The sequence below is a fragment of the Parasteatoda tepidariorum genome, chromosome 9 (assembly GCF_043381705.1).
Source record: "Parasteatoda tepidariorum isolate YZ-2023 chromosome 9, CAS_Ptep_4.0, whole genome shotgun sequence".
NCBI lineage: Eukaryota > Metazoa > Arthropoda > Arachnida > Araneae > Theridiidae > Parasteatoda > Parasteatoda tepidariorum.
The window spans coordinates 970645-1027127 of record NC_092212.1 but is presented as its reverse complement, the minus strand read 5'-3'; the positions used below and the strand labels follow the sequence as shown (position 1 = coordinate 1027127).

The 56483-nt window shown below is 31.5% G+C and overlaps 1 protein-coding gene across 1 annotated transcript; it reads left to right on the top strand.

The window, feature by feature from the left end:
- The first annotated feature begins 6027 nt into the window (after positions 1 to 6027).
- LOC107444665 (nuclear receptor subfamily 2 group E member 1) lies at positions 6028 to 33011 on the top strand. Its single transcript, XM_016058877.4, has 9 exons — positions 6028 to 6297; positions 14113 to 14194; positions 19313 to 19331; positions 20298 to 20439; positions 25536 to 25825; positions 27623 to 27784; positions 28822 to 28918; positions 30029 to 30181; positions 32433 to 33011. The coding sequence occupies exons 1-9, from the start codon at positions 6222 to 6224 to the stop codon at positions 32720 to 32722; spliced, it is 1311 nt and encodes a 436-aa protein (XP_015914363.2). The 5' UTR covers positions 6028 to 6221; the 3' UTR covers positions 32723 to 33011.
- The last annotated feature ends 23472 nt before the right edge of the window (positions 33012 to 56483 follow it).

The window sequence follows — 56483 nt, the reverse complement described above, 5'->3', positions numbered from 1 at the left end:
ATATATTAATAAAAAGTGGCGACTGGAAGATAATTTCTTAATTAGCACTAGTTTAGACACCCTGTGATTGTTGGCTAGCCTTAATTTCGTTTAAAGTTCCCTGCCTGAAGAAAAGTTTGAAACTAATGTTTTAGTCAATGTAATTTAAAATTTGATAATGCATCATAAAATCTCAGAAAATATTCATTTTCAATTTCAAATAAGAAAATCTTAGTTTGTAAAATGTTAAGTCCCACAACCCCTCCCACAATCAGTCACTTTTTCTTTGTATTCTGGAATGCTCTTCTGCACCCTTCAACTGCAACAAAAGACTATTCTTTTTTTTGTGGATCACCCTACAATAAATCACACCGATTGAGAGGTCATCAAGGAATCATTAACTCCAAAAAGACGTTGATTGAAAGAACATTTGAGAAAAGAGTTAATGAGCTGAACAGTGATAAATGTTCCCACTCGTTAAAAATAACAAAAAGAGTACTCACACACATTAGTGCTGCAGGGACGAAACCTGATCATTGATGTCGCTTAAATGGATGTAAATTAAGGCTGACCCGAAAAGGACCATTCATAATATGTTATTTTGTAAATATTTCTCATGCAATTTAAAGCTTTAAGATGTTGAAATTTTTGATCATATACTGTATATATATACATATGTCCCCATATCTCCCGGTAATATTAACCAATAATATTCAAACTCGGTCAGATATTATATTATAATAAACTATAGTACCATACCAAAGGAATTTATTTTAGACAAATTAGGGGGCCCCTACAATGTGGCACTATATGAAAGTATGTTATGTATATCTTTCAAAGTGAGTTAAATAGGGGTAAAATAAAGATTTTGTTGCTTATATACTGCATATACACATGTCCCCATATCTCCCGGTAATAATAACCAATAATATTCAAACTCGGTCAGATATTATATTATAATAAACCAAAGCACCATACCAAAGGAATTTATTTTAGACAAATTAGTGGGCCCCTACAATGTGTCACTATATTTTTATTTTAATATTATAACCGTAGTTGAACAGCTGATCCAATGCTGGGCTTACGACTACTAATGCTCATCTCCGTAGCCTTGCCATTTTGAACTGATCCAGAAGACAAGAAACTCCTGGATCAGTACCTCCAGAGGTTATTTGTTAAGGGAACATGGAGGACTTTGAGACTCGACGGATTTAACTTGCATCAGTCACCATTTACTACATGGGGAGTCCACGACAGGCAGGATTCGAACCCACGACCTCTGGGACACAGGCTATACTATAATACCATACCAAAGGAATTGATTATATTATGTATGGAGAGAGCCTCAGCAATTTCGCTTAAAATAATTACTGTTTTTTATAATTAAATCATTTGTGAGTAAATTATAGCATTTCTATGAATCATTCTAGTTTTTCACATGTATTTTTTTTTAAAAAACAACAACAAGAAATTGAAATTTGTTTTCAAACACAAAAAGTAAACGATTACTTATATTTTAAATGCAAATTTATAATCCTATTCAAAATGACTCTGAAATATTTGAGTAATAATAAGATACATTTAATTAATAAGCAATTCATTTAAGAAATACGCTTTCTTTTTATTTGCATTAAAATGCAACGCAAATGAAGTGCTTTTTTAAAAGAATTGAAAAAGCACTGTTTTAATGCAAAATACAATTTTAACTATGGATAACCTGGGGAACTGCGCCTGAAAATATTTTGAGGAAAATGAACTTTCCTTGCATTCTCATTGGGCAGAAAAATTACATGATATGCTCCTATCCTTAATGATGAACCGGATATTTTTAGTTGTCATCAGCACAAAACTATTTATTAATCATTGCATCTTCATAAAATTCTATTATGCATTCATTACCGTTGGCCTTCTCTAAAACATTTCCCTCTCTCGTTTTTCAACACGTAAAATTGAGGGAGTCTAGCCATCAAAGTTTTGGATGTCCCCTACTTCTGATACCAATTGGTTTCTAATTCTAATTATTATTCAAAATTAAAAGAGCTTAAAAATGAAAGCATTGTCATACTGCGTATAATAAACGAGGAAAATTATTGTGTTTAAACATTATTCCAATAGTATCGAAAAATTAAATACGAGGAACGATTTCTGTAGTACTAAAATAAAGATTTTAGTATCTTTTTATTGAATATCATTTAATTTTGATACGACAGTCTGTTTAAGGAAACAAAACAAAAAATATGTCGAAACAAATCGTGAAGAGAGAATCCACCAAGATTTTTGAAGTAAATATTTCATAACCTTCATTAAACAGCCGACCTACTGGATGACTACCAATGTCCTTAGCCTTCTTCTTTTGAATCCAATCTAGAAGAAGAACTTCTTTATTAAGTATTGGAAGAAATTTGCTTTCGTGGAGGACTTTTTGATGACATTAACATGTTTTGCCTTACAAGGAGAGAAAAACCTCAAAAACTTCCCACGGTTATCCTGACGGCAATGAGACTCTAGCCCATGATCCGTCCACCTCTGAAAAGATATTACGACAGCACTTTGGCCGGTGCAAGATTTCGTATCGAATAGCTGAGATTCGAGCGTGGGTCACCTCATCAGTAGGCGAGTGCTCTATCCCCTGAGCCACCACCACTCATTTACCTAGATTATTGGAGAGCAAACGAAACTAATCGAGCTCAGCTACATCTTTTTTTTTTGTTGGATTTCTTATAGTTTAATACGTGCTAAATAAATGTCCAAGAGCACTATGAATAGGTGAGTGACAGGCTATCATTTGTTTACTTAAGATTGATTGATTTTAACCTTAAAAAACATGCGAGAAAAGAGTGATATAACTGATTTGTCCACTCTAAATATTTTATAGCTGCAATTCACCCTTCATCTGCTGAATCCTTGTATTTCACCTCAACTGATGGGAAAATAGTGTCCATATATGAGCGATAACTCACCAACGGTTAAGAAGTCAAATATACTGCCTATCTTTTGTTGACAAATGGTTTCTAGTACTGTTTTCTCACGCTTATGCAGACCACACACATCGACTCTTTCACAATAGAAATCGGTCTCTTGTCGGCAATTTCTTAATCATCGAGTTCATAAGGAGCTTTTCTCTTTCTTTCTTCCATATTAAATCAGCTTAAGATATGTATATTATCTTTCGAAAGTTTCTATCCCTTGATGTACTTATGTACATGTTATACTTTTCCAATAACAATGTACCTTTTTTATTTCAAGTTTTAATTAGAATATTTTAAGTCGAAAATAAAAGTTAAAATATGATTTTTCATAGTTTTTTTTTTCTTTCATAGCGCTACCGCTTTAATTTTAGTTATTTACTTTTTTACAAGTCTTGAAGTATTCATTCAGTACTTATGGCCTTCGATTTAGTCAATCCAATAGTTTTATATTAAATTTATTGGTTACAATAATCTGCCCACATTTCCGTTTTTTGAGCATTAAAATGCACTCTCTTCTCGTTTAGCTCACCGTTGGGTTTTCCTTCCGTAAAGAAGGGTTAAAGTTAAATTAAGTTGAATTTAATTTTTGTAGAATTTTGTTTAAAATTGTCTTAAACATTCGTTCGTTCTGAAAGAATTAACTAAAGGATGTGTTCTGAAACTGTTAGTATTCCCCATTTATTTGATGTAATTTTGTCATTCATTCGATTTTTCATATCATTATTGAATATGTTTTCAATGAAAACTGATAACATTGAGGAACACAGTTTTTTGTTGCTTTTATACAAAGAATTGATCTTACCTAATTCGGGTGTATGGATTTCAAATCTGAAAGTAGTTTTTTCTCTAAAATTATTTTTTTTAAACGAAATTTTCAATAAATTTTATTTTAATTTATTATTAGTATTATTATTAATTTTTTTTTTTGCTGACGAAATGCACAAGTTTGAAAACGTTATATATAACAGGCGATGATAATGATGCGTCACACTTCCAAAAGAGTTAGGTCACATCACAAGGATTAAAATTTGATAAGAATCCATGCCCGGAAACGTCATCATAGGCGAAACGTTAGGGGCACTTTTTCATGTATGACCAGTTCAGAAGCACACGAAGAAACAGTTCATTATATGGAATAGCATAAACAGGCAAAACTTATTTTGCGAAGTAATAATGGGTAAAAATAAATTTAAAAGAAGTTCTAAGTAGTGTTGCCCAGCAGATCACCGAAATCAAGCATCACTGGCTGCGGTCAGTGTGCGGGTGGGTGACCATTTGGATGAGTCTCGTAGGGTTCGAGGGTGTGAGGTATGGGTCCTCGTTAAACAGTTCTATCGTTAAGTGCTTCTCAAAATTGAGGTCTTAGGGCTACCGAAGCGGGGGTGCCATCCCTTCTGCAGAGGATCAAAATTTTGATGTTCGAATCATCGTCAGGGATGTTTCCCAGATCGTCGCCAATAGTCCATTGTGCAGCTATAGTGCGTAAGTAAATGAATTACAGCAGCAATATTGTTACAAGTAAATAAAAGTTTCCGTTTGAATGATATTTTGTTTGGAGCAATGGGTGGAAAAACTAATAAAGAAATATGGAGCTAAGCAACTGAAGTCCTCGCATAAAATATTTTTGAGAGGGAATTCGGAAAATTTCGTTATGCTTACAAGGGGTTAACATTTACTCGTTCGTGCTCATATTCAAATATGTATAGAGATTTTATGAAGAACAAATGCGGAATGAATAATATTTATTTTATTAAAGATACCAAATTTTTTTAAACTTTTTTATAAATTTCTTTTGAAGTGCATCAATTATTTTAACATTTGAGTAATAGTCACGTTCCAAATTGTTGGAACTTATTTTATTTGTGAATGAACTTACGTGTAATATAGGAGAATTAATTTTTTTTTTTTTAACTTTACATTGTAAATGATAAAAATTATGAATTAAAAATCGTAACTTATTTAACTCACGAAAATCGAGAGATTTCTATTTGTAGTTCGAATCAATGTAAAGTCCAAGATATTTTATCGAATTAACTTTTTCAATGGGTTTGCAATTGGCTTCATTGGGTTAAATGATATTAGATAGATGGACGGGTATGTTTATATATTTTTACTCTTATTTCTGTTGATGTTTCACGTTTTTAAAACGAAAATCTGCAGCATGGACAATTTTTCGCACTGGAAAAAATTAAAAGCATAGTTTCATAAAATTAGCAATTTTTAATTTATTTTTTGAGATAGAGGGACACAATGTTAACGAGAATATAAATTATTTAGTCGGTAAATTTTAATTTAGAATGAATGCAATCGGTACTTATGCATTTAACTACCACAAGTAAATCGAGCTATTTACTTTCTTTCTTTCTTTTCAGTAATCCAAATTAAAAAAAAAACGAAAAAGAACAGTTGAATTTAAAAAAAAAAAAAAATTATTGGCTTTATTGCGATAGTGAAATAGGTACGAAGTACCAAGGAAATCTTTTTAATCTTTTCGCATGGATCAGTTGCATATTAAAAGTCAATATTTTTTTTCCCCCATAGCTTCGAATGGTTTAAAATATTTTAATCAAACTCATTTGAAGTGTCTAATAGAATTAAGTTTTCAAAACATTGACTTCTCTAGTTTTCAAGCATTCATCTGCCAAGTTTATGAACAAGATGTTTTCCATAACAGAAAGATACGATATTTCTATACTTTTCAGATCAAATTTTCTCACACTCATTAAAATATCACATTTTCTCATTAAGCTTTAACATTTTATTTCTCAAGACCAGCTTTAAACAAAAGATTGTGTGATTTTCCCGTTTGATTAGAAAACTGTCCTCAGTGATTTCCCTTCTTCTTTTAACAAACCATTATAAGTTGTGATACCTTGTTGGCTTACAAAAGAGATTCTTCACACTCCAACTTTTGGTGTAAGCCACGCCTACCCAGCGCCATGTTTGGAAGATGAGGTAAAGTGTACAAAGTACCAAAGCCAATGGGAAGTGAAGTGACGTCATGTAACTCTTGACTTAACTCCGCCTTAACTTTCCCGCCTTCAACGTTACGTAAACAAACTTGACTGAATCCCAACAGTAAGTCAGTTATTGTAAAACATCCCACCGAAGCAACAGCATTTTCATTTCGATTCATTTTGTGCTTCATAACAGGATAATGTTCTCGATTTAAGAACAATTTATTCTAGAAATAGAATATCTTTATTATAATAAAACCCATTTGTAGTTGCTTATTATTTTTGGATCGTGTTTTAAAAAAATTTAGTTTTTCACATGAAATCAGTATTTGGTTTAGAGTTTGAAGAAGCGGCCACCACTGAGGAAATTATGATTAAACGTCCACCCTCAAGTAAGTTGCTTATTTATTTTATTATTAATATTATTTAACTTATAATAGTTTGCACATACTCAAAAATGTTAATACACATTTTTATAGGCGTTCATTTCTCAAATTTAATATGTTTATCGTTCATTTATATTTAATTATTTGTACCGGAATTATTACAAATCGTACTAAAAACTATTTCTACATTCAGCTTTTATCAATTGTTTTGTTATTAATTAGTAATTCCAAAATTTCCCCATATTGTAAAGTATAATTAAAAATGAATGATTGATAATGTATAATCAATTGTTGATACCACAATTGTTCCATTTAGTAGAATAAGTAATTTCTAAAATATGAGTTATTAATATTTAATTTATAATTATTAATAAAGTTGTCACATAGAGTAAAATGATTGACTCTTATTCCTGTTGCATAAATTATTAATAGATCATTTATAATTAAATATTAATACCAACATTGTCACATATTATAAAAGAAACTGTTTCTAATAAATACATTTTTAATAGTTAAATTTATGATTCATTTTTGTAGATTTAATTTAAAATCTATACGATTCCAAAATTTTCATTTATTGATAGTTTATTTGTAATTAATTCATCAAAACTTTTGCTTTTAGTACAATAAAATAATAAATTTTAATGTAAATGAGAAAAAAAAAAGTATTGCCTCCTTTTAATCATCACATGCTTAGATTCATATTTCACTTCAATTTAAGATTTAGATTTTCAACTTACATTTGGAGGACACTTTTACACTCATGTTAAAATAATATTGTTTACGCTGTAAAAGAAACTCGGTAACCAGTATTTGATGCAAAGTTTCTCATTATCCCAAAGTTTAGTTGAATGAAAAATAATTTTATTACTTTGCGAAATATGATCGAGAAATATTTACATGGTGCAACTAACTGCACCAAAATTTGATAAAAGGCACAAAACTTCGACGGTAAACTGAACGATATTTGCTTACAACGCCGCGTTTTCTTTGCGACTCGGTCTCGGTGTATAGGGACGACTCATAACATGTTGCTTCTAGTATCAAGTGGGTAAATGGTTTCTTCATTAAAGTTCATTTCTTTTATGTTGCTGTATAAAATGATTAGAGGTATGTCATAAAATAACCAACTTCCGGTTGAATAGTTTTACGGTAAATAGCAACCTTGGCCTGCATTTGAGTGTATTAAAAATACTTAATAACGGTGCAGCCTTTCTCTGCTTTCATAAAAGGTGAAATAATGAATGAAAATAAGTGTTTCTTCAAAACTCCTACTTTTGGTGCAACCTTCTACCGATATTTGGAGCAAGTGAAAGTACCAAAATATGGTAAAATTGAGCTCCATTTCATGTAGCCAGCAAATGAATACCAATTTTTGGTGCGACGTGGCTCGGAATTTGTACAGTATACCTCTTTTAATTTGAGTGTTTTGATGTGGTTTCAAACATATTCCTACAAATATAAAAAGTGGTTTCGAATTTAGGCTATTCATTGAAGGGCATAACAATCGATATTTTTATGTATCATAAAGCAATTAAGTGGTGGCCTCCTTTTCTATTTTGCAATCAGCGAAATGAAGGTGTTTGAATTAAAATGGGATAAAAATAACTTCCGAGGTGAGCCACAACGACGCATCTCATTTTTGTAAACGATCTTCCATTCTGAGGGTAGAAAGAAGTGTTGTTTAAAGAAGACATTCTTTGATGTTGGATACCACTTAAAAACAATGCTTTTTTGATTTTTCGTGACTGTATGTTTCGTGATAATAGGATCAAAGCCATTTTAAATTAAATTAAATGGAGCAAAATTTGGACTTCTTTTTTTTTATTTATTACAATCGAAATGACAGAAAAATAACTAAATAAGGGAATTGTTTTTTTATTTTTTATTCCTTTTTACTTCTTGGAGGCGTTAAGGGTAGATCAGTTAATCACTTGTGAGCAAAATAGGGTCATGTCAGAATATAATTACACTATTTTGAGTTAAAATTATATGTATTTTATAACTGCGTTTTTAATTTGAAATGATAGTGAAAATATGTCTTACACTTAATATTAAACTTATAACTTTTTCTTAAAATAGGATAGAATTTTGTACCCTTTGGATTTGGATTTCAGATTAAATTTTTAATTTTCTTGATTATTATAATTTATTTTACTTTACGCATTTTTGATAGTCTAGTATCATTCGGCAGGCAGCATTATACTCTTCAGAAAAAACTAAAAAATAAAAAGTTCGCTTTGTTAGATAAGGAGTTCAAAAGTTTTAGAACTTTTAACGGATAAAAACGATAGTCAATAATGTTATGCCGTTTGTGTCCTTCAGTAAGTCAGTTAAAACAAAGCATTTTGTCAGTTCTCAGATTTTCTTTTTCAAATTTTATTTCAATTCAGCTTAAACAGATAAAACCCGATTCCGATACTGTTGAAATATTCTTTTAACCATTATTTGAAACAAAAAACGGAGAGAAAAGAAAACAGGAAAGAAAAGGATGTTTGCTGAAGATCTAAAAACAATCCAATGTATAAAACTAAATGCAGAATTGTATTGGTATAATTTTATCTGAAAAAATGAAGTAAATAATCTGAAATACCGTACTTTGTGTATCTCAAATGGATGATGATTGAATGATGACCTTTGTATAATAATCAATAAACACGAACATGCAAGAGTTAAAATGATTTAATGATACATAGTAATTGAGGCGCTTTATATCAAAAACATCGAATTAGTTTAATTTCATATGAAAAAAGAGAAATATAATTTATAATTATATTTTCTCCTTCCTGCATTTATATTTTTATATGTCAGAAAATATTGTGAAATAGTACTTCTCAATGATGTGTTTTCGAATAAAGTCTTAATTTCAACAATTTATAATAGGCCATAAAGGAATCCGACTGGGTTTGACATAATTTTTACTTTGGACATAACCTTAATTAAAATTTTAATGTTATTTTTGGTCACCAAGAGTCTTCAGTGACTATTCAGTGAACTTTACAAATTTATAAAATATATATTTTTTTATAATAAAGACAAATTCGAGCATAAATACAACAAATTTTTACAAAATTTGAATTTATGCCAACAAAACAAAATTGCCAACAAAAGGCATAACTATCAAAAGTTTTTTTTTTTTTTTTTTTTTTTTTTTTTTTTTTTTTTTTTTTTTNTTTTTTTTTTTTTTTTTTTTTTTTGTAGATCAATAATGCACTCTAAAAAAATTTCAGACTCGGCAGAAATGTTTCCGAAAATCTCAGAGAAATTTCTTTATTATCCGATCCATTAAGAAACATTTCTTTTATTTTCAAAAATCGGCATCACATGGAAGCCGATTCAGTTTCAAAGTGTAACGTAACTACTGCTACAACTATTTATTTTCAATTCATTAATATAAAAGACTCAGTTCTATCTTAATTTACCTTTTGATAGATGACGGTTGGTAGCCGAGCCAAACAAGGAGATTACGAAATATTAGAAAACGCTTCAAAGTATTAAATAGGAAGGAAAAAAAACTGAAATTGCAAGAAAGGATTCAAAATATTTATTCAATATTCAAGGTATTGTGAAATGTTCCTGAATATTACACAAAGAGGTTTCCGAAATATTCAGAAACGTTTTTGAAAATTATGTTCACCGTAGCTGCCCCATATAGTCAGAAACATTTTCGGAATTTTTTTTTTACGGTGTATGGTTATTTGTGTTTAGAAATAAAATGTTTAAAACTTTTTCTCGTAACGTGCGTCTGCGTTAGATTTTCGTAAAATCAACGCTTTTTTGAAAAGGTACATTTAATTTAGAAGAAACAATATGTGATTTAAAAGAAACAAAAACAAAAAAAAACGTCTGCCAGCAAGTGTAAAAAAAAATAATGTAATTTTATTTCAAAAGATCGAAGAACAAAAGTTTAAATGCAGTATTAAAAAGCAAATCTAAAGTTTTATTTTATTTTGTATTGTCGTCGTTGAACAACCGACTCAATTTTCTGATTTTACGACGGCTAATGTATTACTCCGTAGTCTTGTAAATTTGAATCTGAACCAGAGGACAAGGATACTCTTGAATCATTGGATTGTTAGAAATTTGCCTTCGTGGAGAATTTTTTTTTATGTGGAACTAATCCAAAATTTGCTTTACATGAAGAAGAAAAACCAGAAAAACCTTCCACGGTTAGCCTGATGGCAAGGGGACTCTAACCCATGATCCGTCAACCATGTGGGAAATTTTACATCAGCAACGTGATCTGTGAGAGCCGGGTGGGGAATTCGTAATAGACCAGCCATTGCTGGGATTTGAACCCGGTTCACCTCATTGGGAGGCGAACTCTCTCTCCCCTGAGCCACCACAGCTCCATCTAAAGCTTAGTCGAAATTGGCAATTCGATTTATTATTATTCTTTTTCTTTTTTGCAGACATTTAAATGTTTCTTTACTTACAATTTTAACACACAGGCTGATAATTCGTTTTTAATTACTTTTGGACATAAAATAATGAATTGTTTTGATAAATAGCTTAAATTTTCGAAATAATTTTGTTAATTTCCGCAATTGTGAAATTCTCATCTTTATTTAAATTGGACAAGTGAAATCGATCCATTAAAAATTATTTGTAATTGATGAACAAAGAACATACAACGCAAAAGAATATAATTAACAAAATCTGACAAAAATGACAATGAATTAAAAAAATAGCTATGCTCCGCGATTTTTTAAATTTTTTATATATATATATAAAAATTAATGTCAGTAATGTTTATGCATGTTTTTGTTGCAAAAAACCGAATCATTTGTACGCCTTCATTAGATTCATATATTCATCAATTCCTTTTCATCTACTTGTGAATCATTTCCATCCCATTTGTTGTCTACTGATGCCTACTTTCATTCGGATGGTATGAATAAAAATGATCTTCAGTCATGTTAACTGAAAATAAGACGAGTTTTTATGTTGAAAAATTTATGAAAATAATTTCATTTTTAAATCTTATATATAGATAAATATGCATTTAAAAATGATCGTAAACAGTTTTGGCGTTCACGTAAAGTCGAAAAAAAAACACAACATGTTTTGAATATTTTTATTATACTTTATGGTCCTTCTTAAAAGCTGTTGCTCGATCGTTAAAACAAAAATGAATTGTAGACTTCTTTATAATAATAGTCCAATGATTATCATTCGTATTTTTTTAGAATTACCCTCATTTACATTGTTTTTTCTCCTTAAATTACTTTTCTTCCCCCCTAAATTACCATATTATTTAAGGGGTATTGTTTAGACGGATGACTTATTTATTTTTCCCTTCAGTTATTATTATTATTTTTTTTTTTTTTGCTATTTAGGTGTTTTTCTCTCAATTCTTATTTTCTTTCATAACTAAAGAAAGTTTTTTTTTTATCTATATTTTTGTTTAAAAAAATTAATTATTTATGTATCGATATTTTACAGTACAGCACACAACTTTAATTCATAACTGTGTATTATTTCAGTTCAGCTTTACCTGGAGTACTAAATAAAGTGCGTTACAAATTTATTGTTAGAAATTGTGGAGCCTTTTTGAATCCTGCTGTCGTACAAATTTGCCGCCGTTAGAATGCTATAAGTTGAATCAACTTATTGTGCTCTTTAAACCCAATTCTATTGTTATATTCGAACCCTATTCGACTGTGTATGGCTTAACTATGAAGCGTTTTTAAATATTGTCTTTTAAATTGCCTTTTTTTAGTCCATATTGTCTTTTAAATTTGCCACAATCTTGATAGAATGCTATAAGTTGAATCTACTAATTATACTTTTTAAACCCGATACTATGTTCAATTTGAACAAAATATAATTCAATTTAAAAACCTCATCGAGGTTGCTGCAAATTCGCATGGTCATACATTTCGAAATACCTACAGTGTGGTTAAACCTTGATCACAATTTTCTGAAATTGAGGAGCTATATTTTACCCCTTCATTGAGAAAAATATCACTTTCGACTCATATTGATCAATGCTTTCTGACCCTGATGATATTAGTTCGTGATTCAGTGAGGGGGGTGGGGGAAAGTGTCGACGCTTCATTGACGAGACACTGTTCATCATGAAATCACTGCATTTTGTATCATCCCACCAACCTGCGGGGAACCCCCCCCCCTCTCCCCCTTTTTTCCTGGTGTGGTCACTCAGTCGAAGAGATGAGCAGATGCTCAGGAGACTGACGTCACGATCATTAATGAGTAAAGATCACGTCGCTCTCCATTACTGACATTTAAAATAAATGTTAATCCATGATACTCTGGTAGTACGTAACAGCATTAATTGAAATCACAGTTCTTTCCACTCACTTCAAGAACAACAGCATTCATTGAAATAAACTTTCCTTCCACTTCAGGAACAGCAGCAGTCATTAAAATCATTATTCTTTCCACAATTAGAACAACAGCGCAAATTGAAAGCATTATTCTTTAATTATTCAAAAAGGCAATGTTCTTTAAAATGACAATTCTCTGACAAGATTGACAACAGTCATTGAGATCACCATTTTTTATGATAGGAACAACAACATAAATTGAAGTAATTATTCTTTGAACATAAGGATAAATAATTATTCTTTGAACTTCAATAACAACAGCATTCAGGGAAATCACCAAACTTTCCACACATGTAATTGCACAAACATATTTAGTTACGTCTCCATGCTAACAGAGGAGTTCCTTTTTATAATGGACCGCAGTGCGTATTTATTTCTCTTTCATGTTCGTTTATTATGCAAATAAACAAAACGGTCATAAGTAAATAAATAAAGCTACGGAGCTGTTTACGAACTGTTTATTTGAAAGAAGAAGGAAAAAAAAAGACGATGCCGAGGAATTGTGCGTAAACAAATTTCTACTTGTACGTTGGCAAATAGATGGACAGATGTTTGTGTCACTTTGGAATGGTGGATATAGGAGGGGCTTGGCCGGTAGGGCAGATGCCTAAAAAGGGTGGCTTATGAAGAGGGGGGCCAAATCATTCTATATAGTTGACCACTGCATTAGGATGGGGAGGAAAGAGTTGAGAATATAATCTGCCATCAGTCAGGCCAAAAAGTCTCTACAGTCAAAACATTATTAATAGAGATGCGAGGTGATAGAAACGATTTCAGCAGACGACAAAAGTTGTCGATAAGATAATGATGTCCCCTCACCCCTCTGAATGAACCCTTCATAGGTTCCTATATTTGAAAGATGATCAACTAGTAGTGGGTTGCTCCTCTTACTTCTCTATGTTTGAAATAGTTCTGTAAATTAAAAAAAATCTAGCTTAGTTACGTTATAGTAAAAAAAAAAAAAACGTTACAACAAGATAGATTAAAAAGGCAAGCGACATTTGTGGAACTTATCCCGTAACTACCAATTACGAGATAAGAAAATTAAAAAATTTGAATTAATATCGTCGACTGAAAAATTTCATGCAGTTGTATTGTACCGAGGGATGGGATTGTTGGTGTCTTGTTTGAGTTAAAATTACTGAAAAGCATCTCAGATATTTAAATAAATGCCATTTTTGTAATATTGGAGCTTTCATTTAACACTCGGTGCAGTTCTTTGAAAACTTCACTATGTGTTTAATCTTTAAAACATGAACTTTATAATGCTTTATTAATTAATATAATGCTATATTAATATAATATAATTAATTATAATGCTAGCTTCTTCCCGTCAAAATAAGCACTTATATTCCCTGCAAGAACTGCACCGATATCCAACTTACCCCGGATCACATTCTCGAGTATGTATGAATGTATGCAATGATTTTGAAGTTACATCCTTTGTGAAATGTGTAATATATATTTTCAGATCGCATTCTAACTGATGTAAAGTGTAAAGTGTGCAGAGATTTTTCTTCCGGAAAACACTACGGAATTTATTCTTGCGATGGGTAAGTTTTCTTTCTTTCCGACTTTATTTTTTTCATTTATTCAATTAATTATTTGGAAGATCGGGAGTTACGAGGTGTTATTGAAAGTTATGTTGTTCACTAGAACGGGAATTATGGAAGAGAATCAATGTAAGAATATGTTATTTTATGAATAGAATCATTGGAATAAATGTTTGGAAAACTTAGGTTGTTCTACGAATGAAATCATTGAGAGAAAAACCTTGTACATTTATTGGAATTTTTCAAATATATCCCACGCTGCAAGAATGATATTCATGAAAAAAAAAAAAAATTTTAATCCGTGTTTGAAATCAATAGAAGCTACTTTATTTCAGGCCAGTGGGAAAAAAAACGCTTTTTTCAAGCTTGGAAAACTAACAAGATTGTTCCACGAAAAGAATTATGGAAAGTAACGTTTTTCAGTAATTGGAATTATTGAAATACAGGATGTTCAATGATTGAAATCATTGAAAGAAATCAGTGCTTGAATTCATTCTAAGTTATTTTGTTCCTCGTTTGGAATCATTGGAAGACACGTTCTTTCATTTCTGAAATCATTTGAAGATACGTTGTTCTGTTCTATGATTCGAATCATTGGAAGATAACATGCTCTATGATTAGAATGAATCGCTAGATTAATAATCACTGAAATAGGTTGTTCATTCGACATCATTGGAAGTAGTTTATTCTGATTTTCAGCGAAGACATCCTTGCATAACTGCCAGAAATCCATCCCATTTAATGAAAAGGGTTTTTGCCTCCAGGCAGACGAAAGGATCCCCTGCTTGCACGGAACAGAAGGCGGTCCCTATTCCCCCCCCGGGGGGATGTTTTCCGCACTTCAAGTGGCGAGAATCAAAATCCAGTAGGTGACATTTTTCTCCTGACAATTCGAGAGGCCTGATCCTGACACCTCCCTCCCTTATTGTCCGGATCCGGGACCTCTTTATGCATTATGGGTCCCTCTCCCTCCCTCCCTCCCTCCCTTCCATATACTTTTCAGAATTGCTTATTTAGAATAACATGTATTTTTTCCAAACTTAATGAGCGGCTGAAGTCAAGGGATAGTGTGAAATTGAAAGGAAGAACATATTCATGATTCGGAAGATTGAGATAAAATGTTTTTAAGATTAAAAATTACAGATGTAGTTTAAGATAATTTGTATTCGGAATATTTCTTTTAGAATCACATAAAATGGTCAGAATGTTTGAAGATCAGATCAAAACCGATAAAATTAGATTTTTGTGGAGATAAGTTTAAGTGGTCAGAATTTTTGCTTAAGAATGTAAGAATTTTAGTGAATATCGTATAAGATTTTTTATAGTTTTTATAAAGCCTCGATACTATCGATAGACGGTTTTAGATAAATTATAATTTTGTAACAGAAAGTTTTATAATTAGTAATTGTTTTGGATAGAGATAAAAATTATAAAATTATATGGCTTACGAATTATGGAACCCTATACAGCTTTCGTATTTTTGAATCTCGAAATTTTAATCCTTGACTTTAAAAGTATTTCAATCAGGGTTGGGGTTTTGGACGTCCTAAACTGGTTTTGGACAGGACACGTGGGTTTTACTGTCTTAAACTGGGTAAAACTGTCTTAAACTGGGTAAAACTGTCCTAAACTGGGTAAAACTGCCTTCAACTGGGTAAAACTGTCCATAACCTTGAACTTTGGTAGAAGGTAAAAATTCCATAGGTGTAACCATTGTACACATAATAATTACATGTATCAATAAATATTTGATATTTTTTATACAATTTACTTTAACTTATCAAAAGAAAATAATATAATATAATAGAAAAAGGTTCATAATTTTTGAAGCTCCATAATTCATTGAGCAACAAAAGTTAATACCTAATCCTTTAAATATAAATATGCTTTTAATACTGATAAATAATGTTTTTGCATAAAGATAAATAATGCAATNATAGCGTGAAATGGAAAGGAAGAACATATTCATGATTCGGAAGATTGAGATAAAATGTTTTTAAGATTAAAAATTACAGATGAAGTTTGAGATAATTTGTATTCGGAATATTTCTTTTAGAATCAGATAAAATGGTAAGAATGTTTGAAGATCAGATCAAAACCGATAAAATTAGATTTTTGTGGAGATAAGTGGTCAGAATTTTTGTTTAGGAATGTAAGAATTTTAGTGAATATCAGATAAGATGGTTATAGTTTTTATAAAGCCCCGATACTATCGATAGACGGTTTTAGATAAATTATAATTTTATAACAGAAAGTTTTATAATAAGTAATTGTTTTGGATAGAGATAAAAATTATAAAATTATATGGCTTACGAATTATGTAACCGTAAACAGCTTTCGTATTTTTGAATCTCGAAATTTTTATCCTTGACTTTAAAAGTATTTCAATATATTGGCAAGACTTAGGGTTTTAAAGCTTTGAAAAGAACATAAAATGAGTTTCGGATTTCCCAATTAAAACTATTGGAGGACATTATTTTCAAATGAAATTAAGTCTTCAGAACCTTTTTAATTAAAAAGAATCCTACTTTCATTTTCAAAGCGTGCATACTATGGCTTTATTTTGTGAGCTTACACAAGATTCCCCCACCCCTGAAGTGATTTTTTAAAATAATTTTGATATAGAAATTTAGACTCATATCATTAGCAGCAATACCTATACATTTTATTTTGATATATTAATAATTAAAAAGAAAATAGTAACCAATGAGAAAGCGTTGTCAAAAATGCGTTTTATTTTATCGTTGTTTATTTTAGTAAAAATCTCAACTCTTACACTTTTATCAGCGTTTTCAGTGGTCTATTTTTAAACTTTATATGACTTTTAATTTATTTTAGGTATTTTTTGAATTTTCATTTATTTTTATGTAATTATAATCAATTATAATTGAGATATCGATTAAAAAATATTTGTGATTAACACTTTTATATTTAACTTCAAAATCCGAAAAATCGTCAAATCTGAAAATACGTTTGTTATTAGTTAAAGGTAGTTAACATTCCTATAATATTACATTAATAATATAATTATCATATATTGAAGTAATGTTACAAAGCGAGTTNTTTGCTTGTTTTTTTGGTTTTTTTTTTTTGTGTGTGTGTGTGGTTATTTTGGCAAGAATATTAGTCTCATCAGATTCCTTTGCCAGAAATTGTTGTCCAAACCAAAATAAGTACCTTAAATCTTAATCGGGAATACATTTTCTGCCACTATAATAAAGTGTTAAATTGAAATTGAAGCAGAGTCATGTTCAAATTAGCCTTTAATCGATACAATTACTGTTCACACACTCTAAAATGGCTAACGATGTCTATAAAATAAACTGTTATTATTATTAGATTTCTGGTTAGTATTAGAATTTTTAGACAATGATGCGATATTTATATTTTGATCAACGATATTTATTGCAGGAAATACATATTTGTTTCAGTTTAAGTTGTTTGAACAATAAATCTCGAAATGAAGTTGAGGGTTATGATGACATTTAAGTCCATCACGGAGAGAGGGGTTTGACATTTCGAGGGTGGGGTGGGTTTAATATCAGTGTATTATTAAAATACTCACCCTTCTTTCTCCCCAATCCCTGTTGAGTATACAGCAGACGCGTTTTACTGACGTCTGCCGCGAAGCAGGAAGCGCCACACGGTGGTTGGCTCCTGCACCCAGTGGCCACGTGACTCGTTTTTAGGGGATCGCAGTCAGGGGTCGTGAGAAATGTTATTTTGGTGAGGGAGGGACTTTTGCTTCTTTTGTTCTTAGAGCCTACTATGATAGAAGAAAAATACTTTTTTCTGCAATTGTATGCAACATTTATAAAGAGGGTTGGATAAAAGAGGTGGAATATAGTAACCAATCAGAAAGCAACACTAAGTGTTGTCAAAAACAAGTTTTATCATTATTTTTACTTATTTTTTGGGAAGAATCTCAACTCATAGGGGTTGCATCAGTTTTCAATAGCGCATTTTTACATATGGCTTTTAACTTTTTCTTAGGTATTTTTTGAATTTTTATTTAATCATAAATGAAGTATTGTTTTAAAAGCTATTTATCTTGTCATGCTGATATTTCTAAAAAATATTTTGTTGAATATTTATTCATTGATCAAAAAAAAAATCTTTGAAAAATGATGCTCACTCATCCAAGATTCGATGCTACATTTGAAAAATTTTGGTCGAACATTTTGTCCCAAATTACTTTCAAGTATTTGGAGTCATAAAAATAACTTCAAGCAAAATCATAAAGTCATCAGTATCAATAATCAGTACAAAATATTCAAATGTTGCACCCAATTTAGACCAAAAAGAAAAACTTTTCTTACACATTATTTTAATAGCACATCATTATGCATTATATTTCAACAAAAAAGCTATAATTTAAGTGCTGAAATAACTGATTCTGAACTGATAATTAGCTATCAAATTTTCAGAAAAAGTACTAATTTAAGAGTTAAACAAATTGTTTCATTTTTTAAATAATTTTTTTGATAAAGTAATGAATTTTAAGAAAATGCAGTTTAATACAGCAGTACAATTCAGATGCAAGTGAATTTTACAATTCTTTCAAATGAGTATTTGAAAAATTTTTGAAGCAAAATTTTAAAACAAAATTTTTGAGTGAAGTTATTAACTTAAGGCGGATGTACTCATACTAATATAGAAAATGCACGCACGTATATATTTATAATGCATGTTTTAAAACAATAAATTTGGTTTCATTCAGTTTTGCAGCAATTTTACTTCAAAAAAGTATTAAATGTTATGTTGTGTGATATATACAAAAACCAAAATCCACTTACAAAATAAATTTTTTACATTCTTATTTTTACTTATGTTGAATATTATGTATTATTTATTCCATCAGTTTTAGCGAAAAAATTTCTGGTAAACTGATAACCAAATCATATTTAATCGTATCTAATTTTATCATATGTTTGGATTGGGTATAGCTTTTCTATGTTTAAGTTTTGAGAAATTTGTATCGAATGAACTTTTTGTTATTTTATTTCAAATTCAAAAGACAAAAATTAATCAAATCTTAACTGCAGTTTAATCTATGAATGTTTTAATGTAAACATTTTAAAAAAAAAACAACAACTTATTTTTCCTCTTTACTTACAGGTGTGCTGGCTTTTTTAAAGTAAGTTAATTTCATATTCTATTTTCTAATGATTCTTTATAACTGAATGACACGAAAAATGTTATTAGGTATCAAAGAAGTTGTAGTGTATTTTAGTTTTAAGTAAGTTAATATTTTGTTTTTAGCCAGAAATATCAACCTAGTCAGTCATGATGATTGCAGTTTTAAAAAATTACAGTTACGTAATTTTAGATTCAAATGAACTTTTTCGTGATATTATGTAGAATATTACTTTTATACATAATTTTCATAATAAGGTACTCCGTAATAGTCTTAATATTCATAGAATACTTGCTCGAAATGAAGTTAAATGATAAAGTATTAGAGGTTTATATTTAAGAGAATGGAGAAAAAACGGTATCTAATGCGAGATAAGAGAGGGATTTAAAGCATTAAATCCAGTTAAATTATATGATTAAGTGAATCATTTTTGTTTTAAATGCGTTTTGATGTTTACAGTCTCGCCTTTTTCACTAGTATTTCATTTGTTTCATTTCAATTCTCTTTTTCTCTTCAATATTAATTTTCGATCCCCACCCCCCAATGTACAAACTTTTTAGACTCAAAAATTACTTTTTATGAGCTATCTTTCAGAATAAAGAATTTGAAAAGAAAATTAAGAAACACTAAGTTTTATTTACTGCGCATTAGCTGAAGAGAACCGATAAAACAAGTTTAAAATATAAAGAAAACATGGAGAAGAAAAAAAATATAATTTTGAAGAAAAAAAGATAAATTGTTCATTAATAAAATGTTTTTAAAAGTGTTTAAGAAATTATTTTTTTTTGAGAAATTAACCATAAAAAAATTATTAAAAATTCGATAATTTTAGAAATACAATTTATAAATTTAACTTCAGAATACGAGCAATTCGATTAGAAATTGTTAAGTAGCTTAAATTATTTATAGACAATTATTTTGATGCAATAAATGACATGTCATTTTAAGGTCAATACTTGTTTACAGAGATCGATTCGTAGAGCTCGAAACTATGTCTGTAAAGGAAAGAACGGTGCGACTGGAAATTGCCCGATCGACAAAGTTCACAGAAATCAGTGCAGGCACTGCAGACTCAAAAAGTGCCAAGAAGCTGGCATGAACAAAGAAGGTAACTACTATTTTTATTTGTATTTTTTACATTTCCAATAGACGTAGTTGCCTACATCCTACCTTTCCCAAATCGATTCCTAAAGAAGCATTGTTTACAGAGCACCCTATCGAATAAATTAGAAAACTTATTCCATTTGAAGACCCATGAGGAACTAACATTTAAATTAATTGGTTTTTCAATCATTCACTGTACAGTCTGTGAATGGATATGACAGACAGACATAGATCTCAACTCTAAGTAGAGCTTTTTTCAGGCTGGATTTTGCCATTTTTTCCCGGTCAACTGGCTGCATAAAAATTTTCCTGGCTTTTGTAAATTTTAGAAAATTCCCTAAAATTGAGTAAGTTCCCTTAAAAAAATCCATATTGAAATAGAATTTTTGCGTAGATTCTTGCTTGCTTGAATATTTAAATAAGTGCTACGAATTCATAATGAATTCATATTTCATATTCTACGAATTCATATTAAAATTAGTTTAAAGCTTTTTTTGTTCTAAAATGCTACCTTTTTTCTAATTCAGATCTCCTTTTTTAAATTAATTAAATAATCTTTTATCTTTGATGAATTAAATGCCTATTACTCTAAATTATGAGTAAACACAATACATTACATTTAAAATTCATTTAATGTTAATCATAATTGGAAAATATTGCAGTTTTTCTATTTTGATGACTATAAAAATCCTGAAACTTCCCTATGCGTAAAATATTTAGTACATTTCGTGACAATTATCATGAAATTTTTATTATGATAAAAAAAAAAATGCACTGGATTTTTCCTATCCATGTTGACGGTTTTTTTCAGATTATTAAAATATTCAACAACTTATTCTGTTACGTTCTTCATGTTTCTATTGTTTGGATAACACCTCGTTTAAAACGTAAATCGTATCGTGTGTGCAGCGTTCAAATACAGAACACAGTGGGTATAGGGGGTGTGGGGTGTGAAAGGACCCCCAAGATTTTTCTCAAAATTAAAATGTTCTTCTATAATATTATTATTGATATTCTGAATCCAACCTTTGCTTAAAAAAAGAACTTTATTTTCCTTCTCATGCTTCTTTAACATGAAGAGAAAAAGAAATAGTTTTATATAAGCCATTTACGGAAAAATGAAGAGAAAAGTATATATTCTGTCTGTGTAAAATAAATAAAGGTTCATCTACTAATGGAAACACATTTTTGTCAAATTGTAGTATTTTAATTGCAGGATATCAGCTATAAAAAGAGGAAATTATTAGCACAGCAGAAAATTATTAGCAGCTAAATGTATCTAACTTTTCTAATCATTAACTTGGGCACCATATGGTTGGGTCAATGTCACCCGGACAAAAACAGATAAACTACACAAATTTTCGAATCGGGAATCGAACACGGGATCTTCCTGGGACGAGGTCCATTCTTTGACCACCCTACATTTGGACAGCTCAACTCGTCAATTTATTTTCGATTGTCTAGTCTATAGTTAACTTTCTCCCACAATGCACTGCGATTAGGTTTCGAGTTGAGGAAACATATTCGCCCTAGATTTGAGAGTTCGCGTATTGTCACAAAAAACACGTGATTTCGTTATGAAATGATTCTCAAACTTAATGAAATGCAACTCAAGGATTGCTAAATCGTCAAAAGTGAGAGTTTTATTTATGAGAATGTTTGAGTACGCAAGTGCTGCAAATAAAGCTGAATCGTGATTTTTGGTGAAATGAAAATTTAAAGCAACTTTTATAAACAATAAGAATGGGTAATAAGAAGTGTTCAACAAAAAAAATAAAATTTAATTGGGGGAAAATACTAATGTACTTTTTGACATAACAATAAATGACAACAGATGCACAGGAAACACTTATTTATCAATTTGGACAAAGAGTTGTTTTTCCTGATTAGCAAAAAGTTTGAAATATTTTTGAGAGTGCGTATGCATGAATAGAGTTGAGTATATTTTATATATTATAACATGACAGCTAAAGAAATAAATTTAACAAAATGTATTTGTACAAGATATTGATTTTGCACAAAAACAATGTAAGAATATTGTTTTTGTAAGTTGTTTTTGAAGATAAGATACCAATATCTACTACGCACATTTATAAACCTCTTATTTCAAAAAAAAAAAAAAAAAAAAAAAAAAAAAAAAAATCTTTCAGAAATATTCTGAAGTTAAGAAAAGATTACGAATGTTGCATATCTTTTCAATTGATTTTTTAAATGAAGTGAGATTTAAAAATTTATCTATTTTATAAATAGTTCTATCGAACATACGGCTCGAATACGTTCAAACGGGTTAAATTAAATTTGTGATAGTTGCAATTTAAAAAATTGCAACTCATTTCAGTAATATTTTTGTTCAGATATGAATGTAGGTAGGTATTTTATTTACTTCGCACTAGAGCTGCACAATGGGCTATGGACGATGGTCTGGTAAACATCCCTGAATACCAATACCGCGCACTCTCGGTCCCTACGTAGACTGATCAAAGTGGTCACCCACGCGCTTACTAACTGCAGTCGTCAGTGATGCTTGACTTCGGTGTTCTACTGGGAATTGTGTCTTTACGATCAATCAAATACAGGACATGAATTATAAACATTAATCTGCGTAATTTTCATAAGATCAAAAACTTTTTAATTTCTATTATCTAATTTTTAACCAGACCGGAGTGGATCCAACTCTTGACTCCGACTAGACTTTATTCGATTTCACAGCCTTGAATAACATATGTGATTTCTTTTTTCGATCTTTCTTATAATCTGTTGAAGGCGATGGAATGTGAATGATTAAAGTATATTAAGTCCGACATCTTTGTAACCATTCTGGCGGAATAATGTTCGACATTCAAAAAAGGGTCTTCAGACTTTTGACGCCGGCGCCCTTTTCATTTCTTGCCTGAGACTTCTTCTTATGGTGAAGTGCCTTGACTCATACTGAAAGCCTTCCCCACTGAATGAGACGAAATCAAAAGCCGAAGTCGAATCGAATAAAAAAGCTTCCATCTTTTTACAGGGGGACTACTTTTAATGCTCTGTGGAGGGAGGGAGGGAGGTCTCATTTTCAAACGAAGTGCCCTTAAAAGTCTATTCGCGTTAGGGAACACAAATAATGGCAAAAAGAATCCTCTTCGAAGTTATTTAAACCGAACTATCGTTTGGGAGAGCTCATAGGATCTGAAGCATATAAGAGGGGATGGGACAACAGTTTTGGGGCCTCTCCGCCAAGCACTTTGCCCCTCCAGGTGCATCCAGGGTTAAAAAAGAAGCTCTGGTAGGGGGCCCAGGGATCCATGTCATGAGAGTTGCGCCACAAAGGCACCCTAACAGAATCATGGACAATTCTTTTACAAAATGGCTCAGTTGGGGAACAAAAACAAGCGCGTGGGATTCCGGGCATCTGCACTAATTGAAGCATCGTCAGGAACAACCCGTGGTTATGGATAGCGTGATTTTATTCTGCAAAATTCGTTCGAATGGAAGAGTGAAGTAGAACGTGATTCGGTTGCGTTTTGTCGCGGAAGGCACGCACCATTTCAAATGATTTCGACTGGATAATCCGAAACCCGTTATCTGATGTTCTCATTAAGGAGATTTTTTTTCTCCACTAAAACAGGAATTTTTTTTTTCTCTCTTTTCTTCCTGCCGCTTTGATGCAAGGATCACATTGGTTTACCAAACATTTAAAAGGCATCAGCAGTTTGAAAAAGCAGCAAGCAACCTCGACATTGTTTTTACTCTTACTTTCTTAATGTTGTTCGATGAAGTGATATTTTGCTTTTCCTGTTCCGTTGTTTCGTTTTGTTGAGATTGAATTGCCCCTATTATTATTCACACATACAAAGTAGACATTCAGAAAAATCAGTTGAACATTGAATTAGATTATCTAAACTGTGAAGAATTTCAGAAACTAATTTTGACTCGACAAGAATGTTTCTGAAAATCTCAGAAAATTTCATTTAATATCATGTTTCCGATCCATTGAGAAATATTTGTTTTACTTGTAAAAGTTGGAAACTGAATCGCGTTTACGCCGATTCAGTTTCAAAATGTAGCGTAGCTACATTAAATTCCAATTCACTAGTATGGAAGACACGCTATTTTTTTGAGATACCTCTTGACGGTTGACATTATCGGTAGCTTTTCCCCGGTTCAGAGGTTTCTCAAATATTAAGTAACACTCATAAAAAACGCTTCAAAATATTAAAAAAATAAATAAATAAATAAAATAAAAATTAACTGCAAGATATTTCTGAATAATCTGAATCTTCAAAATATTTCATGAAGTACTGCGAAATATTTCTGAATATTACGGAAAGAGGTTTCCGAAATATTCAGAAACGTTTTTAAAACCTACATGCACTGTAGCTGCCCCAGATATTCTGAAACTGTTTTGGTATTTTTTATTTATTAATTTATTACAGTGTCATTATACGGCGCAAATTCGCTGTAGCCTCAATATGGCTTTACACGTTTGAATTGAACCATAGTTTTGTGCAATCAGGTTCAAAAGCACGATAATAGACTTCAACTTAACATCCTATTAAGGTTTCTATTATATGCTATTCAAGTTGAAGTAAATTTGAATGTAATAATGCACCCTCTGAAATTTTTAATAGTGCAAGGACCGTTCAATTCAAATATTATCTAAGCATATATTAAACAATCTCTTTTCCTTTATCCCCAAAACTAAGCAGAACCTTTTCCCACGCTTACGTAAGTTTTTTAGAAAACGTTTTTATCTGATGAAAATTTGTTACTTACTATCATATAATATAGAGTGTGAAGTTACTTACGTTTTTTATTTCCTCCAATAGTTCAAATGAGTTAAAATTTTGTAAATTATAATTATTTAATGATTCAATTTTGTGGAGCCAGTTTCATACAGCTCTTTTAATTATAAACTGAAACCAGTAGAGTCAAATAGTCATCCACACAATTTTTGATGTGTGACTGTGTTTGATGTGTTTATTTTGAAATGTTTGAAGAGAGACTGTGTTTCCAATAAATTTTTTCGATGTGTGACTGTGTTTATTTTGAAATGTTTGAAGAATTTACAGTTTTTGATGCGATTCTCTGTTCACGTCACAAATCTTCTTTTATTTTCAGCTGTCCAACACGAGAGAGGTCCTCGCAACTCCACAAGACAGCGACATGCTGCGATGATAATTCGAGATTCCTGGAATCAGGGATCGATCTCTCCCTCCTTGTTTCATCATCAGGCATCACCTGGAGGATTTTCATTGCCTACTGATGGGAGTGGATTTTTTGCCAATCGTCCCCTTCGAGATCCCTCCTTCATTGCCAGTCCACTGTCCTCCCCGAATCTTCCATTGACCCACATGAGGCTCATGAGAATGGGCTCTACAACAGCACCCATTCTTCAACCACTGCCCCAAGTAAGAATGGCTATTATTATTTTTATTTATAATCGTCGTCGGACAACCGACCCATTTGTTTGAGTTCACGACTACTCCATAAGTAATTTAAAGTATAGAAAGTTTATGCAGACCATAAAGTTTCAAATGCTGAAATTTTTTTTTCCTTCAAAATATCAAAATGCAAATAAATTAAGAGAGGATTATTAGGCAACGAAGAAGTAATCCTGTCGTCCTTTGTTTGCATTTTGATATTTTGAAAACATATTTTCAGCATTTCTAGATTCAATTGACCTCTCTTTTCTATAAATATTAATATACCAGTTGCTGTGAAACAGAATTCGTCCTTTTCTCTCGCGGTATGACCCTCCTCTTAATGAATAGTTTTTTTTTAAAAAATAAAAATAACATTTGAATGCGAGACATTGTGTAAACACGGTTGAAGTTAAAGAAACATGTGGTATGGAAAATAAGCATAAAGAAAGAAAAAGAAAAAAAAAGCCTTATTAAAAGTATTTCTTTATTAATTTTATTGCTGGCGTTAGTATTTCAATAAAAAATGAATATTAAATCCCAAAGAAAACCGTAGTTATGATATTCAACCTGAAGATTTTCTTTCTTTAAATGTTCATAAAGTTTCTTTTTTATTCAATGCCCTCATTAAAAAAAAATCATTAAGGAACTCATCGATGCATAGATAATATTGAGTTTAATTATATTTTGCTGTAATTATAGAGCCTTGTCGTTTTTGCGTTTCATGGACAGTTAAAATCCTTAAAATTCCCTAAGCTTAAAAAAAAAGAAAGAAAAAAAATATAATAATAATAATAAGTTAGATTTTACGCATTAGCATGCATTCATAAGAGAAATCTACTGAATTTTTCCCCATACATGGCTTGATTACGTTGAAAGAAAAAAAAAACTGAATGCTTTATACTATTCTACGTACTAAATAAGGAAAAAAATCGGAATTTTTAAAAATTTTTCTTCTTTAATTTCATTAATGTTTAGTTAAAAATAATTAATTTCAGTCTGTCATGAACACGGTATATAGTGAGCACACGTTTGTTGTGAACATTTTAAGTGTCTGAACAGTTATTTTACTAATGTTATTTCATGCACTTGTATTGAACAACTATTGAATATGTACAGAAAAATGTAAAGAAATTTTTAGTCGATGTCATTAGTTCAAAAGATAACTTTTAATTGAAAATGAAGTCATTATAAAGTCACATAAATGTAATACCAAAAAGAAGAGAGCGAAATGGCTACACAGAAACTTCTGATCGCAACTCTCTTGAAAAAGGACGAAAACAGAAAAAGATAAACACCTTAAAAAATTCTGAAAATGAGAAACATTTTTCAAAATGAATGTCTAAAAAATTCGTTATCCACTTCGCTTGAGAATATTTTGAATGTTTTTTACCGTTCCGATAAAAAAAAATAATTTCGTAATAGAAGAAATGAAAGAAATGAACGGTAAGGTAAGTTCTTTTACAATAATAACTCTAAATATTTAATTAATTAATATTTTATGAAGCGAATTATGTACTATTACAATGAATACTTTAAACAGTACTACAACAAAATGTTAACAAAAAATTCTTTTTCAAAGATTTTGGATAGAGTGAAGCATCGTTTACAGAGGATTTATTGCATAAATGGTCCGACCCTATATTAGAAATGATTGTTCCTCAAACGATAATTGGAAAACACTAAACGATCATTTTCTTATTACATATTTTAATAGATAAAACAGTATTTAAATCGTCATATTAATAAATTCTTATTTAAAAAGTTCTTTTTTTTAATTTTTAGTATCACTCCTACGCTACTTACGCCACTGCTTTTGCGGGGAGAAATAACGTTTCACCTAAAGCGGAAGCTGATGCAGCTGAATTAGCCGCCCAAGTTCTGATCTGGAATCGGAGCTTAGTAAGAGGCGTACCCGAGTTCATGACTCTACCAATAAGAGATCAGGTAGGTGTGGCCTTTATAACAGAGAAAAAAGTTTTGCTTTTTCATTAAAGGAAGACTGAATATTAAAAAAAACAATTATGTGATTTGTTATTCTTTCTTTTTTTTGAATTCATAATTTTATATTTTTAGTTTCATAAAGTACAAATTAAAAAGAATTACAGAAAATAATAAAAAATTTTAAAATTTAGTTTTTCATGTCGATAATATAATAATAATATTTTTCGCGGCATGTTGCATGTATTTAGCATATCTGCAAGTTTTTTTAACTTTAAGAAAAGAAGGAAATAAAATTAATTAAACACTCAAAATTAGAACTACGTTCTAAATAATAATAATTTTATTATTATAGGACCGAAAACGCTAAGTATACATCATTCTTTTTTTTAAAAAAAGTTAGAGTAATTTTCGGTGGTGAGACGTTTATAGAGAAACTAACGCGCCTAAGTTCCATTTAGTTTGTTTACGTCTAAAATAAGGTTAAAATTCTGATTGGCTTTAAAAAGGCGATAGATTTTGCTTTCCCATTTACGAAACTGGCATTGTCAGCTGAGTTCCAATCTAAATGTAATATTCCAGCGAATCGGAAAGCGGTAGAACTTTTGATGAGCGCTCTATTAAACCCTAAAAAATGACAATGCATTATGAAGTGTAAAGAAAACGATAAAAATTTTGTATAACAAGAAGCACACGTTAAGTTTAGAATTCTGTAACTAGTCGGAAAGTGATCAACATTTGGATGGGCGATACATGAACGATGAATTATGCTTGTAACATGTGGAACGAAAACTTGTAGTGTCACCAAGCTCTACAGGTAGAAGATAAAGCACATGGAGCGGTAGTCGAAATGTGAGTACTATAGCTAGTCGGAAAGCATTCGAAATTTCAATTCAATTCGAAATTTCAATCACTCTCACAGACGCGAAAACTTATTAAAAGAATAGTAAAAGCATTTCTAACGTATGAAACATGTAGTCTACTTAAAGTGTGAGTAGTTTTTTTTTCCTTCTGATTTATACATATTATTAATTTATGTTTAGGAAATTCTTCTGGAAGAAGCATCGAGTGAATTGTTTGTTCTTTCAGCAGCCCAATGCAATCTGCCAGTCGATGAAGAATTCTTACGCTGTGCAACAGGTAAGGAGCAGGAAAAAGAAAATTCCATAATCACACATTTTTATCACTCGCCAAAACATCTTCTTTCCAGCGAAGAACTTATTTGCTGATATGCATAAAGAGGGTGTTTCATTTTTAAAGCTACACATACGGAAACATTATCAAAATATACACATTTCCCGGACCACTAAAACAAAACAAAAAAACAATAAAATATAACTTATCTAGTTGTATATTGTTAACGATACACTGTAAAAAATCTCGGTTAATGTTTATCCAATACTTGGTGCAAAGTTTGCTAATTGCACCATAAATAGGATAAATCAAAAATTATTTTATCTAGGTTGCACCATAAATTGGAAAATATGATCAAGAAATGCGTTTATGGCGCAATCGATTGCACCAAACTTTCGTACNATATCCTCTTTTTTCAATAAATATTTATTAATGATGCTAACTTTATCTGCTTTTCGCCGCTTTAAAAATATTTAATAATGGTGCAACCTTCCTCGCTTTTTAGTTCCCTTCAAAACACTTATTTTTGGTGCAACCTTTCGCCGCTTTTAGGCTCTTTCAAAATTCCGATTTTTGGTGCAACCTTCTCTCGTTGTTTGGAACTAGTGAAAGCACCACTGAGCACAAACAAAACTGAGCACAACTTTATGTAGCCAGCAAATGAATACCAATATTTGGTGCCGCATAGCTCGAAATTTTTTACAGTGTACTATTAAGTAATTCTCCAATTGAAATTCTATTTCATCTTATATTTATTTTTATTTTGAAACAATCAGAATCTGTTTTTAAAAAAAATATTTCTTGGGGAGGTTGCGCCGGTTTAATTAGTATCAAGAATGTCCAAAATTTGCCCTTTTTGGTTAGAAAAATTAATTTTAGAGCATTTATAATTTTTTTTCCAAATCAATTTTGATCATACTTGTAACTAAAAAGAATTATAAATGGACTCTTTTACCGCGAATTAAATTGAGCTAAATGGTTGTCAGGTCTGTATGTGTATCACCTTTTGAGGACTGTCTTCCAGCATTCAAATCCTATGAATAAGTAAAATGTTTAGGAAACTCTATTTTTTTTCATTGGATCGCCTAAACAAATGTCTCCTTCATTTGTGTCTAGGTCTGAGTGAGGATTGTGAGATGACTCCTGATCGAGAGAGTGCAATCAAGGCTTCGATGATCGCCTTTCAGAGAATCATGTCTCAGATTAAAGAGCTCAATCTGGATGCTTATGAGTATCATTACCTGAGGCTCATCACGCTTTTCAAGAAAGGTAACTACTTTTTGCCTTACTCGCTATTATACCTCCCTAAAGAATGGTCTGGTGTTTTTAAAAGGAAAAAAAATTGCTAATTAAAAATATAAGTGCATTTCAACTAAAAATCGCTACTTTGGCGTAATATTTTGTCAAATATTGTCTTTTTGGAATCTTTTTTCTGTCGAGAAAAATATATTAGCTAAAGTTTCAGTGCTTTACATTTGAGGCAAAGCTATACTTTTAAATATGCTCTCTAACCGTAAAGAATTATTTTAGCTTTAGGACGGACATAAAACTTAAATATTTTAAAAGTCACTTTTTTTTAAAAAATCGCCAATGAAAATTTTCAAAACGGTCTTAAATTTCACGCAACAAGGGCTTTTCTTCAAAGTGATACCTTGCGCCATTTTCATAATGAGCATAGAGGGCGCTGGAAAATTTAAACCTAACGTGTATGAATAAGTATTGCAAACTCATAACGGTTATAAAAAAAAGCATATTATTCACTAAAAAGCACTGCTTCATGTGTTGAAAGAGAACTTCGAAAAACAACCTCAACAATCGTTTTTTATTTTTTTTTATACATTAGAGATGGTGTTCCCAATGGATCGCTCTTAATAGATACAGGTCGTGTTGAAATGATCACCCTGAATTGCCTATCTTTAGAATCTTTGTAAACAATGAGATAAAAAAAATTTCACATTAAGAATCTCAAAATAATTATGCCAGCGAGAAAGAATCAAAACATGTTATTGAAATCAATCGCATCCCTAAGTATTAAAATCAGTTTATTGCCAGACGAAACTCTGTGAATATTCTCTACCGTATATCTTTATAATAATATTCTTTATCTCCTTCTGTAATAAAGCATGTTTTGATCTTTTCGGTACTAAACTTTTCACAAGCTTGGTGGTGATTTTATTTTCCCTCACCTAAATATTAATTGACCACCTCTGATATATTTACTTTTTTACTTAAAACACCTTGCAGACATTAAAAAAAAGTAACAAATAAATGGAAAGTATAATCTCTGTCAAATATTTATTTTTGGAATTCTTATCAAAAACGAGGTTAGCAAAACCTACAAATTAAAGCTCGAAATGAATGCTTACGTATATGAAAATAAAATAAAAGCATTGGCGAAAATCACAATTCAGTGTAAGTTACTTAAATCAGTTTATGTGTCCGATAAAACGGAAAGATGTTAATAACTCCGTTAAAACAATTAACAGAAACTTTGCATGAGGATAATTGGGTATAATGAGAAAAAACCACAATCTTTCAAAACAGCTGATTCTATCCGTATAATCCGGTATATCCTCTTCGTTTTTATTTGGAATAACACATTGGAAGGTGGGACGGAAAATCTTTAACTAATATTTGGTGCAAACTTTCTCATTGTCCCAAAGTTTATTTAATTGAAAGATTATTTTACTTTAATTACACCATAAATTGTGAAATATGATCGAGAAATACTTCCATGGTGCAACTGACTACACCAAAATTTGGTTGAAGACTTAAAACTTTTACGGTGACTGTAAATTGAATGATATTTGTTTAGGAGTTTTAGCCATGTTTTCTTAAGAACTCGGTCTCGTTGCATCGAGACGATTCATGCATGTTGCTTCAAGTTTCTAGATTCGTGAATGTTTTAATTTCAGTAATTAATGTTCATTTATGTTGCCTTTTTTTTAATTTTGTTGGCCGTATAAAGTGGTTAGAGGTATGTCATAAAATAACCTTCGGTAAATAGCAACCTTGGCCTGTATTTGGGCACTTTAGAAATACCTAATAATGGGGCAACCTTCCTCTGCTTTAATAAAAGAAAAAAAAATAATAATTTAAAATTTGTAAATGAAAAAAAAATGTTTCTTAAAAACTCCTATTTTGGTGCAACCTTCTATTAACATTCAGAGATTGTGACAATACCAAAATGTGGTAAAATTGAGCTCCATTTTATGTAGCCAGCAAATGAATACCAATTTAGACAAAGTTTAAAAAATTTAGTCACGTAAAAATATATTAAATTACGATGAAATGCAGATAATATAACGATCTTGTCGACAAAATGACCCTGTCGACAGAATCACTTGTTGACGAAACGACCCTGTCGACGAATTGACCTGTCAACGAAATGACTATGTCGATTAAATGATCCTGTCCACAAAATGGCAGATCAATGATGGGTGCAACGTGGTTCGCAATTTTTAACAGTGCAGGTTATCGTTACAAAACTTGACGATATTTCTTTTTCTTTTAATTCTAGATTTTCCAGGAGCTCCCCCTTCCATTAAAGACCTCAAAGAAGGAAGCACTGTAGCAGCGGTTCACGATCACGTGCAGGTGATCCTGATGCGACATTTAGAGCTCTACTATCCCAACCAGCAACTGAGGGTGGTTCGGATGCACCAAATACCGGCCTGCCTCCGCACCATCACCAGCGATCAAATCCACAAACTCTTCTTCAGCAAAACAGTCGGACTGGTGAGGCTGGAGAAAATGTTTAAAGACATCTGCATGTCGAATGAACTATCACTGCGACAGCCCAGTAGCTGATCTCTCTCATTCTCAGAACACTTTCTTCCATCCTAGTCATTTTATTTTGAGCACAAATTATAATTTCGAAATGAGTTTCTGAACGGGACTCTAAGGAAAGGGAAGAAGAAAAAAACATTTCATTTATAGCTGCATTTCGGGAAGAGTAAAATAAGCTTTTACAGTTCTTCATTCACAATTATTCATCTCTTTTTACTTTTTCTCTTATGAAGAGAAAAACCAAAAGCAATCTATATGAGTGGCATAACAGTTAAAATAAATATCTGTCTTTAATCTTCCTGAAAACAAGCTATTATGAAATGATCTTCTTATCAGTTTTTCTTCCTTTCCATCTTTTTATATATACAGTGAAACCTCCAGGAAAGACCACCTCTGTGTATTGACCTCCTCTAATGACCACCACTTTTGGGAGGCATGGAATTTTTTTTTCTTAGGCTTTATCTTGAAGTAAACCCTTAGAAGAGACCCTCGAAACTTCCCCCAGCGACCCGGAAAATCCACACCAGATTACCGAAATGGTCAAATAAGGAAACACCGAAAATTGTAAACAAAAATTATTAACAAAACAAACGAGTAGATTTAAATGTATTCAAAATATTTGTGAGTGTCTCTTATTTGGAGAGAGTTCTTTCTGACGATCACCGAAAGAGACTTCGTGTGTTGCAGTTAAGAGTGCATCAATGAGTTAACAACAAACAAACCTCCTCTTATTTTTTAAAGCTAACTAATTTTTATGATATAAAATTAAATGCAAGCTTAAACAATTATTTACAATTATTTATTTTAAATAGTTCCATCATTCATAGATGGTAAATTTATTTTTACACATACTTATATCATTTTTATGAAAGATAAATTCTATTTATCGATCCGGTTTTCGCGACGCCAACGCTTCACGACGCCAGTTAAATCGCTTGCAAAATAATCATGCACCTTCGATAGCATTTTGAAGTCAGTGGAGATAAGCCTTAAGAACGACCATTTTACTGTGGAACAGAGAGTGGTCGTTCCAGAGAGGTTTCGCTTTATAAGCTTTCAATTCTGGTCTCTCAATCGAGATACATTATCTTCTGTTTATAAAGGCAAATTATTGGAATAAACAGTTCTTTTTAAAAAAAAAAATTTGCTTTGTAATCTATAGAGGTAAGTGGCTCCTAATCAAGAAGCTATCTTCTCCTCCTTAAAGAGGAGAACAGAGAGGCAACAATAGAGGACACAGATCTATGGGTGAGACACCACAATAGGTTTTTTTCCTGTCTATAGTGGAAACAATTGAGAATATATTGAGATTCCTTATTGAGAATATCGCAAAGGTTGCTGCAATTGATAATTTCACCCTTCAATATCCATTTTTCATTTTAGAAATCATAATAATGGGTCATTTGTTTGCATATGATACCAAATAATATTTACATTTAACGTAAAAATATTAATCGAAAATCACATTTTCTAATTTTAAAATTGAGAATTTGATTTGTCTAAAACCTTTTGGAAATTTTTAAAATTTAATTTAATTTTTTTCCTATTTTAAAAGTATTTATTTTATTTAATTTTATTTTAAACTTTTTCAATTTTTTCTCAACTTGTCATTCAAATTTTTTTTACATCTAAGCAAATCTGCTGTTTGACTCCAGATCCGAATTTTCATGAGATCCCGACTCTTAGTTATAATCCATTAAGATTATCATTGAATGTCAGAAAAGTATTTATGTTTTTAGTTGGTAAAAATTATTCTGAAACTACTTGTAAAGATTTTTTTTTCTATACAATTTAACTAATTTTCATATTTTTTATAGCGTAATTTTATCGACTTAATTATAATACTTAAAAAATTATATTTTATAAATTTTTTTATTTTAAATTTATAAGGCTTATACGCATATTATCTAAATTTAGCCGAGTAAATGTTTTCAATTCATGCATCTTCGATTTTTTGTCATGGATTTGCTTTGAAGTGTTTAATTACTCTGAAATTCTTCAGAATTCTTAGATTTCATTATTCAAGTCTTTTTTAACTTTAAAAGTGATGATATTTCCTTCTCCGAAATTATTCAAAATATCCAATTAAATTTTGTTGAAACTCATTAGAGTCATGAAAATAATTCACTTATTTCAAGATTCAAAATCATCTTGCCTACGACTTGAAAATTGTAAATTCTGCATGAATAAATCACTTCTGTGCATTTTATTAAAATGCGAAGAAAATGAGTATATATTTGTATATAGAAACATAAAAGACGCATTGAATGCGTCTATCATGTTATTGAGAAAATCGCTAGAGTTTTATGTGATATTTAAAAAGAAATTATTTGAAATCGATGGACTATTCTCGATGTATTTATAGTGTAATAAAAATAATGCTCGTTATAAATGTGTCTTGTTTTGTTTTTTCATCTGTATAATATGTGAACAATAAATACACACACGAAAGTTTTCTAATGAATACACACGAGAAAGTAAAAACATCAAAATATGTTAGGGGAAAATTGTAAGGAGTTGGTAAGCAATTGAATTATTAGAAACTTCAAGTTTCATCAAGTAGTCAAACTAGTTAATGTGTTTTTCAACCTACCTTCTACACATTTCAGCACGACTTTCAGCTTAAGTATTCATTGGCAAACCTTAATGTTTGTGAATTTTGTTCATACACTGTAAAAAATTTATTGTATTTTCACGCCCAAAATGGTGGAAGCTACTTTACACCAAAGTAGAGAAACGCCGCCATACATAACTTTCAAATCGCAACACTAATGTATTTTTATCCTATGTAGAATCCTCCACCTGTTCAATAGTATTAAAATTTATTATTACAATTTGCACATATGAATCAGTAAAGTTATTTTTACAATACAATATAAAATAATCATTCATTTATATTATTAATTTTCAGTCCTAAAACGTGAAGAACCGATCATTCGATCAAAAGTTATTAATTGTGGTCCATTTCTTATCTAGTGCATTGTACATCTCCTCTCAATGACTATTTAACCCAGGCTAACCCTACATGAGAATTTGTAAGACCATCACAATTATAGATATAAAGCGTGTGGTATTTTGAATTCTCTATTTTTTTTCTGAACGAACTATACCAATACATTTTTGCAATCAGGAGTTCTTGAAGGGTGGTTCAGTTGTCTTTCTTTTAAGTCTTATTAGATAAGTATTTTAATAAGTATCGTGTGCAATTAGCGTCATGATGATTTTTTTTTAATATCACCCGAATCACTTTTCAGCAGTTCAAAATGTAATAAAATTAAATTGCAAGAAAAAGAAAGAAAAGAAACTGACGAATGTGTAGTTTTAAATGACACTAAAAACCTCAAATCTTATACTTCGTTCGTCCTAAATTAATCTCTACATTTAGGTCGAAAATTTTGTCCCAAATTAGTTGCCACATTTCAAGCGGTTGGAGTCATACATAACTTCTGATCATGCAGTTATAGTAGATCGACGCCAAGTAAAATAAGAGTAGAGTTGCTTAAATTGTTCCACTTCTTACTTTTAAATTTTTATCCCCGCAATAAGTACTAAAACTGAATTGTTTTCCCAAGATCTGTAAGTGGTACGATTTAGGAAACCAGTTGAGTAAATAGTATCACCTGCTCCTTAAATCGTACCATCCTCAAAAATAAATAAATATACCATGCGTAATTCAAAGCAATTGTTTATTAAGAAATGGAATATTAAATTTTTGTAATGTTGCACACACAATATCGTTATTAAAAGCTTATAATATGTTAATGAAACGTTGTATCACGTGCTCAAGTGTGACTTTTATATGTGCTGCTTTTTATGACTTTTGGGATCATTAACCTATTTTTAGTTATTAGAAATGTTTTGGTTGAAACTTTAGCACATAACTAACTAATAATTATTAGATCACTTCTTGACTAACCAGAAGGCCCATCACTTTAAGCGTTTTTCATTACTTTTTTCTTCCTTGGAATAAGGAAAATCAATCTCAAAAACATATTAAGTGTCATTAAATTTACGGAAATAGTTTCTTTCTGATTGATTCGCGTAAAGATTTTACTTTATAGCCGTCGTTGAACAACGGACCCAGTTTTTTGAACTTACGACAACAAATGTTCAATTCCATAGCCTTGTCATTTTGAATCCAATACAGAAGACAAGGGAAACTATTGGAACAAGTATTGGGTGAAGTTTGCCTTTGTGGAGGACTTTTTGATGGAACAAACCCGTATTTGCTTTACATGGTGAGGAAAACCACAGAAACCTCCCACGGTTAGCATGACAGTAAGGGGACTTTGACCCATTATCGATAAACCACCGAGGATATTTTTACGTAAGCACTGGTGCTAGTGCGAGCTGGAGGCGTAACTCTAATCAACCAATCATCGTTGGGATTCGAACCCAGGTTACTTTATTGAAAGGCGAGTACTCTATCTCCTGAGTCACCCCGGCTCTAAACAGGATCTTAAGAAGAATTCGAACCATAGGCATGGTTGGTGAGGGGGACCGTAGGTATACTATATCTCCCTTAATAATTCGAAATCTACGAAAGATCCTCTCCATAATTATGGCAAATAAAGAAAATTTTCATACATTATCATCGATTCATTAAAGTTAAAATAAATAAATAAATGAAATCTTTTTGCAAGAATAATAAATTTTTTTTCGTGCTCTAAATTTAGTGAACTATTGGGGAGATTTAATAGCTTAAGCATAGTCCCAAAAATCACAACAGCTGCACCAATATTGTAGAGAAAAGGCATCATAGTATTATAAAAGAAAGGTGTAAAAGAGAGATTATACTTCATTATATTTTACTGTTAATTGTAAGAAATGCATCCAAACCACCGACCTTATCTGCTACATGTTGCAAAACCATTGGCTTTAATCTTCCTATTTCCTCTCCTTGTGAAAAAAAAAAATAATTTTGTAATTCCACCCTCAAAAATTGAACCTATGATTCGATCTAGGCTTAATAGAACGGATAGAAACTACACATTATAAAATCAGTTCTCAGACGTTAAAAAATTTAATGATCCTCATGACACAACTAAAAACATGGTTAATGGCGAATTTTTGTTTCTGTTGATGAATGCCAGTCTTTGAAAATGACAATAAACTCTCTCCGGCTCATTTCAGATTGTAAACAAACTAGTACTCGGCATTTCTTGAAATTCAAAGCCCTCCAACATTGGTGTTTTCTGAAATAAGTGTTGTATGGTACAGAAAGCTGAGAGTTTAGTTTAAGATTATTTAACTTTAAGTGTTTAGATTCAAATGGCATCCTTTGAAACTCTCGATTTGGCATTAACCCGGAATAAAGTGTTCCTCAACCCAATTTTGTGGATTGTTCAACATCTTATTCGGATAAATAGTACACCACAGTTTTTACAAAGTTCAGTGCGCAAAATAATCCTGAATAACTTTTTATCTAATGATCGGATCTTCACGTTCCAAGACTCAATCCTAATGACACGAGGGGATGAACTCAAATATGCTCTGAATAAACATACCTTTTTTTCGATGGATTCGGATTTCTGGCCACCAAAGTATAGATGGTAGCAGCAATCTGGTAAATAGGGTTCCTATGGTCTGGTCAGGAGAGCGGCTCAAACTTTGGACTCCCTTAATGTTAGTCTGACCTTTTTGCGTATTTCACTATATCTAGAGAAGTTTTTAAGCGAATTGAAAAATCTCTGCATACAATTATAAAATTGGTTTATCCAAACATAATTCCTTTGAAAAGAATAATTTTTACTAAATATTTATTATTTTTCTTTATTTTATTTAATAATGGATGAAAAGATTTTGAATTGTAAGGTAGATAATTTTTGACATCATCTCAAAGAATATAATTTTTCATGGCAAAATACAAAATTTGAGTGAAATCGGTCGAATAGTTAGTTCCCTTTAAATTGAATTTCATTTAATTAGCATATTAGAGGTCATCCATTTGAGCCATTAAGATTGAGTCCTAGAACGTGAAGATACAACCATTAAATCAAAAATTGTTCAGGGTTGTCCGTTTTTTTTTTGGGGGGGGGGCACTGTACAGTTACTTATAATATTAATAGTATAACGTTGCCTCTTAAACTATTAATGACAAGAGAATTATTTAAAATTTGTTTTGCGTGCTTTGATACATCATTTATAATGTGTTCCAGATTTTAAATCACCTTCAAGAAAGTTTATTTTGCGTCACGTCTCTTCCGGCTTATTCGAACGTTTTGGCAAGGAAAAAAAAAAAATAGCATAGCGAAGGGGAGGGGTAAGCCAGTCGAGTCAGTATGTTCGATTATGTTTGGGATGCTGAAGTCGATCTTCGATTTCCTCACGCTATCATCCAATGGAGGCCTTACATCAAATCAGAAACCATATGCATATGGGGTACCGCACCCTTTCTCCCCTCCCTGGTTTCAGAATGCTGTCAACTCTGTGACAAAGAGTCTATATATTCTGAGTATATATATACTACACATTGACAAAAAGAAATCCGTCACCACTTTTGGAAGGCGCAAAAGAATGAAAGAGGGGCGAGTCGTTTCCCTATTTTGCAAGCTTACCCGGGCATGAGCCGAACCGGAACAAAATACCCCCTCACAATAAAATAAGAGAGGAGAAAGAAAAAAAAGGTCGGCCTGCCTCGCCATTTAGCACTTGTATTGTTGTCGGTGTGTTTTCATTCACTGTTCGGACTTTTAAGGGGATTTTGATAGAGTTCGAAAATCTCTCCATATTCGATCCCCCTCCCCTGTTAGGATAGAACTCCTACAATTCGCCGGACGAAGTCAGAAAGGTAGGATTCAAGGGATCGGATTTAGAGGGAGCATTTGTTCCTTTTTTCCAACTTATCCTCCAGCAGGAGAATATTCTATTCTTTATTCCACTCTCCCCCCCCTTCCTTCTATCGAATACAAATGAAGCCGCAAATCGGTCTGCAGAGTCTGTCAAAAGAGAGCATTAAAATTAAATAGAAGTCCATTTTGTAGTCGACGCGATTCGCCCCTTCAATTTGTCAGCGCTCCCCCTCCTCCTTTACATTTTAATGACTGGCTTCTTTTCACATCCCCCTCCTACACTGTAAAATATTTCAAGCTATGTTGTACCAAACATTTGCTGGCTACATAAAACGGTGCTCAGTATTACTATATATTGGTACTTTCACTATTTTCAAATATCGGGAGAAGGTTGAACCAAAAATATGTATTTTGTAAGGACCTAAAAGCGAAGGAAGGTTGCACCATGATTTGGTGTTTTTGAAGGGAACTAAAAGTGAGGAAGGGTTCACCATTATTAGGTATTTTTACAGTGCTAAAAAGCAGAGAAAGTTAGCATCATTCTTAAATATTTATAAAGGAACGAGGAGAAGACTACATCATAAATTGATATTTTATTAGTCCAAATAAAGAGAAAAAGTGCTATCATAAGTAGTTTATTTAATGCAACCAAATATGGATCAGTTACCTTATAGTATTACTTTTCTTTATTATTTAGTATACAAGTAGAGCACTGCAAGTAAATGGAGCTCAACTCATAAAATAAGTTCGAAATGTTGAGAAAACATGGAAAAAATTCACAGAGCAATGAACCAAAAGGGAAAAAGAAAAATAATAACAATTCAGGGAAAAAAATCCGCAAAGAAAGGAAAAAATTAATAAAAATCCGGAAAATAAAAGATATAGTCTTTTCACCAGCTCACACGATTATATCCGCAAGCACTCCTAAAATATATTCTGTTGCTATTATTTTAACAACATCACATTTTTTCAGTTGATAATCCCGTATGGGTAAAACACAACAGGAGTTAAAAAAAATTATACACAAATAAAACTTTGGAGCTTTTCCTCAAAATAAAAATTATTTTTCCAAACACAGGTTCTTCATTCTCGAAATTTGAAACTACACACATTCCTTGTTGGTAAGCTATTTTTGAAATTAGTGCTTTTGAAGTTTGAAAAAACTGTTTATAACCTTTTGAATTCTAGTAATTTTGACAGAATAAATATTTTTATCAATAGGCTTTGCACTGGTTATATCAACTTTTTTTTTTCCGAAGCCTCTTTCTTGACTAAAAGCATTGAAGCTGTTGGTCATTTTGTGCTAATGAAAGAAGATTATAAATAATGTAATTTATGCTAATAAAATGTATAGGAATTGAAATAATTTCACAAAAGACACAGAATGTGAATCCTTACATTTTTTAAGCATAGAAAAATCAATTAAAGCAAGTAATATTTTAATTACTATTTTTGAAATACAATTTAAGTAGGAATTGAGAAATTTTCGTTCTTATATGGAAAAATGTTAAAACATTTCACCCTCTGAAAAAATATTTCGAGACAAACTATTTATAAGGGGAGGGATATTTTCATCTTAAACGTCCTTTCATCCACAAAGATCCTGGAATGGAAAGAAAAGGAAGGTTTCGATATTTTAAGATACTATTGTTATTTGTTGATAAAATGCGCCTAAGCATCGGAGTAGAATTTCTCCTCATGATAAATTGTGAATCGAATTTCATGCAGGGCGACCCCGCAAAAAATTTGCAGAAGGAACTTTCAACTGTTAAAATATTGAATGAATAACGTGACCATCAAATGGATAGAAGACAAAAGAGTTCGTGTTGAGTCAAAGCGGTCGGGATATGGCTGCTGATAAGCACACAAGCAGTGTTCATGTGGATGGTATTAAAACTCCAGATGTATACTGTTTGTGGGGATTGTCTTTTTTTACTAAAGTACTTTTGCTTCATAGAAGCAGATTTATTTCAGAGTGAAAAAAATGACTTTTATAATTAAAATAAAACTTTTTTTCAAAAATTAAAAAAAGAAAACTGTAAATATTATGAAGAAAACATATGACCTTTTTCCTGATCAATTATACCGTTCGATTTTATGCACTTATGTTGTCTTTTCCCTCCCTCACCAAGCGCAAATGTGGGTTAAATTAATATACATAAATCTACAAAAAAAATTTTTTAATAATAATAATTCATGGAAAATAAGTATCTAAAGCGAAGTATCTATGAGCATCTAAGTATTTTTTAATTATTTAGATTTAATAATAAAATATATTTATTAACTTTTTAAATTCGATATTTTGTTTAGTTTAAAATTTGTTTCGCATAGTAAAAAAATATTAATAAGAAAATCTATTTCCTTAAAAAAAAATTATAATGAGAAATCAGCTTATTTCTAAATGCTCTAAAACAAATCTTGTTTTGGTCAGTAAGATTCTTGCTGAATAAAAGAAAACTAAGCACTTTGTTTTCTTTAACGCCAGTATTGGCCACTTTCTCCTTTTTTTCTAAAGAGAAACCTAGTTTCAATGACAGCGGCAGCCTTTCTCTCTAGTGCTAATTTAAACAGAGAATAATTCGCTTTGGAAATTTTACAACAAAGATATTTAAGAATGTATAGACAAAAATTCGTGTAATTATATGACATTACAAGCGAAAATGAGCAATATAGAACATGAAAATCAAAACAGAAGCATAGATATTGATAAAAAGTTTTAATTCTAACAGGAAGTACAGACGATTCTTTTTGTTCAGTAGAATGCAATTAAAACACGGACCTAGAAAATTTTATCTCAATCTGCTTAAGATTGCCGTATTTACCATTTATTTGTCACTGGTATTGCATTTTCTGTGAGCATAAAATGGATGTATCTCCTTATTTATTGAAAAAGAGCTGATATAAATTTTAAAGCACTTAATTATTCATACAACGAATATAGTTTTCCTTAAGAAATTTGAAACTAACTCTTTCAGAACAGACAACACAATTTTTAAAGAGGATATGAAGGGAATGAACTGCAATTAATGCAAATAAATAAGAAACGTTTACTTACCTGTAAAAGAAATAGACAATTTCAAACAACTTGCATGAGATGATAGCAAGCTTCAACAACAAAATCCTCTATCTGTCAACCGTAAAAAAAAAAAAAAAAGTTATCGGTCACAGTTAAAACTTGCGCCTCTCTGAGTACGAAAGTTTGGTGCAATCGATTGCGCCATGAAGGTATTTCTTGATCATATTTACCAATTTATGGTGCAACCTAAATAAAACTATTTTTCATTTAACAAATATATAATGCTATTAGAAATTTTGCACCATGTATTGGTTAAACATTTACCGAGTTTTTTTGCTGTGCAGTTTTCTGTCTATATTTATTTATTTATTTATTTTTTAATTAGAAAGCAAAGTTTAACATCTAAATTATTTTAAGGAAAGAAATTAAATTAAAAAAATATTATTTACCATATTTTCCAGTTAAAAAATCGACTTTTTTTTTAACCTCTACTTGCAATGAAAATTTCAGCTCTTCATTTCGGCCACACATTTGGAAAAGGAAGTTTTCTTCTTATTTTGTTTAAAAATCTGATTAACTAAAGGCTAAATACGTGGCCGGGACAGCCTGTTTGGCAGGGTGCTGGACTCACGTTTGCGAGAACGGGAGTTCGAATCTAGCCGGTCGAAGATTCTCGTGCTGGAAATGGTGACTGGTGCACGTTAAATCTGTCGGGTCACAAAATCCTTCATGTTCCCATAACAAATCAATACCTCTGGGGGGTACTGAATTGGAGATGGATCGTTCTCTGGTTCAAGTCAAAATTACGATCTGCGGATGAATGAATGGTTCCCCCCTATAAACGGGTTTGACGTGTGGGTGTGACCGAAGTTGAATTCTTGACCATAGATGGCGCCACTGGAAAACAGGAACTCCTCCGCCTCCTCCGTACTCCTCCGCCTTAATGGCCGACGACAAGAACAACAGAAGTTAAATACTAACATATGAGAAGTAATGAAATAACTCTTGTTAGCTCCTAAGTTAAATTCTTCAAACACTCTGTATTGTTTTTACTATTTTATTCCAATTAAACAGTAAAGTGTTATATAACTAAGAGAAGTATTATATAAGGAAGTATTTTTCAAGTATATGAGAAAAGTACTTTTTGATGACTTGCTTACATGATAGCCCTCAGTCATGTGATTTTTTTCCACAGCGATGTGATCTTTTCTGTTGGATGTAATCATATCAATGCGAAACAAAACGTCAAAAATTCAGTTGAAATAGAATGTCATGAATAAAGGGTAAAAAAATTTTTTGTTATTGCATATAGAGTACATATATTTTGATCGCATATAATGTTCATTATGGAAACTGATTTATATAATAGTTAGATGATTGCATTGGTAAACTCATAATGAAATCACATGAATTTAACTATTGTTATTCCGCAAAAAAAAAAATAAAAAAATATTAACAGTATCGCATTGACACCAACGAAAATTTTCGCATAATAAAAAAAAAATCCAGCATAGTAAATCAAGAGTAGCAGTTGAAATAAAAACGGGTGTCAGACACTAATGAATTTTTTTTTTAACCCTTGTAAATAGGTTTCACCCCAGCAATGAAAATTTAGTGGTTCTATAAAACCACTTAGACATTCATATAGTGATCCTTAATATGTAGTGAAATTTTAGAAGAAAAAAAAGAATCGAAATTACGTAATTTATGTTAGCATGTGCTATGGTGTACATCAAAAATTATTTATTGCAACCTATAACACCCCTTAAAGCTAATTAGGTTTATTATTCCACAATGATTTAAGACTAGAATTTATTAAAATTAAGTGAAGAAAAATGTAAAACAATATTAATAAATAATTCAACATAGAGATCAAAATGGTGAGTCCAGGTCCATAAATAAATGAGAGAGACAGAGAAAGTAAGAGCTAAAAAATATATAATTAAAAATTATTTAAAAATTACAAAATTTTAAATTTAGTCAATTTTAATAGAATTTTTTTTATGAACAATTATATTATCAGTACATAATTGCGACACATAACATGTAAATTTGAAATTTCAATATTTAATTTAAAAAATTTCTGTAACAGCTTTTAGTGATTCCATTTGAATACCAAGCATTTGAATTCGACACCACTCGTAGAAAAATAAAATTAGAACCAAGAATTTTTTTTTTTAATGTACATGACATTAGATACAAAAAACTAGTTTTCGTTTTGTAAATGTTGTTGTCGTCGGCCATTAAGTTTGAACATATATTTTAACTACAGCATTAAGAATCAGCTGAATTTTTCGATTGTAATTAATTTTACATTTAATTTTTGAATCTTTAGGCAAATATGCTGTTGTTGCTCTAATGGGGTTGATATTATCAATTCAAAAGAAGTTTCTTCACATGAAAATACTTTAATTTTCTCCAAAGTGGACATTTTTATAATTATATGTCTCGTGATCTGTTCTAAACAATTTTGCGCAATTAGATTTTTGGATGACAGTATTATAGATGTCTGTAAATATTTCATAATATATTTATATTTACTTCATTTGTGCCTTTCGTTACACAATTAAATACGTGACATTGATACTCCTATCAATGACATTGATTACTTATTTTTACATGCATAGAGCTACAAGCTAAATTATAGAGTTGCTGTGAATGACAGAAATGAGTGGTTGTTGACTTCCACCGGTGAATGTTGACAATCACATAAATGTCCAAAATATATACTGGGTAAACTAACCAGCGAAGGAACACTTAAGCTTCGCTTGCCTTTTAAAAAATCAGATTAATTTCAAAATTCTTAATTTTAGTCAAATGACAGTGTCAACATATTTGTTACTAATTGCAAATTATGTAAAAAGAATTGTAGAGAACTTACATAATACTGTTTTAAAGTTTTGGAGGTTCAAATAACAAGTAGTAAGAAGACCAAGTGAAGGAACAGCTCTTAAAAGTGAATGAACACCCAGTAAAGGAACACTTAATTTTGGTTATTTTTTGATGCTTTTTATGAATTTATAGGCCATACAAATATTTCAAAACAAGCCTATTCTTGAAATTATAAGATGTAAATACTTGGAAAATGTTAACTTTTTTTTGTAATCATGAATTGAAAATTAAAGTGTCAACATATTAACACATACTGTTCATTCACTGGGAAATCTATGCCCAGTAAAGGAACATGCCTGTTTCCTCACTGGTTAGAAGTTGTTTTTCGTATTTTTAACATACTTTTGATGCGGAACATCACTTAAGGTACAAGAAAAATCAAGTTTATCTTTTATTTTCATTAACTTAGGAAATAACCCAGTAAAGGAACACTTGTTCCTTCACTGGTTTTTCATCGTTTGGTGATCCAGTGAATAAACATCCCCTTATCTCAGTACTTTATTATGCCATGATGCTTAAAAAAAAATCAAACATAACTTCAATAACTATATTTTGAATTCTCTTTTTCACAGTGAGAAAAATAAAACTATAACATGCAATTAATTCCACTTCAAACACATAAATACAAACACTCATCTTATAATTTTTGCAAAGAAGCAAGGTGTAATAACAAATTCAAAATTTTTTCCAGAGAAGTCTATTTGACCAGGTAATCCAAAACATTGCTAGATGACTTCCTATTGTTTGGCAGTAAGCTTTTGTTGCCAATCAATCTAAAGAAAAACTTTCAAATTCTTATTTTTAATCAATATATATGAAATGTTCCTTCACTGGGTAGTGTTCCTTCACTGGTTGGTTTAACCTACTAGGTCCAGTTAAGTACCACTGCCCGGTATGCTCCACAACGAAGTTTTTTTAAGGTTCTATGCCACTTCCTGGAATACATTTGCCCGGTATGCCCTACGTATGGGTTTTTAAGGTGAACTGCCACTGCCCAGCATGCATTTCACCGATACTCCGAACACTGTTGTTTCTCTTAATATATCCTCAACAGATATTAAAATATGGAATAAATATAATAATATCGACGAATAAATTAATATCAAATATCGGATATAGCAAACATATCTGACATTCACCAAAGCGACTATGTGATTGTTGATATTCACCGGTTAAAGTCGACATTCTTTTGATTTCGATCATTCACGGTAACGTATACGCCATAAAAATATCAAATGTTGCACCAAAACTTGCACAAAAACAACTTTGTTGCAAATTTAACACAAGTCGGCTGTAGTAGTCAAAATAGCATCTTTGTAATTATTACAGCATTTTGCTGCAATACACAAAGTAGCAGCTTTGCGGTTAATTTTGCATCAATCGACTGTAATAGTCAAAACAGCTTCGTTGCTGTAAATTTTACAGCATCTGCTGGAAGTTGCGGTGCCATCAACTTTTGCTGCAAAATACAAATGATTTTTCTTACAGTGTGGTTCTGAAACAAGGGTGCCTTACAAAATCTCTGGGCATGTTAAAGTAAGAAATGAAACTATATTGGAAGGAGTACTATAATAAAAAAAGTGGAAAGAATACCAAGAGACCCTCTTTATGGTAGGAGAAAGAAGGATTACGGAAGGCGGAAAGTAAAATTTAAAGGATTAGAGAAAGCCAGATCTCAAGCCTAACACCTGGATGTGCGCCAAACAGTGTAAAGAGCCTTCAACTTTCCACAGTGGACTGATCATAAAGACACGGTTTCCAGTAGAACACAGAAGCAGGGCCGTAGCCAGGATATTTTTTCGGGGGGGGGGGGATATGGTAAGAAGCAAGGACAGTTTTAGCCATGCAAAGTAGGGGAAAAACATTGTAACAAATATTGTTTATTCTGTTGTTTGCAAAAGTTAAACTAATAATTAAAAAATATTACATAATAATTATTTCTCAATTAATATTACATGATAATTATAATCAATTTGTGAGCAAAGTTTACAAAGACATGCGAAGGGGATTTGAAGAAAATTTTTCGATTACTTTTTTAGGACAAACCGGAATATCCCGAAATATGCTTAATAAAGTTAGCCCTGTTAGCCTTTCTTCTTTAGTAGCATTTCTTGTTGCTGTTTTTCAGTTTAAGAGTAGAAAAAGTTCTTTCTGCAGTTGCTGTGGTGATTGGCAACGTAGCCAATATTGATAACAAGCAATAAATGTTTGGGAAAAAGATATTGTCACATTCTTTCATTGTTGAAAGTGCCGTATCTGGTCTACTAAGGGGTTCGCGCAGGTTCCACTTTGATGCCCATACTTCCATTTCTCCCATGAGGTTTTCGATGTCTATGAAATCTGCGTAGATTCGGAAATTGCATAAATTAATATGCTGAAAAACAATTAATTTCGGGGGAGGAGTCTAACCGAAGGAGAGATGAGCCACAAGGTCAAGTGAAGATGATGCACTAGCGAGGGTGGTGTACTGGGAAAAGGTTTGATTCGACAGTTTTTGTTTTTCTTTTTACTGAGAGGCTCAAAGAAAGACTAAAAAGTTTGAATCCCAGAATTTCGGGGGGGGGATTTGTCCCGACAGTCCCCCCCCTGGCTACGGACCTCCACAGAAGTCAAGCATCACTGCTGTGGTCAGTAAGTTGGTGGGTGACCACTTTGATCGGCCTACGTAGGGACCGAGAGAGAACGGTATAGGTCCTTCGTTAAACTGTTCTACCATAAAGTGATCGACTTCGCTCACAGGTCGTTGGGCAACCAAAGCGGAGGAGTCATCCCCTCTGCAGAGGATCAAAATTGTGAAGGCATGCCTTCGGATCATCCCCAGGGTTGTTTCCATGACAGTCTCCAATAGTCCATCGTGCAGCTCTAGAGCTGGCATAAATAAAATATCAACCTACTGACCTGCACTTTGATTTAAAGTATAAATCAGAAGTGTTAATTATTATTAAAAAGTAAGTATTAAGCTTCTTCTTTGTCAGCGCAAAAGTCCCAAACAACTGACAAATGCCAGCGCTTCCTATCCATTGATCCCTTCCAATTTCTAATCTTCAGGGTTTTCAAATCATTTTCGATGTCGTTGAGCCATCTAGTAGGGGGTCTGCCTCTGGGACGCTAGCCCCCGAGGTTCTTAAAGGTGACGATTTTCATAGCGCTATTTTCAGGGTTTCTCCATAGATGGCCCAGCCATCTCAGCCTATTACTGCGGATTATTTGAATGCTATATTAATGAAATTTGGGGCTGCTTATAGAGTCGATAGAGCTCAAAGTTATGTCTGGTTCGGCAGCATACCCTTTCTTGAATTGCGCCAAAGATATCTCTGAGGATCTTTCTGTCGAAGGTGTCTGCCGTATATCTGAGTTTAGGGTCCAAGTATCGCTTCCATGAAGTAGCACAGGAAGTATGAGTGTCTTATAGAGTTTCAACTTTGTTTTTCGGCTGAGAAGATTCGATGTCTCCTCAATTAAAAGAAACACTTATTACACTAAACTACACAGTATTAAGCACTGAGTATTTCTATTAACAAACTAGTGATATTATTTTAATTAACTACTATGCCCTACAATGTTACTTTAAGACGATGCTATAAACTTGTATATGAACTATTTTCTTATCCATAGAGATTGGAGGTCAATACTTAATATTGTTAAATTCCATGAAATTTAGCAAAATTGTGAATGTTCAATTCCAGCAAACATCTTTCGATACCATCGAGCAAAANTTCACTTTTCAATCAGTACCGTCAGTAATTTCGAAGATGGCCAGAACTTATGTTTTTGCTGCAGAAATTAATAAGAAACGATGCTCATATACCGAAAACTTTCTGCGCTCTCATACTTCTGCGATGTGTACGGTTAAAAAAATACCGTCGCTGCTTTAAAGATACTATAAAGTGGCAAATTATTTTGATACTTTTCAATAAATAAAGACTGTGCTGCACTTGCGTCAAAATTTCTACAGTTGAATTTTATCACCTTAGTCTCATAGTTTTTCGATCGAACTGCAAACTTTCTTATTCAAGTCAACTTAGTTTTCTCAGTTTTATTTATTTTTTGCGTTTTCATTTTAACCTTAAATTGAATTCCTATTATCAATTCCTTTTTGATTAACTGCGACGGCGGGAAGTTTGTCCGATTCCGACGTGCCTTCTTGGCGTCACTTGATGGATATATTTTGCAGGAATAGGTGACTTTGCGGCTACTGAATACTTTTCTGAATTTTCGGCCTCCGTCATCCCACTATGTGTCTGGAATTTCAAAGTATTTTAGGGACTTTAAAAGGCTAAATTTAATGTAAAGGAATTTGCTTAGTAAACGTTTCTTATCTTTCTATCCCAAGTTTGAAAATATGATGATGATTTTAAGACACACAGCCTGGAAGAAGGGACGTGTTTTCCATCTCTTTGGCAATCTCTTTTATCGTCATTGAAGCACGTGTTATGCCCAACTTACCATTATCAGATGCAGATGATTCGCCTTATTGGAGAGATGTAAATTAGATTCTTCAGAAGGTTTTCCCGCTTAAGGAAACATGCTCTAGATTGATGTACCCTAATGTCAGATATTCTGTTAAACTCCTGCCATAGAAAGAAATAAATCTACCAAATGAACTCTCTACATTTGATTTTAATTTCCAGTCTTCTAACAAATTTTTCAAAACTCCGGATCCTTTCAATCCTACTGGAACAAAAATTTTCGTCTTTCCTTAAAAAACTGGATAAACTTGAACTGCCATCTTTAAATATAATTCACTTTTGGCTATATATAGACACAACGCGATAATACATAAACATGTAGTTTAACCATTTTAATTTACGATCATGCCTCAATATAACCTTTTTATTGAATTTTTTATACATTCCATCATTATGTATTTGCTGGCCGTGGTGGTTTATGAGATAGAGCTCTTGCCTAATACTGGGGCGATCCGGGTTCGAATCCCAGCAATGGTTGGCCTATACAAATTCTGCACCCTACCTGCACTGACCACAAGGCTGACGTAATATTTCCTCAGTGGTAGACGGAGCAAGGGTTAGTCTCCCCCCTTACAAAAGAAAATAAGGTGTTTTAAAGGTTGACTGATGCAAAAAAAAAAAAAAAAAAAAAAAAAAAAAAAAAAAAAATTAAGACACCTCTGGTAGAAAATGAGGTTACGTTCCGCACCAAAAATAACCTCATTAATAAATCCCAATTTCCACTTGCTAATGTCCTGCTAATACACATATCTTAAAATTTTTATAATTTTTGTTGTTTTCTGCTAAAATTGTTTTTTTTTTCTTCTGACTTTATAAATTAAAATAAAACACGTTTGTATTTATAGCCGCTTTAAGCGCTTTTCTATTTTGGTTTATTATTTTAAATGTTACTTATTCTGTCTTTTCAGAATTTGTAAATTAGTTTCATTCTTTGATTAGACCTCAATTTCAACCTCACTTACACCTCACGAAATCAACCTCATATATAACTCAGAAATAACTTTAGTTTGAATTGGAGGAAATTGTTCACACCTCAAATATACGCATTTGCTCAAAGTTTAGAAAAAATAATCCGTACACCTCAAAAACGACCTCCCTAAGCTGGTTGCTCTAAAGTAGATTTCAAACAGTGCGAATAAAACAACTTCATGCATCTTGATGATAGATATTGGGAGGTTTATCTTTAAATGTTGTTTTTGAAATAAACTTCGAATAAACCTTGACACCTTAAGTAAATCTCTAAGATACTTTAAATTTCTGCAAGGGCTTGTTGTCAGGCTAACCATGGGAAGTTTTATGGTTTTCCTCTCCATTCCATCAAAAAGTCTTCCACGAAAGCAATTTTCTACCAATATTTGATCCAAGCTTTCCCCTGTCTTCTGGATTAGGTTCAAAATGACAAGGCTATGGCACTGATAGTCGTCAACTCAAAATTAGGCCAGATGTTCTCCGATGAACCAATAATAAAAATTATACCTATACATGTTTGTATTACTAAATTTATTAAAACTGAATTTTGAATTCAATCATCATTACCCTAATGACCTCTTTTTTACCCTTGATTTTCGCCGTATCTTCACGTAATCTTCTATGATATGATGACGCACTGTTTTTCGAGTTTACAGTCATAGGACCCCACATTTATTCTCCACATCATTTTTGGACGATCTTACCTTTTTTATTTTGTCTTTGTCCTTTAAATGTATTTGCATGTAAAATGTAATTTGATTTGTATCAATATTTTTTGAGTTAACCATGCGTTTCTTACGCGACCTGGATTTTTCATTTTTATTTTCCATATGGCAAATAAATGCTGCAAACAATCTTGCTGATATGTGTTATTTCACACTTAATAATAATAATAATAATAATTAAAACCTAGTCTTACAGATAATTGCTTTAATGAACAGTCTAACAAAGAACCCTTGTTGTCATCCAACGAACACTAGTTTGGAATATTTCCCAGAAAATAAATTTTAAATTGTTTTCTTTATGTTAGCTGAATTTTCAATTTCATGCGCAATTTACAAAAGAAGAAAAAATATTCTTAAAAATTGTAATCCAAGCAATCAAAAGTTCGTTTTCTACAGCTTCTTTATGCATCTCTTACCACAACTCGAAAACACCAGATCTATGTTTAACGGCAACCGTGCTTCCACCAATCGTTCTATTCAAAAGTAGAAAATAGTTTTTTTTTCTTCCCTTTTCCCTTGACTGGTGTAAGGTTTCATTTTTGAAAGACGACAATGAAAAAGCCAAAGAAAAGTTCTGACAGATATTAAAAAAAATAAATTCGGAAAAGTAAATTTTCGATTCGTACGTTCCAACTTCTCCGGTGTAATTTTGTATTACAAAAATACTTCGTCAATTCATCTTTTTTTTCCCTCTTTTTTTTTTTAACTCGATTCACTTTCCTGTTCCCTCCCCCTACCTGATATTCCTCCCCTCTCCTTTCAGTATTTATGGAAGAATAATGCTCTTATAAAGAGAGAATATATTTGTCGGATTTCTGTGGGTGGCAGTAAGATGTGACAGAGAGCACTTCAACCTTTGAAAAAGTTTAACCGTGCCGCCGTTAGAGGACGCTTCCAGTAATTGGCATCTTTTATTCGACTTACGTCGGTCAAATGAAATTTGTTGTGACTGAAACCACTTGACAAAATTAGAAAAAAGAAAAAAAGTAAAGAAAAGAAGGAGAAAATGCGTCCAGTAAAGAAAAGACTACGTTCACATAGAAGAAAAACTCCAAAATCTAGAAAGAAATTCAATATTAAAGTTTTAATGGAATTCATTACATTAGTTATTGACTTTATAATTACTTATCCCAAGTTAGATTAATTTTGTGTTTTTTTAAAAGTACTTTCACCAGATTGAAACCGAGAAGGCGATAATTAAGACAGATTTTTTTAAAAAAAAGTAATTAAGAGATTCCCTTCCCTGCTCGCTCCGCTTGTTAACCCCCGTCATTGATTCTCATTCAACATTGTTTATTTCTTCTGAAATGTCAATAGTTTCCGCAAAAACATTTTGGTTTCAAAATACATAATTATTTTAGCTTTCTGTAAGAACATTTTGTTAACTTGTTAATCATAAAAAAATGAACAATTACCTGGTTTTAAACTTTAAAAAGTAAAGAAAATCATTTAACTTTAAGAACGCAGAATGTGTGACTCATTAAGAAGAAATAAATGAGAAATAATTTTACTCGAAGATGAAACTTAAAACAATTCAAATAGGATATTGTTCTTATAGCTCTTTATTAAGTTTATTATTATTATCTTTTATTTTTAAAAATTTTGATATAAATGTTAAGATTTTCAGCTGGCAACACGTGATCTTTCTCTTTTTGTTTCTTCTGATTGAAAGTTTATAAAATAAGGAAATAAATAATCTCGCAGGGGGAAAATAAATTTCCTATAACACTATATAAGTCATCAAATATTTAAAGCTGAAAAAAAAAACGCTTAAATTTGCAATTTTTGAACAACTAAGAATTTTGAAAAAAAAAAAAAATAATAAATAAAAAAAATGAAAAACCTCATTAAAAAAAATGGTCTTATCAACACATGAAATTTCAAGTCTGTAATTGTATTTCAACGGACTCTAAACAGACAAACTTTTTTTTCTTCTTTTTAACTACAAGTTTAACAGATAATGATTCTCGAACTAACAATCGCATCGTAATTTTTTTGTATTCCATGCATTTTTCTGCACATTTGTGTAATTTCAAGTTTTTAAGTCCTACAGGTTTTGTGCAGCAAAGTAAAATGCAATGTAAAGCAAAAAAATAAAAATAATTAAAATTTAAAAAAAATTTAAATTAGAGTTTCGAAGAAAAAAATCTGTTTTAAGTTCATAAATAAATGTGGCCATTTCAGTGTGCCGAATTTGAACTCTGTAGTTGCATTCCTGTGACTTGTTGAGCGGCCCGCATGGTACTTTTTACAGTTATTTTAAATATTTTAGAAGCACATAAGGCATTTTAGCAGTTAATAAATCTCAACAAATGATCGAATGTTATTATTTTTTATTCCATTGTAATTTCAGTACATTTTAGTAATTGCAAGTTTTTCGTAACAAGATTTTTCGTAACAAAACTTTTTCGTAACAAAGCTTTTTCGTAACAAAGCAAAATGTAACGTTAAGTTAAACACGTAAAACAGCACTTTTTTTCTTAATATATAGAGATAATACAAATTTCCTCTATCTATGATATTTAATTTTCTCTTTAATATTTTATTTTACCCAAACTTCTTAATTTGCTATCAATGGAAACAAGATTCCTCCCCATTCCCCTTAAAATCTTGGAAGTCAAAACTGATTTTGAAATGTCATGTAAACGAAAATTATATCCATACGAAATTTGTATCAATTGCGAATGGAAAAAGAAAATATTCATTTAAGTAAGTAAAAGGGAAAATAAAAGGTTAAAATAAAGATTTCTAAAAAGAATTTTTTAATTTTTTCACCAATAAAATTTTTTAAAAACTTTTTTTTAAATATTTTAAAAAGTATTTTTTTAAGCAATACTATGTTTAAGATTATTTCAGTCTAACCTGATTCAGTTTAATTCAATGTTTCACTCTTTGCAATGTTCCACAAAATTAATAAAACAGATCTGATGTATACTAGTGCTGAGCGATGTTCTAATATCGTTATATGTCGTCAGAAAAATCGATATTTTAAGATATACCGCGCCATTTTCACTATAACATGTTTCCATATTTTTTTTACCGACATATTTTTAAAATATTTTTCGATCCATATCGTGTCGATATTTATTTTTGATTCTTAAAATTAAATGCCGCTGGCGCGATAGTTAAGAGATATTTTCAGATATATCGATATAATGCACGATTCGAATGTACACTCCACCTAACGATTTCCTCTACTCCCGAAGAAGTTGCTATGGTATACAGAATTTGATGTAACTATAATAGTACACACGCATGTTATTCTCTCCTCTTAGGAACAAAACCATTGTAGTCAACGCTCGATTTGTATTATAAGGAACGCAAAACCAATGTTCAAATAAAAAAAAATATATTCTTATCAAAGTGACGAAATTATTTGGAATCGGACACTCTTTTGATTGTTGATAAAAGGACTCAATCTTTAGACAGAAACCCAGAATCACTGAGGGACGACGAGCAAAACAGGGACCCCGGTGTGGGGGTTCCCATTGAAGAAAAGAGCGCAACCCGAAATGGGTCCCCCATCGTGTTTCACAAAAGTCGGAAAGCAGAACTTGTTCGAAAGCGACTGTGAGGTATATTTTAAATTCCGTTCATCAATAGAGGATTGCAGTGATGTTATCTTCAACGTCGGGAAGAACAGCTTACCGACGACACATTTGATTTTCTTGTTGAGGGTTGCCTTTTTTTCCTTCAAAAATTCACCAAAGAATGACTGTTTTTTTTGTTGTCCCGATTTGTGTTTCCCATCGGGTTAAATGTATACCCATTATCGTCTATCAGAGATTGACTTATGAATTCGTTGGAGGCCAAAGAAGCGTTGACTAAATCAAGTTTTCAAAAATTGTAACTTGAATTTCCAGAATGTCGTTCAGTGTGTGCATTTTGATACGTTTCTGCAAGTTCTGAATATCCTAATTTACAGAATATCGTCTGTGAGCTATTTATTCAGGACACGGCTCTATAAGAAATAAAACTCTCTCTCTTCTGACGTTTTAGCAATTCTTGAGCAGTATTTCGCTCATTTTGAGAATCATTTCATCACGTGTTGTGTGGCGAAACGTAAAATCTCAAACAGGCGAACAAAGTGTTTTCTCAGCAGAGAACCTAATGGCCTTGCATTATGGAAAATTGTTAACGAAACTAGAACACTAAACGATCGAAAATAAAGTGCCGAAACAAGCCGACCTGTTTGTAGGGTTGTCAAGGACTTAGCCTCCCACCAGGAAGATCCAGGTTCTGATTCTACTTCAGACATGAGTGTCATTAATCTTTCAGCTCTTCTTGATTTGTTTTTGCGATGTTGATTTACCTATAGGGTGCCCAGGATAAAGAGAATATTAGAAAAGTTAGATAACTTTAAGCCCTACAAAGTTTCTTAAAATTTTTTTGAAAATAAAATGACGAAATATTTCCTTAATTTTTGACGAAATTCCTTTCCTCGAATAAGTGTTGATAGTTATTTTGTCAATTTCACGAAAACTTTGCTCAGAACATACACCAGGAAGCAGTTTCGTCAAAAACTAAGATTCTAATCCTTTATCGTACTCTGAGTATATTAAAGATGAAAATGTTCATTTAGCACTAGATATTTAAGTGATTTTAAAAAATCTAAAATTGTAGAACGTCAATTTAATTTATAGGTACTGAGACAACCTGGTAAAATTTTGTTTTAACGTTTAATATCTCTTCAAAAAAGTAATGCGACGTAAGACAAATGGGGGACATCACATTAAAGAATTTAATATATATTAATACACTGGGGTGCAAAACTTATGCAACAAGTGGTTTTTCGGCCACAGCTCCCCAACAAAATATAAGATAGCCATGAAATTGCAGTATAATATGCACGTAATTCAGTAAAAAGATTATTTGTATGCAAATTTTAGAAATAAAACGTCGTAGGTGATGTAAGTGTAC

What these genes read in the sequence shown, in the direction of transcription:
- LOC107444665 (XM_016058877.4), top strand. Translation starts at nt 6,222, where the DNA reads ATGAAATCAGTATTTGGTTTAGAGTTTGAAGAAGCGGCCACCACTGAG. An exon ending in ATTCTTACGCTGTGCAACAG is followed by an intron (nt 28,919 to 30,028) that starts GTAAGGAGCAGG and finishes ATTTGTGTCTAG; the next exon opens with GTCTGAGTGAGGATTGTGAG. An exon ending in CATCACGCTTTTCAAGAAAG is followed by an intron (nt 30,182 to 32,432) that starts GTAACTACTTTT and finishes TTTTAATTCTAG; the next exon opens with ATTTTCCAGGAGCTCCCCCT.